The sequence below is a fragment of the Tetrao urogallus genome (genome assembly GCF_951394365.1).
Source record: "Tetrao urogallus genome assembly, chromosome: 9".
Taxonomy (NCBI): Eukaryota; Metazoa; Chordata; class Aves; order Galliformes; family Phasianidae; genus Tetrao; species Tetrao urogallus.
The window spans coordinates 14,251,203-14,306,456 of record NC_136822.1 but is presented as its reverse complement, the minus strand read 5'-3'; the positions used below and the strand labels follow the sequence as shown (position 1 = coordinate 14,306,456).

The 55,254-nt window shown below is 50.6% G+C and overlaps 1 protein-coding gene across 1 annotated transcript; it reads right to left on the bottom strand.

Moving 5' to 3' along the window:
• Positions 1-10,165: 10,165 nt before the first annotated feature.
• Positions 10,166-26,290, bottom strand: LOC306949552 (mannan-binding lectin serine protease 1-like; the record flags this gene model as incomplete). Its single annotated transcript, XM_079539495.1, is given in 13 exon segments — positions 10,166-11,061; positions 13,328-13,402; positions 13,924-14,061; positions 17,599-17,677; positions 17,888-18,006; positions 18,316-18,463; positions 18,677-18,873; positions 19,323-19,454; positions 19,546-19,723; positions 24,256-24,481; positions 26,094-26,160; positions 26,163-26,224; positions 26,226-26,290. Coding segments are annotated over 13 exon segments (2,382 nt in total).
• Positions 26,291-55,254: the final 28,964 nt, after the last annotated feature.

Genomic DNA, 55,254 nt, shown 5'->3' with positions numbered 1-55,254 from the left:
CAGTAGTGCTGTGAAGCTATGCTCCAGGCATCATCTTCCATCCTCGTTAGCAGGGCAGAGCACTGCTAGCCCAACAGGACTGGCCTTCTATAGCTGCTGCTCATTGTTAAAAGAATTTAAGGCATGATACAGGTTTCTGATCCCTAGCTGAGCATCCCTAGAGCACACAGTGACCTTAAAATGGGTATCATATCATCCCATAAACCAGCTCTAGCCATGCAGCAGGGTGCATGCCATGCAGGATCACCTGCAGCCTCTCCTTAAGTACACTGGCCATGATTAAAGGGGATTGGGAACATGTGAGCAATTAACCCCTAAAGAAGCCCTGGCCCCAAAGTTGGAATTTTTAGAGAAGTAGGTGGGAAGATAGAGAGGAAATCCTCTCTTGCTATTGCAGGAGCATCTTCAAGGGGATCTACACCATGAAACAGCAAAGCATTGTTTCTGCAAAATGAAACGTTATAGAGAGGGAAAAAGGGATAGTAAGGCTATGTGCCATTAAAGTCACTTGCATGCAAGCCATATCCTGGTCACTTATAAATGTTGAGTGTGGGGATGTTTCAGAGCAGTGTTTTTTGTTTTGGAGGAGTCAGGCTGGAAGAGGCTTTTCATGACTGACCTGTCAGACACAATGACAAGGGAGCATCTCTGTGGCCTTGTCTGGGTGGGAAAGAGGCTGTTGGTTCTGGAAGGGATTGGCTGAAGTGAGATGGTGCTGGGCAGGTTTCCCAATTCTCTCCCCACCTCTGTTTGCACTGCCCTGGTATGTCGTGATGGGTTCAGGCCCATCACATCTCTTCCATCCCATCTCATTCCACTGAGATCCGTGCCGATCCACTGAGATCTGCGGCTGAGCATGCTGGAGGCTCACAGCACATCTGCATTTCCTCCTGCTGCTCTCATTTTGCTTTCTCTAGTTTTGTTTTCAGTTGGCTCCATGGTTTCTCCTTTCTCTTCCTGTCTTCGGTGGGATGCTGCTGGAGGGGCTGTGTAGGTGACTGGGTGGTTGGGACACCCTGCCAGCAATCCTGCTGCCATTACACTGGAAAGAGCCTCCTTGGAGGGTCTGAGCTCCCTCCTTACACGAGAGGGACCTCCTTGAGGCCACCAGAGCACCAAAACCCATTTGAGGTGGTACTCAACTGGTGTTTTCACAGACAGTTCCTCCTTTGTTTCTCTCCTCTTGCTCAGCATCCATCTCCATTGAAAACATGGGGGTAAAGGGGAAATATCCCCTCCACCTATTCCCATTTCTGTGGGACCTGATCCTCCTTGCCTCAGATGACTCTGGGAGAGGTGAACTTGCTTTCCCTATGGGCTCAACTATGAAAACAGCACAGCCTGGAAGGAATGCTACAGCCAGTGCTTGTCCATAGAGAACAAGGTGACAAGTGTTCAGTGACAACAGCGGCAAAATAGGAGGAGAGGATGGAGACATGTGGAGTGGTGCTGGGTCCTGGGAGGATATGGATGCCCAATTCATTGTTCTCTTCAAGGAAAGGGGAAAAAAGGGGATCCAGGAAGCTCTAGATGAGTCAGTCTCGGTACCCAGAACACCACTGGAACAAATTAGTAAGGCCACCAAGCGATAAACACCGAGAGGGCAGCAATGGGGCTGAGGGCATAGAGCTAGCAGGAACAAATTGTGTCAGACTAATCTAATTTTCTTTTCATTAGGGTGACTGGCTGGGTGGTGCAGGGAAACTGGGAGTGATACTATCTGTGTGCAGCACTATACGACATTCTCATAAGCAAATTAGGGAAATAGGATATTTTCCCACTGTGGGTGGATGGCTACCCAAGAAAAAAAAAAACAAGAAGAGTTACTGATCCCCCCACACCAGGGCTGGAACTTGGGCAGGAGGTAGGGATGCTAGCATGGTGTGAGCTGGATGCAGAAGAGACAAGGCATCCTTCTCCTCACAGATTGTCTCACCTGGGGGTGGGAGACAAAGGCAAAAATAAATCCAGGCAGTGTGAAAGTGGCAGGGAAATCACCTCCTGGGCTGTGACTTTGTATCCTTGATGCATCCAGCAGGGGAGTTACACCAGCACTGGGATAAGGAGGGCTTGCCATGGTGGAACTGGAACAGGGCTGATCCCTGGGACCAGGCAGGGGATACTGCAGGAGCTTTTGTTCCCAGGAGGGTGCTGGTAAGCAGCAAGCACTGGGACAGTGCCAGGCGGTGTGCGCCGAGTGGAGCAGGACGTCAAAGCAGTTTCAGCTCCGTAGGTGGTTTTGGGAAAGTCCCTGCAGCATTGGTGAGTGCGGGGCTGTGACAGGGAGCAGCACTGGGCTCCTTTGCTGAGAGCACGGGCTCGGTGTGCACCGAGTCATGATCTGAGTTGAATTGCCGTGACGTAGTGGAGGATGCTTTCCATGACAGTGGTATTTTGGAGGTGCTCGTCCAACAGCCCTGAGCCTGGAGGGCAGAAGGAACCCACCGGAGCCTCCCTCCTTCCTTTTGACATGGCAGAAGAATTGAGGGTAAGAGCTGAGGCTGAAACCCACATCCCCCAGGTGGAGTGATGGTTTTGTTTGGGTGAACATAAATTCCCACAGAGAGGACTTCCTGCCTGGGGGGCTCCTCCTGCTCAAAATGCTCTTGCAACAAAAGAAAAACATCTTTCCACACCCCTCCTCTCCCGCCACCCCCCACCCTCCCATATTCATCCCATGGGGTAAATCTCAGTATCTAAAGCATAAAAGGCTGGACAGGTGGTGCGGAGTGGTGGCTCCATCCCTGTCACCCTGTTGCTGATGACCTTGTGTCAACCTGCATCATAGCAATGCTGGTGAGCAATCCTGCATCCTCCCCAGTAGGGCTCCTGGGCAGTCTGATGGCTTGGGTGATGTGGGTCCTATCTGCAGGTTTGGGAAGCTGAGGAGTCTAAGCCTCCTAATATAATATGAAACAACAACAAATGACATAAAGCAGGGGGAAGCAGGGCTGGGATTCCTCCCTCCTTGCAGCCACCTCCAAAGGAATTTTATGTCTTCACTGTGCACAGAATAGTGTCCTCCGAAACCTTCAGGCTGAGTGAAATGGTTTCACTCCCATAGCACTCCCAGGTGGCTTCATCAGGAGTCAGATCGTCCCCTAACTCCTCTCAAGACCTTTCAAGCACCTATCTCTTCCACTGCCCATCCTGCTCTGGTGGGATGGCCAGAGATGGGGAGGCAGGGGGCTGCTGCTGGCCCCGCTGCTTTCACCTCCCGCAGTGCCCTCAGCACAGAGCTCACCTCCCCACTTTCTGTTTTAAGTGCGGTGCCATCATCCCCAACTTTCCACTCTGCGGTTTCATGTCAGGCTTTTTCTGCTTGAGTTGGCTGAAAGTTGTTAAAAACAGCCCATGTTTGGTGTCAGCTATCGAGAGAGATAAAGCTACCTGGGGTTTTGTTGGCTGCTGAGCCCTGCATTTTCAGTGAGCTTTCGTTCCATTATACCTATGCAGGGTAAAATCTCTGCTGATTCTCTCACTGCTGTAATATTTGTGGTCCTGGTCAGCAAACAGGTTTACATTTGCATCCTTTTTGCCTATGAACAAAGCAGGAGTGATGACTTCAGCAGGGATAGGAGTTTGTCCCATGCCCAGGTATTACATGCAAAATGTGTGGTGCTCAGGGACAGCTGTTTTGCCTTTGTTTTAGGAGACTTTTTGCCTGGCTGGGATGTAGCACGGTGCCAGCTGTGCCTCTTAGCACAGAAATCGATTGGGGTGGTGCTGCACAAATGGGGGCAAAGGTTCCTCTCTCTGGGCACAAAGATGTGACTTTGCACCCATGAGGGAAGGAGGGAGGAAAGGTTTGGAAGAAAGAAAGCTGCACATGAGTCAGCAGCCAGAAGCCTGATCTTGATGACTGCCTCTTCCCAACTCTATACTGGACCATGATGACATGGCAGAAGATTTTTGCAGAGAAGGCTGCAAGCCTGAAATTAATGGATCCATGGACATTTCGGGAGGATAATAGCCTGCAGGTGCACAGCCTCAAGCCTGGCTGGACGGAGTTTTTGCAGAACCATGTGTCTGGGAGGTAGGGTCTGCTGGTTCGGTCCTACTTGAGGGATGCCACCATCACTGTCCTCCCTGTGCTGCCTCCTGCCACCCTGGGCTGCAGTAAGATGACATTGGCCTTGGGGGAAGGGCTGAAGAGTGTGCCAGCAGCCCTTTGCCCATAGCACCTGCAGGGATGGAGGAGGGGGATGCAGAGAGGGGTGCTGAGTGTGGAGGGGCTGCTAACTCCCATAAGCGTTGTGAAAGATGAGTCAGAAGGGGAGTAACCTGCAGCTTCTCCTCACCTGCCCTGCAGCCTCCACCCACACCTTCCTTCTGTTTTGCTTCTTTTTTGACTTTTTCAGCTTGACGCTGGCTTTCTGCTGAGCTGTGCATGGGTCAAGGGCTGAAGACTCACATGGAGCTGGAGCTTGGTTATTCCCTCCCCCGGGGCCCCTACTCCAGGCAGTGGGGTCAGGACAGGCTGGGCAAGGGCAGCAAGCCGGTCCTACATTTCAGCTTGCTCCTAGCTCATGGGTGTACAGCTACCCAGGCTGGCATCGTGCTGATAGGACAGCCTATGTGTATAAAGCTGAACCATCAGCTCCAGCTGTCCAGCTCCCTGCTGACTGCCCTGGGTTACAGCAGAAGGCTGGGATGAGCTGGTGTCTTCCATGTCCCGGCAGGTTTCAGTGCTCCCAGTGCCTGAACAAGTGGTCCTCAGCCAAAGTGCACATCCTCTTCCACATGTGCTATGGGATAGTGCTGATGCGAATCTTCCGTCAAGCCTGCAGGCAGTGCCACGACCCCCAGCTGGAGGAGCCCATATTCAGCCTGGAGAACGTAGAGCGGCTGCTGCACAACCTGGTGCTGAAGATCCTCGAGGACTTCTACAACGTGCCCATGCAGTCAGACGACCTCCTGGAAGTGGTGGTGGACAGGTGCCATGCATCGGGGGTACACGACAGGACCCACTGCGAGGGCTGCAGGCACGGTGTCTGCAGCAGGTCCAGGGCAGCCATGGAGCCCGGTGCTGGGAAGAACAAGGTGGGTGTGAGCAAAGCCCAGAAGACAAAGATGGATGTGGACAAGGCTCAAAAGACCAAGATGGAAGTGGACAGGGCCTGGAAGATCAAGATAGATGTAGATGAGGCCTGGAAGACCGAGATGGATGTGGACAAGGTCTGGAAGACCAAGATGGATGTGGACAAGGCTCAGAAGATCAAGATGGATGTGGACAAGGCTCGGAAGACCAAGGTGGGCGTGCACAAGGCCTGGAAGCCCAGGGAAGATATGGACAAGGCTGTCTTGATCACGAGGTCCACAGAGCAAGTTGTAGGTGGTGGCTTTCCCTGGAAACGCTGCTGCTGCGTGGGCTTATCTGTTCTCTGTGTTTTGGGAGTGCTCATCTTTGCCCTGCTTTATTCCCTCTTGAAGTAGTGGGAGCTGGCATTTGTGAATACCGGGATGCTGGCTGAGGATGGTGGTAATGGAAAGGGTGGAAAATTGACTGGATGGGTGCCCTGGGATGGCGAGGCATTCTCAGCTCACAGGTGACAGGCACCACCATCGTGCCTAGGCACCTTGTTTCCAGCCCAGGGGAGCCCAGCAGGCCTGGTGGTTTCTTATGGGACATGTTCTGCACGAGGATGGCCCCCAGCTCCTCATACAAAGGATGGAGAGTACCTGCAGGAATAAACCAGTTCTTTATCCTCAGCCCAAGATGCATCTGTGCTTTTTAACTTCTCTGAAGCCTTTTCTGAATATATATGACCAGAATGGTTGGCAGTGAGGCGTTCTTTTATCTGCTGGCCAGTTGCTTTATCTTCCTTTATCTGTCTTGAGAGGGACACATCCCCTCTCTCCTGGCTTGGCCTTTGTGAATGGGGGTACCCAAAGCAGCTGAGGGTATCTGGAGCTGGGGGTTTGCAGCAAACACACAGGGAGCCATTAGCATCCACCCGTACCATGCCAAAAGTGGTGTCCCATGTGTCATCCACTAGAGACCTGGAGATCAACCCAGGTCTGAGTAAAGGGGAGGGTTGTGCCATTGCTTTCTTCACTGCTGTAAGACTCCCCTGTCTTTTCATACATATAACCGGTAGGATATTGGTTAAATATATATATATATATATATATGTAAAAATAACAAGAAAACCCTGTGCGGAGCCGGAACACCGTGGGCTCTGCCCCCTAAGCGCTCTATCCTGCCCCTAAGCGCTCTGTCCTGCTCATCATCCCACTCTCTCCCCTCTTTCCAAGCGCTTTCCTTCTCTTCCACCTCCCGCAGCCGCGGCGCCAGCAGATGGAGCTGCGACATCTCCATCGCCACACTGGGAAGCACTGGGGCCGGTGACCGCCAGCACTGGGACGGGGCAGCCATCCCCGAATGCGGGATCGCCTCTCCCCCATCCGGTTCCCTGCAGTCTGATGCTTCCAGACCATACTCTACATGGCCATGGTGTCAATCTGTGAATGAGCTGCTCTCTCGCTGTGATTTTTCCAAGTCTTGGAGCACAGGAGCTGCACAAGTGATGCAAAGTGCTCTGATTCACATCTCTCCTGACCGCCGGAGCTGATGGGGTATAGTGATGCTGTGGCAACAGGGCTGGGTGCCACCAGCAGGGACTTCCCAGCAAGGAGAGACAGCAAAATCTGTCCCCCTGGAGGGAGTATCTATGAAGTACTGAGCATTTGGGGCAGGGAAATAGTGGGACCCAGAGAATCTCGTCTCTGAATGGCCCCTTCTTTCTGGAGGTGGTTTCTCCTTGCTGGGAGGCTGAGCTGTGCTCCAGGAGGAGGCTGGTCCTGCAGCCTGGAAGGAATCCCTTCCCCCTCTGGCAGTCCTGTGTGGGGAGCAGCCTGCCCTCTCCCCCGTGGCATTATGTCATGAAGGCAGAGACACTGCCAAGTTTCTCACTGCCATTGCCCGTGGCCCTCTTCTTTCCATGCTGAGGTTTTCCCAGCTCCAGTCAACATGTCTGGCTGTCTGCAGCATACCCCACCACCCAGCTGCAGGGGGAACTCCCTCACTTCCTCCTGTGAAGCCAGCTCTGATGGAGCCCACATCCCTGCAGGGGCCCTTGTTTTGTTGCTTGGGTCTTTCTGCTCATTTTCAAGGGCAGAGCCATCCTTCCAATGCCCTCTGTGCACGCACGCACACACACACACACAGGCTCTCCCAACCATGGCCTCTTATGCATAATCAGCTTTTCTACCCCATCCCCTCCCTGGTGCTGTCTGCTTGCCTGCTGTCTCTTCATGCTGTGGGTGCATGCCTGGGGTATCTCTGCCCTCTCCATCGTGCAGCTGCTTCATCCTCTCCCCAACACTCAGCGACACCCACGTTTCTCAGCCACAGCCTCATTCCTGGGCTCCTTCCAGGATACCTCCCTCTGATGTGCAGCTGTGCCCACCTCCCATTTGTTTCTTAGCACACTGCCCTCTAGCTCAGCCCCTCAGTGGCACACAGACAGTGAGCTCATCCCGGGGAGGATAGCTGGGGGGTGAAGAATGCTGTCTCTCCCAGTGGGATGCTGGGGGTCCCATGTTTCTGCAGTCCTGCCATGTGCCGCACTGGTCCGTCTGGAGTTGGGTTCTGCTGCAGCTGACTCTCAGCTGATGGCTGGTGCTTACACTTGGCCAGAGACAAGCAAACCTCATGTGGAGACGTTTTGCTGGCCTTTCACCACAGTCAGACTGATAAATTGCTGCCTCTGTGCCTGTCTCCCTGGAGAGAGCTTCTTACAACTCTGGCAGGTTGAGAGGTGCCAATGAATGCAAAACCAGCCGTTGCTTCTGTTGTTCCCATCCGCTGCCCGCTCCCATGCCATGGGCAAGAAGCTGGCACTTGGCAGCACACAGGGTGCTGAGCAGGGGACGTGGGCAGGCTGGATGGGGACTGTGGGGCTGTGGGAAGGAGGAGGATGGCATTTATTTGTGATGGATCTCTTGTAGGCAGTGGCGTTTTGCAACTTGCCTGGGAGCCATCTAGGCACAGGTCCTACAGCTGATGGTGTGATGCCCAAGGGACCATACTTTGCTTTTGCTTTTGCCTTTGCTTTCTTATCTACCTGTTTATTTTTTCTGCATGCCACTTGAACTCAGACTGAGTTCTCAGACTCCAGGTTGCTGCACTCCCCTCCTGCCATCAGCCCCATTTTTAACGATGTGCTAGGGCTATAAATAATTGAAGGGTGGGATCTCACCTATTGCTGTTTCCTGCAGTTTGCATTCCTGGCATGTTCAGGTCTGTCTCAGCCCACAAAGCTGCAGGGGCTGTGGCTGAAAACACGGGGCAGAACCCTCTGGCCTTCTACCCTATGCAAGTGAAGCACCTCCAGATCCACAGTGCTGGTGGGACCACAGCATTTTTCTGGTCTCTGTTATCTCTGATCTTCGACAGGCTTATGATAAACTGATAGTGTAAACAGAGACCACGAGCCCAAATCAGCCACTGCTGCAGACAGCAGGGATGGGTGGTGGATACACAGCTGGACCCCAGCCCAGCAACTGCAAGACTGGGGGCTTTTGTTTGCACTTCACCCATTATGCTTAGGAACAAAAAGATATCTCGCATGCTCTTCAGTTTAATTATTTGGTTTCAGGGATAAATATGTTTTTCCCAGCACTTTTGAAGAGAGTTTTTATTGAAAGCCAGAAGGCTCAGTGGAGTTACACCATTCTTGGCATCAATGGGCTTCTCTGCACTTGGCAGTCACTGGAGACCATTTCCAACTGCCTGCAATCTGTGTGTTCCCAGTGACTGCACGACTGCCTTTTGTACCTGAATGAAGGCTCTGGAGATTCATCCACTTAAGCAAGCTGGTAATTTGTAGCACTGCTATACATGGGTGGGCAGGATGACACTAGACAATGTGAGACCCAGAGCTGCATAGCTTATCCCTAAAATGCAGACAGGACTTGCTTGCGTTGCTTGTTGGGAGTATGTAGTCCATTCATTAGGGTTGATTCTCCAGCAATGACCACCACTGGATCTCATCTCCTTCATTTTCTGTATTCTGTCTTGGCCATGGGAAGATTGTGTGCAATGTAGAGTTGAACTGTGTGGAGCTGAGGTCATTGATAAGGTCTGACATGGACACAGAGCAGATGCCATGGAGAAGGAGCAGAAGTGCATGGGACAGATTTGTGACCATCCTTTGCCTTCACTCCTTGACCATTTCCTGCCTGGAATAAAAGCCTCAGGGCATGAACTCAGTAAATATTAACATTTAATTTTATTCTCAGGATGAAGATTACACAGAACCATCCTTACATGTAATCAGATATTCTGCAGAATGTAGTATCAAAAAGAAATATATATATAAAAATACCTTATGTTATATGACATAGCCAAGAGTACAGTTCTTAGCATGTCTGCAAGTTAGATCTTCCTTAGGCCTTCTGCTCCTCTACCTACACTACGAATGGCTTTTTGGATGGTAACAAAATGGCAGGGTGGCTGGTTCAATTTTGACTCATTCCTTGCATGCAAAACCAAAGGAGGAGGAGGAGAAGTCCAAAGGAGGCTAAAAGCACTCAGAGGGGACAGCAGGCAATTGCTGCATGTTGCTTCCAGCTATAGGAGGGCTTTGCTGGCAAGCGAAGGAGGTGATGTCTCTGCCTAAGGAAGCTAAGCTCACCTGAATTTGTTCCTTGGTGGGGATTATTGTCTGTGTGTGTCATGGTAGGGGAGATGTGAAACTTTATGGAGTGTTGGATGGATTGGGGTGAGTCTTGGACACCTGCAATAGGCCAGAAGAGCCATGAACAAAACATGGAAACCTTCAGTAACCTGTAAATCAGCCAGAAGAATGGTCTGAAGTACAACTAAAAGGGACTTGGTTTTGCAAGAATGAATGCTTTGCCACACAAGACTACCCAAGTCTGCATAGAAGAGGTTAAACACCAAGCCTGGCAACATGAGCTAGCAATGCTAGATGAGATCTCACCCTTTAATCCCTTTCCCCAGCTCCCTAGCAAGCATTTCCTCAGAGTGAAAGCAAAGGGATTTGGGACCAAGTGAAAGGAATGATGTGGTTGGCTGGCAAAGTCCAGCCGAAGTGCGGTTGAGCATCATGGCTACTGCTTGCGAAAGACCGGAGTCTGGAGCATATTAAAGGACAACAAACAAAGAAAGCTGTGTCAGCAGGCAGTGCTTAGTCACTCATCTCTCCAGATCAGGGTCCAGAAATGTCCACCTCTCTGAGGAGCCTGTGTTCTTCTCCACCCAGTCCACATAGTTGGAGACTTTGGTGTACACACCATACACTTGTTTGCTGCCGCACTCCTCTGGACCACCCCACGAGACCAGCCCTTGGGCCACCCATCTCCGGGTTCCTGGGTCCTGAATGACAAAGGCTCCTCCGCTGTCTCCCAAACAAGTGTCCTTCCCACCTTCATAGTAGCCAGCACAGAACATGTTCTCGGTCACGCTGTAGTTCCCCGAGCGGGACTCGTAGCTGGTCTTGCACTCTGCATGCAGCACCACTGGGAGCTTGACGTATTGCAGGATGTCGGATAGCGTCCTCATGCCTGAGCTGATGATCTCATCCACAGTGATGTTGGGATTGGAGATTCCCCAGCCGGCCACCAGCCCCAGTGTATTGGGGTGAGGTCCTTCTAGCTCATGCTCAAACTGGGGCAGGCAGATGGGCATGACGTAGTTCCCCATGGTCACCTTTTCCTTCAGCTTGACCAGAGCAATGTCATGATTGTAGTTCTGGATGTCAAAATCCTCGTGGAGGATGATCCTCTCTACTGTCCTGTTGACAGCCTCCAACTTGTTCCTCACATCATGAAGGGCCAGGTACACAGTGACGTGCTCCTTGGAGACGGGAATGACAGTCTTGTCCCGCCTCTGGGAGCGCAGCACGTGAGCGGCTGTCAGCACCCAGGAGTCTGAGAGCAGGGCCCCGCTGCCAAACCACTTGTCGTTGGGAACTCGGGACATGTCCTCCACCACTATCAGGGCCTGCCAGGGAAAGAAGCCAGGCTCTGCATTTCGCCCCCCGATGATGCGCTTGATGATCCCGGGCAGAGCACGGGCTGGCCGGCCACACACTGGGGACAGAATGGACAAGATTGTTACTCCAAACACTTACCTAGGGAAAACAACCTAGGGATTTCCCTGTAGATTATGCCACATGGATGGTCATTCTCATAACCAAATGCTTTCTTGTGACTTTTCTTTCTGTAGTGGGGAGCTCTCAGGATGAGGCTCTGCAGGAGTCCCTCCTATGTTCAGCCATGGGCAGTCGAGGCCCAATTCATCCCAACAAGTTTGCTTTAAAAAAGTGGCCTTCCAACTTCCATCTCCTTTCCTAACTTTGCTGTAGGCATGAAAACACAAAGTGAAAGCTCATAGCCACGAGGCCATGGACTGACTAGGCACAATTCTGTCTACCAGTCCTGGTGCATCGCTGTCCCAGAGTCTCCACTGAGCTCAGGAAGGCTCAAGCTCTTGGTGCCTTTTGGGACAGGACTGCAGCACACATAGCCCATGATGAAAAATGTAGGCTTGTGCCAAGGGGTGGCATGTGCTGAAGCATAGGGGCTGGAAGACTTAACCTGCAAATAGCAGGTTAACCTGGGGGAAAGCGTGGCCTGTTTGCTGAAAATGAACACAGACCATCAGAACTGTCTATAGCACACCATGGGACGTGTGCTAACTTCACCCAGTTAGCTATCCCAAAGCTGAACCAGAACTTCTGGTACTGAAGTTAGGCATGGATCCATCAAAACACATGAACCAGGATGGGACTTCAAGCGCTCTCAGTAGGATCAGGTCTTAGACTTGGTTTACACTTGTGTGATTTGTGCTCCAAATGCGGACCACAGTGCTACCAGACTCCTTTTGGAAGGGGAAGAGGCAGAATCCTTCTGCTGTGTCAAAGACCTGGTGGATGCTATGATTTTTGCCAGCTGTAGGTTGCAGAGAAACTGAGCTGTAACTCAAAGAGCTGTACAGTTTTGCTGATAGGTGGTCAGAAGACCTGGATGATATTCCAGCCACGACTCTGCCTCATGCTCCTCTGTCGGGAGAGGAGGATGCTGAGCCTCACAGAAAGAGGGTCAGACCTCAGGGTGACGGGCTCAGGGCCAAGAGCTGCGGCAGGATCACCAGGAGCTGCTACTGTGGATTTGCTATGGTTGCCACTAGGAAAACTGCGACTGGAGGGAGGATGGGGAGTGTCTGCCTGTGCCTCACTCTCCCAGTGCTGCAGGGAATGGAAAACGTGCTCCTGCCTCCCCGCCCAGCCCAGCTGTTCTGCTGCACCCAAGCTGACAGCCATCCTGGGGAGATGATTTTAGAGGAAGCGCATCCAGCCAAATATTTATTCTATTAAATTACATATCAAAAACGCTGACCGGGCTGCAAATGCTCCCACTAATGGCAGAGGCAGGCGTGCTGCGGCCTGGACGAGGAGCTTCTATTGATGGGGAGGTAGCGTGAGACATGAGGGAAGATCTGAGGAGCAGCTGGCCAGCTGCTGCCTGCACTTCCCCATCTCAGGAGAGCGTCACTGTCTCTCTGGGATTTTCCATTTTCCTAAAGCCTCTCTGACTTCTGTCACTAATCAAGAGGTCTGGAAATGGCCCACAAAAGCAGCTACATCCCCAAAAGCTGTCCCCATATGCTCCCAGCACAAATCATTTCAGGCTGAAACATCAAGGAGGGATGCAGACAGCAGCCACTGAAACAAGAGCAGCCACATCTCCACTCTCTGGAGAACGGACACTCTACGAGACCTGCCATGGGGCTGAGCCCCACCGCCACGTCCTGCCCTGCACTGCAGAGCCATCCCTGTGCATCCGACCGCAGCCCGCACCCAGAGCAGCTGCCAGCCCCGCCTGCAGCCAGCTGCGGCCAGCCCTTGTCCCAGGGACTTTTGTTTAATCCTGAGCGGGCGCCTGGCCTGGAAACTTGCTGGCTGCAAACATTTCTGCCACTGCTCAAAGGCTCGGGGCTTTGGGCTCTGCGAAGCGGCTGGGTTTTTCTACAAGAGATGTGCTAATTGCTCCTGCATGGGAACACACTGCTATGGGAGCCAGTGGCACCAGGCAGGTGATGGTCTGTCCTTGGCTGGAGCTGTCTCTGGTGATGCTGGGGGCTAAATGCACCCCAAGTTGCTGAGGGTGCTGCTTCCCTGACCCCTGACACTATCACCCTTCTTGCCATAAGTTGCAATGGTCAGATATGAACAGCCCGTGACATTTGCCACCATGAAGCTGGGTCTCTGCCCATGACCAGGGGCTGAAGTCAGGCAGGCAGCCCCCTCCCACACATCCCTGCACCCCTCACCATGGACCCCCCGTCCCCTAGTACCTGGTCGGCAGGATGGCAGTGCGGTGCCCAGCTCCTCGCTCCTCCAAACCCCCGATGCATCACACGTGTATGTGGCTGGAAGAGAACAGGTCTTAGCTGGGCTGTGCTCCAGCATGGAGGGCTTTCTGCAGTGAGATGCAGCCCTGCCATCAAGATCTGCTGAACCCATTTCTCTTTCAAGCCTTCTGTGTTCCTTTCCTCACTGACAGCCCTGTCCCCATACCACCACCCCTGTGTCACTGCCCTGGGTCTATAGAGCTGTGCTTTGTCTGGGAGCTGCTGCCCCGTTAGCTCTGCTGGTGCCCATTATATTAATGCGTGCCGGATACAGGGACCAGATGCATGGGGCTATGAGCAGGGAGGCAGGAATGTGTGGAACTCCTTTGACTTTCCATGCTGAGGGAGGAGGAGAAGGAAAGAGGGCTGAGATGTACGTGCAACCATACTGCCCAGGGCTGGATCTGAAGGGTGCAGAGAACTGTGGTGCTCTATGCAAAGCACCTTATGGACCAAGAGGATAAGCTGCCAACTCATTCTGCCTTAATCTCACTGTTCTTCTTAACCCTGTGCCCACCCATTCCACCCCCCCAGCTCACCGGTGCTGTTGGGGGCCATGTGGTAGTAGGGGTGCTGGCAGTGGTACTGGATGGCTGCACGGTACGTGGTGAGGTTGTTCCTGGAGAGGAAGGTGACAAAGCCGTGCTCCAGCTCTGGCGGCGCTTGGCAGTCAGCAACTGAAAGCCAACACAGAATCAGGGTTGAGCCCTGCATCCATTCATGGGCTTTAGCATGGGTGGTGATTTTATAGGGTAGAAAGGGGTTCCACATTGCCCCCTACCCTTTTCTCTAGGGCGATGTGAGGAGCACAGCTCAGGTGGCTTCCTGGCTTGGCTCTCATCCCTCCTGGGATGTTCTGAGTGCCTTCAGAGGAGAAGGAACATGCACAGGCAGGTGAAAGCTGCTGGGGGATGCTCTAGGAGTTTATCTCCACACCCCTTATGAATGGATAGGAAGAAGCAGGCAGTTCACCAAGAACCTCCTCTGAGCACAAGGCTTTGTTGGTAGCACATCCCTGTCCCTCCTGCTGAGCAAGCAGTGCTGATGGGCACTGATGGCTCCAGCTGAGCATCCTTGGGTCCTGGCTCTTCTGCAGTGACAGATGGAGGGCATGGGGAGCACGGCTTGGCTGGATCAGCAGACGTAGGGAAAGCCCAGCCTCATCATGCCTTGCACAGCCTGTTCCCCCCTGCCACTCGCCCAGGTCTCATCCTGCCTGGAATGTGGAGGTCTGTGGAGCACTGTTAAGCTGAGAAGCTGAGCAGGGGATGGGTGATTTTGTAGGAAGCAGATCCAGTGGGTCAGGGGCATGTGAGCTGTGTGTAGTTGTGTGCTACCAGGCCTGGCTCCTCCTGGCGTGATCCAGGCTCATGGGGACACACACTGATGCTCAAGATGAGTCACCTGCCTGGGTGAGAATTGCCTGGTTCATGGCACAATGCTGTGGTTCACTGTTCGGCAGGGTGTCCACCATCCCCCCTGCTTCCCTCTGTGCCCAGGAGCACAGCTTTGTGCTGTGGTGCCAGCACCTGTTGGGCCTTTGTAAGGTGCTGGGGAATGCTGGGGCTTGCAGCAAGGGGTGAATAGGTGTTGGAGGACACGTCTGGCTGGCATGTCTGCTCTGGGGTTATCTGTGGCTGCAGGTCTGTGCCCCCTGTCCCACAAAACCCCTTCCCTCCCTGCATGTCCCATGTGTCTAGGCAGTTCTGATGCAGTTTGGATGGGCTCTTGCACAGCAGTGCTGCCCAACAGTGTCCTGCATCCTACCCAAAGAGAGAGGGGAAGGAGTTCATATCTTGAGCATTCCCACATTTTCACCTTAGGAGAAGGGGCACTGAATGCACTCCCCATCTCCCATCCTTGAGTCCTCCTCCCAGCACCCCCAATACCTCTGAAAGCCCTGGGTGCTCTTGGGGACATGGATGGGACTAGACAGCAGAAGCATCCCCTACACCAGTGCCAGGGCTCGGTGCCCGCATGCAGCCTCTCAGGGCTGCTGGTGCCAACCCATCGTCTCTTGCCTGAGGGAGAGCTGAAAGGATGCTCGGAGAGAGGAGAGGAAGGAGTGTTTCTTATTTGTGACACTTGGCCTGGGAGGAAGGGAAGTGGGAGTTTAAATCCAAACAAACCAACCATGTGCTGGGCCAACGCTCCTCACACAACCACCAGCATGGAGGGGAGCAAAGCAGGGCTGAGGCATCCGAGGGACTGGAGGATGAGCTGGGAGCCTGGGGCTGCTCAGGGACCTTCCCAAAGGGTGGTCAATAGGGGACTTGTCTCCAAATTTTTCCTTCTGGAGATGAAGTTAAGGAAGTGTAGTGTACAGAGGGGGTTAGGAGTGCCATGCTGGTTAGACAAGCCACGGAGGTGGAGCTGGCTGCACGGAGCAGAGCGGGCGCAGAGGCAGGCTGCCCGTCCTGGTGGCATGGCCAGCACCAGCCTCACACAGCCACTTGCTCTGAGCCGGCTCTTCTGTCTGTCTGGTTGTCGGCTCTGTCTGCAGCTGCACCGAAAGCAGAGGGGAAGGAGGAGAGCAGAGAGAAAAAGCTTCATTAGTAGCTGAGCAGACAGAAGCATGCAGGAAACACAGACCCCAAAACACCAGAAATCCATAAAGAGATCCACCAGAAATGCCCCCAATGGGCATCCCAAAGGAGAACCCAATGGAGACCCCAGTGAGCATCCCAATGGGGACCCTAACGAGGATCTAACGGGGACCCACTTGGCTCCTGAGGGCAGCGGCTGGGAGAAGCTGTCACAGAGCTGGGCAGGGCTGTGGAGCTGGATGTGATCCACCTTGGCTGGAAAGGTTACTATTTTCTGCATTGCTTTCTAAATTATTTTGTGCCTCTCCCAGACATTCGGGGGAGGTGGGAAGCACAGCAGTCTGAAGTCTGGATTGTCCATTTAGGGGCTTCTTGGCTTTCCAGGATAGCTGCAGAGATTTAGCACAGTGATTTATCTCACACAGGAAGGGACCAGTTCCAGCCTAACAATGCAGGTAATCATTTCAATTTTCTCCACAATTAATGTCTTTCTTGTTAAAGTATCTACTTTTTTTTTTTTTCTCTTCTTTTTTCCCACATTCTTTCTTTTTCTAGACAATGCCAGTTTTTATCTGATCTCTGTCCAAACTGGATAAAATCAAAGGGAAACTGGTGGTGAGATTGTGCCTGGTGGGCAGAGACATCACTGACCCCACGCTCTGTAAGAAGCTCTTTCAGATATGAATCTATTCAGCAGGTCTGACAGCCTCCTATTTTCCATTAAAAACTCCAGAAATGTACTCCTAAAGTAGGAACCAAAATATCATTCAAATAAAAAGGGATCTGTGTAGAAGCGGAGGACTTGGATCCCACATTCCTTGAGAGTTCTGGAAGGTGTTGGGACCTTCCCTGGGTGTGTTTGTTACTTTTCTCCCCTGTGGGTCAGCCCTGTGGCAGATGAAGTGCCTCACGGGGGGGCTGAGGGGCAGCAGCGTGTTGGGGAAAGGAAAGAGATGTTATCAGGTGCATGAGCAGCACAGCTCATTGCCCTGAGCTGAGAGAAGAACTGGGTTAGGTAGAAGAAGAGAAGATGCAAATTGTCACCTATCCTTTCATGCCCTAATGCCCAGGGTCTTTGAAGTCCCCATTTGGAACTAAACTTGGTACAGGACCCAGATTATCTCAGACTGTCTCAGCCTGACCAATCCCATCTCACACAGGGATCCACCACCTCCCTCCATCCCTTCCTCTGGCAGCAACCATTCATGAAGAGGCATCCAAAGCAAGTCTGATGTGATCCATGTCCAAATTTTGCAGTTAAACAAGTGTTGAGGGAGCTTGCAGGTGTTTGCTGGAAGGAAGTAGCCATCCCATCTCACCCAGCCCTCCTCACAGGGTTCAGCCCCAAATCTGCCATCCAGCAAACTGCAGCAGAACCATCTCAGTGCTCTGCTCGCTCAGCTCCCAAGAGCCAGGCTTGCTCTTTCCTTGACGGGGAAACAGTGAAGCTGGTCACAAATCAACTTATGAGTAATCTAAGGGAAAGCACAAACCTCCTGCTTGTGGCATTTGGACCAAGCCCCATTGTGTTAGCCAAAAGAGCTTTGCAGTTACGTAGCCTCTCTGGCTGGAACTGAGTGAGGAGCTCTGCTCTGGCAGGGCAGCTCCATTCAGCATGAAGTTTCAGCAGGAAAAGCATGTGGATGGGGTGTGGGAGGGTCTCCTTACTTTTGCAGATGGGGATCTTGTTGCTCCATGTCCCATCCTTCAGACACTCGATCTGGAAGGAGTCACTTTCCAGGTTATCCTGTGCAGAAGAAGACAGGAAGAAAAAAAAAATCCCCACGAAATAACATAATGTATGAGACAAGGAAATGCTTCTCTCTATAAAAAGCCAAATTCTTGGTGATTTAGTCAAGATATATCCAGACCCTCCTGGAAGAGGGCTTTTCTAGCTAAAAATGGCTAAAGGAGGCCAGGCTCCTTTCCCACCCAGCTCCACACCACCTCCCCATACCTTCAGCACTTTGTAGCCAGTGTTGCAGCTGATGACGACCTGGTCTTTGAAGGTGTACTTGGCTTGGGAAGGCTCGATTTTCCCATTGATTGGGGGTTGCACCAGTGGACAGGGGTTTCCTTTGAATAAAGAGCAAAGGAAGCAGGAGTCAGCTGAGTAAGAGGAGTAAACGGAGAGTCCCAGCCCCACCATCCAGCCCCCTTGGCTGTGTCTGACCATCCTGCCCTGCTTTGCAATGTGGTCTCGTTTTCAGGGACCATCTGGGTAGGAAAAGAAGTACTCTTTGAAGAGAGGGTCCCTTGTTATTTCATTTCTCTCTTGTGATTTCCCTTTCCAGGAAGAGGATAATGTGCCACAAACTCATGGTTTCCACCTGCAAGGTGCCCATTACCCAAGCCCATCAAACAGAGGAAAGCAGCAGGAGTTACCAATTGCTGTATACGACAACTTCCAGCCCCTGTTCTCCCCTGAGTTGTCACTGTGGAAGAGGATCTGCACACTGTTGGTTTGGGTTTCAATGCGTCCTGGGGACTTTTCTCCACAGAAAGGGCCAAACTCCCTCTGGCCAGCTTTGATCTGCCAAAAGAAAGAAGGGAGGGTGGCATGAAGGGCTTCCATCATGAGGGGACCCATCAGACCATCAGATTTTGGTCCCGTCTCCAATGGGTTCCACTGAACATGAGATTCTTACTGGCTTCACTGGTCCCATTTAGACAGGGACAATATTTGTACTATCACTGACCCAAGGTATGACAGGAGGGCAGGGGGAGGGTGCAGAGCCCAGCTCACCTTGATGTAGTCATAGGGACAGGTCACCTCTGGGTGGTCTTCCACATCAAAGCTATCCTCAAAGCTGAGGGTGATGAAGAAGCCATCCTCTAGCTCAATGCGGTACAGGCAGTCTGAGCTCTTGGGGTAGGGACTGGGGAAGTCAGCACTGGTGACCACTCCGCTCCTCTGGGTGTACAGGTTGTCACTGCACTCCACTGCAAAACACAGCCACAGCTCTGTCAGCAAACCATCAGCCACCCCAGCCCTGGCCACACTGAGGATGGATGATGGGCACCCAACCCTTCAGCTGCCTGTCATTCTACCCAATACTGCTTGCATCTGGCTCCCTGCCTGCTCAGCCCATTAGCAGCACGGAGCAGGGATTGTGGTCTTCAATACGGGTCACAGAATAGTAGAATCATACAATCATTAAGGTTAGAAAATACCACTAAGGCCACCTAGTCCAACCCCAACCCATCCCCACCATGCCACGTCCCTCAGTGCCACATCTCCACAGTTCTCAAATACCTCCAGGGATGGTGACTCCATCACCCCACTGGGCAGCCTGTGCCAGCGCATCACCACTATTTCTAAGAAGAGATTTTTCCTAGTATCCAAGCCGAACCTCCCCTGGTCCCTATGGCCATGCTGTGGTGGGCAGTACCTTTGCAGGTCCTGTTGTCGGAGTGCAGGATGTAGCCGAAGCGACAGGAGCAGTAGTACCCGCCGATGTAGTTGTGGCAGTAGTGGTCACACGCCAACTCCTCGTCACTTTTCTCCAGGCACTCATCCACATCTGGGTTGGGGTTGTGGGGAGACAGCAAAGAAAGGAGGTCACCCTGCAGCCCCACATACCAACCACATCCTGAAGTTTAAACATCCCTTACCCACGGCCGTGTAATGCGCGTCGAATCCAGTGAAGCGCTCCTCGTTGGAGAAGTCGGACCTGAAGGTGAGCCCCATATAGGGCCCTGGGGACAGGATGACTTGCTGCCCGGGAGCCTGCTCGGTGTCTGTTGTCTCCCTGCCACAGAAGGTTGCCAGCTCCTGGTCCTCTGCTTCAATCTGAGGCAGAAGGGCTGGGTTAGCGTGGCTCACATGAAAGGCACGGGGAATGACATGTCCCCGGTGCTGGTCACCTCTCCCCATTCTCTGTGAGTATCTTCAAGACTTTAGAGCCTGCAGTGTGTGAGGTCAGGCTGCACTCGCTCTGGCTCTCAGCAATGACTGCAGTAAAGCAATTAAAGGGTTTCTGAGAAAGAAGTGGAGTCTCCACTTGTTCCTCCCTCTGAAGCAGGTGCAGCAACGTGGATGCAGAGGACGAGGGACGAGGGTGTCTAGGAGAGGATGAGGATGCGGGCAGGGACCAGGAAAAGGAGGGTGTGAAAATCACCTTCTTCCCCTTCCCAAGAACCAACCTTTATGGTAGCACCTGCGTGAGAGCTGGGAGGTGCTGGGACCCCCAAGCAGACCCCAGCCCCCTGTTCAGGGATGTCCCCACCACCCAGGGTGCATGCGCTGTGGTCTAGGTGGCTGCAGGAGAGGACCAAGGGGCCAGTGTGCCTGTCACCATCACAACGTGCTCACTCTCTGAATCCCTTTACAGTCGTACACACACCTTGTAGCATGGCAATCTTAGTGGAAAACCCTTCTATACTCCCTAGAACCACATCCTTTCCTCTTTCCTAACCATTTCCCCGACTCCATCTCCTCCACCCACAGACTCACACCTGCTCCCTGTCCCTGTTCCCAGTGCCCCATGGGACCTGAGTATGAATAACCCTTCTGCAGAGGAATGCAAGCCTCTTCGCACCATGCCAGCCCACTGTGCTTGTGCCAAGCATACGATATTGAGGTTGTAATGAAGCATGCAGCCTGGGGACCCATGAGCACACTGTGATGTCACCCCCCTGTTGTGTGGCCCTGGAAAGGTAGGATTCACCTGCGGCCATCCCAGACCCTCAGGATGACCCAGTATGAGGCAAAAAGGGAAATTTCCCAGGGAGGAAACACGCTCACACCAGGGAAAGACAACATGGAAATGGCAGCTCAGCAATGCCTTGACATTGCCTCCAGATATTTTCCATCCTCTCATGTGAGCCAGAGCTGGCCAGAAAAGAGAGAGACTTTCCGATGATAAATTTTGAGAATTTGGAGAAAAAGCATGTGTCCGCATTGGGACAAAAACCCAATTGAATGTTTTGTGTGTGTGTGTATGAAACTGTTTAAAAAAAAAAAAAAAGGAAAACAAGTAATTTGGGGTCCATCTGGTTTCAATCGCTTTGAAATATACTGTGGTGCTTTAGAATCCCAAAAAAAGGGTGTTTTGAAACGAAACATCACTGTGGACTGAAAAATGGGAGCGCTGTCTGCAATAGCAAGCAAACCCCGCTCTGTGGATGCTGCAAAAAGTGGTCCTGTCCCCAAAGCCAGCTGCAGCGTCTTACTGCAGAGCTGCTTCTCCTGGAGGAGGGCTGCCAGGGGCGGCCGCTTCCAACCAGCTCCTCCTCACCTCCGTGGGGACATGTGGGGAAATGTCCCCTACGTCCATGTCTCCACCCGCGGACTCTCCCAGTGCGGGGCCTCGCTGGAGGTATCTGCATCTCCTTATCAGTGACGGGTCCCATGCCCCGGGACACAGCCAGCAGGGGCGGCCCTGCGGCGGTAAACTAAACAGAGAGGTCATCCCCCCTGGTTAATAGTTGCTGCTTCTGCTGAGGACTGTATACTTTTTCGTAGATCATTTACATCCCGCGAGCAGCCTGGTAATTAAATCCCGGTTGTTTGTTTGGAGTTTCTCCCTCTCGGGTCACGATGTCGACGTTTTCACTAGAGAAGATGTGTCCCCGAGGGAAATATCAATTGCCGAGGAGAAATTCCCTATAAAACTATGCTGAAAGAAGCCTGCTTTGAAAAATAAAATACGGTGACACTTAAATTTCCCCGCAGCACTGCCTCCCACCGGCTTTGCTGTCTCTGCTCCCCTTGATATGGTGCCTGTCCCCACGAATGGAGGAGTCCCCACCCCGTCTGTGGCTCTGTCCCCATGGGCTGCGGATGGAGCTGGCAGTGGACACTGACCCAACACACAGTAACCCTGGCTGCGCCCCACACAGTACAGATTGGGGCAGCAGGCACCAGCCAAAGAAGAGCAATGATGGCCCAGAGCTCCTCCTGCAGTGGGTGGGTGAACAAAGCATTCCCAGCACCGCAGGGAATGTGGTTCAGTGTCTGCCACTGGAAAGAGCACGGAGCCGGCAATACGGAAACACGGCCGCCAGCCCCCTGCCCTCCAGGAATGTGCTAATTGGAGCAATGAGGGCAAAGCGTTCTGCTGGTAATATATATCCATGGCTCATTAGGCCGAGGAATTGCAGTGCCGGGCTGAAGACACTGGGAACATGACATAGGGAGGAGGTGCTCGGAGGCAGGGAAGGGCATGGAAGGGCCCCTGCAGAGCCGCCTTGCAGCCAGAGCCCATGAAAGGAGGCAACACCCAGGTTTTGTGCAGAACTGATGCTGTGCTGTGGTGCCCAGGATGGGGCGTGCAGAAGTGCTGGGGTGTGTGCAGGAGCAGCGTGCAGGCAGCAGAGGGACTGCTGCTACTCACTCATCTCCTTACTGACCTGCCACCCTTTGCCATCCCTGCTTGCACAAATAAGCCTTGCGAGCATTTCTCTAGCAGCCACGTTCTTCTCACATATATATACATACCCACATGCACATGTATGTGTGTATATATATAAATCAACAGCTATTGTTTTAATTAGCCATTGTTTCAGAGCTCTGGAAACTGTTCCCTTCTAAGACCACCCTGGAGGCACGGATCTGTGCATGCCTGCAGCTTGGCGCATCCCAAGATGGCTTTCTGCACTGCTGAGAGCTGGGCAGTGGGGGAGCTGACAGGGGCAATGATCACTGCATGGCACACGGACTGGGTCCCCAGCTTGTGCTGGGGCAGCTCAGCCCGTGTTTGACTGCTGTCTTATGGTGGGAAAGATGACAGAGATCCTGAGGCACAGCACACTGAAGTTATGCACTGGCACACGCTGCCCAGGGAGGTGGTGGGGTCACCGTACCCAGAGGTGTTCAGGAACTGTGGAGACATGGCACTGAGGGATGTGCTTATGGGCATGGTGGGGATGTGTTGGAGTTGGACTTGGTGATCTTAGAGGTCTTTTCCAATCTTAACGATTCTGTGGTTCTATGAGCCTCTTTGCTGGGCTGGTGAAGTATTTCAGAGACAGATCAATTCATGTTGGGTCTGTAATTGTATTCAACAGGCACACAATGCTGGCCTCTGACAAAGGGAGGGCTGGTGCTGTTTTTGCATCTCGCACTGATGCAGAGACAGGACGTGCAGCCCCAAGGAGAAAAAGGGCCTTGGAGTTGTTTGCTGCTCTCCTTTTGTTTTCTACACTGCTGCTTTAGCAGCGTAAAAATCGCACCTCTCCGCAGCGGAGCAGCTTACGGATCACCTGTAATCCATCCAGATGGACGTTTCTGAGTGCTTTCAGCACTTTTCATCTGTAATTCTCCGTGAGCTGAGCTACAGCCCAGAGCAAATTTATACAGCTGAGATCTAAATCCCCGTGAAAAATGCCGCCTTCTTATGGAAATCCAGCGGCAGGGAAAGCTGTGATGCCAAGTTGGCACCATGGCCAAATAACAGGGAGCCTTTTGAAAAAGGAAAAATGAGCAGGGGGTGAAAGGTGGGAGGAGGAGTAAAGCTTAGAATGGGGAAAGTTTCCAAGAAATCCGCTCCTTGAGCTTATTGGGTTTTTAGAGCAATATATCTCTATATATGTCCCTAGCCCTTGCGCTTGGAGAAGATCCAGGAGAAGCAGAAAGAACTAATCAAACCTCAATGAGAGCTGTTAGTAGCAGAATGAGTGCCAGCACAAAGGGGAAATTAAAGCAGCAAACACATCCAAGAGGAAAAAAAAAAAAATGCAAATGTTTGCTTTGTCTTAAGGCAAGAATAAAATAATAATTTCAAGTAGCTGGCACCTAGCACTGAGTGCTTCCAGACCCAGTGCAACCTCCACCTGCCTCTGTGCAGAGGAGCAGAGTGAGGTGTGTGCTGGGAAACGGTTAAGGGATGTTCAGCCCTAAAATGCAGGAAGCACCTGCTTACTGCAGCTGGCCTGCCAGAAAGCACCACACCTGGCCAAACTCAAAGACACTGAGAACCCACCTTTGTCTTGGAGGTGCAGAGCCCGGTTAGGAGAGGTATCCACTGCTTGTAGGAAGGATGCTCTACAGACCCTCACCTGCAGCCTTACGTTCAGATCTGATCTTTATTTTTGATTCCCTTGGGTGTTCTACGAGCCTGCAAGCTGTGACTGAGGTCCAGGTTGCCTGTAAGAAGCACCCACAGCCACGGCATAGTCAAGGGTGCCCAAGTGTGGCTGAGCTCTGACTCTGGTGTCCAACCCACTGGTTACCTCATGTCGTCAATTTATCCTGCTCAATTCCTCTGCCTAACACACGGGGAAAAACACCTTGTTCTCGCCTTTCCAAGCACCACCCTCTCCCAGGTGGCCATAAGCATCGCCTATCTGCTCCTCCATGCATCCACCAACACCACAGCTCACCTTCACGTAATCGTATTCACAGAGGTACGATGACTCCAAGTCAAAATGCATGAAGTACAGCTTGATTTTAAATCCCTCAGGCACGGAGATGTTCCACGTCACTTCTGAGTCGCTGGGATAGGAATCGGGGAAGTTTGGAGAGCGGATCTCTCCAAACATTTCAGTCAGCTCAACTGCACCCACCGCTCCGAGCAGCCAGGCACACATGGACCAGGCCAGGGGGTACCTGGAAAGCACACAAGGAAACCCAATGAAACCTTGGCCGTGCCAAAACTCATCAGGGGCTCAGTCTGGTCTTCCAAATGGGCTGTGTGAGGCTCCACAGGAATGGAGCAGGAAAGCCGCTTTGCAAAGTGTGCGATGGAGGTGGTGTGTGAGATGCCTACAGCCGTAGGTACCATCAGGAGCTCCATGCTTTTTCCCTTTGGCAGCTGCAGCCACCAGCTCATCTTCGAACTAATGGCACGTGGTTGGGGAAATCTTCATTGAGTAAAAGAACAAACATTAGGGTGCTTAATAAAATAATGATGCTTTTTGAATCAGTTTAATGAAAGCATCATGGCAATAACTACTAAGTACTTATTATTACCGCTTAGACTCACCCTGCCAAACTGGGATCATTGACTCTCAACAAACAACACACTTCTTTGCAGCTGAGCAAGTATGGACCACAGCAGCATAACACAGTATGCTGTTTCAGTATTTCCCCCTTCCCTTCCCTTCCCTTCCCTTCCCTTCCCTTCCCTTCCCTTCCCTTCCCTTCCCTTCCCTTCCCTTCCCTTCCCTTCCCTTCCCTTCCCTTCCCTTCCCTTCCCTTCCCTTCCCTTCCCTTCCCTTCCCTTCCCTTCCCTTCCCTTCCCTTCCCTTCCAACAGATCTTTTGTTATCAAGCTCAGATTTAGAAAAAGTCTGATCTAGAAGAATTTGTCCCAGTTACCAACTTTGCCAGTGCCTAAGGAGGGCACAGAGAATGAAGAGAACAGGTCAACCTGTTGCAGTCCAGCTGTATACAGGCCTTGAGATTGAAACAAGAATGTGAACACAGGCTGAGCATTTCTCTGTTTCTCTGACTCTGCAAAGAGTCAGCAGATCTCTTCCCATGCTGGGTGTGCAAACTCCAAAGCCCATGCTATTGCCTGGGACCCAGACGGATGAGAGGCCATCACCACCTCACATTCAGTGAAGCACGCAAAGGAAAAGTGCAGGAAATCAGAGCCATTTGAGAAATTTTCCGCTTTCTAAAATAGGTAGTAAGGCCTGGCAAAGGCTTGTAGGTGTGTACTACATTTTCTGGAACTACCCACACGTGCATACATGCACGGTTTCAAAATCAGGGCTTGATTTAGGTATGCCGATGAGGAAATTGAAGCTCTATAAATGGCTTATTTTTAACCTATGTTCTTTCAAAACCAGGGCACTGGTTTTCTGGGGCTCATCCGTGTAGTACCATCACTTTCTCAGGCTGCTGGGTACAAAGCAAAGTCAATGGGCTCTGAGAAATCCGCTTCAATTTTTCTTTCGAGCGGAGTGAGGCTGAACATGCCTTCCTCTGACAGCATGTCCGAAACCACAAAAATGCGTGAAGGGAAAATCTGTTTCTCTCCTGCTCGGTGGGCACAAACGGGCATCACTCTCGACCCGAACGCGAGCGTCCCTTCGGCAGGGCTCAGCTCAGCCTTGCCCAGGCTCCGACCCCGTTCCAGAGCCGTACCCCAGTCGGGGTGAGCCCCGCACCCCGCAGCCCCCGCCCGACCGCGGCGATGCGGCCCCGTGTCCCGTCCGCACGGGGAAGCGGTTCCGCGCTCCGCGGAGGGCAGCGCTGCTCCCGGCGGCACTCACCTCATCCTGCCGCTGGGAGAGGAGAGCCCCCGCTGCGGGCTGGGCGGCGGGGACGGCTGCTTCCCCGCGCTCCGCTGTCCGCCTTATCGTTGTCCGGAGGCTTGCGAGCGTGTGCGCGTCTATGTGTGTGTGTCTGGGGTTGTCTGGCATTTTCCATGCAGGTCACGCCTTCCTCTGCCTGCAACCGTTCCCCACATCCCTGCACGCACATACGGACCTGCCTGCATTGAACCTCTCCTCTCCTCTCCTCTCCTCTCCTCTCCTCTCCTCTCCTCTCCTCTCCTCTCCTCTCCTCTCCTCTCCTCTCCTCTCCTCTCCTCTCCTCTCCTCTCCTCTCCTCTCCTCTCCTCTCCTCTCCTCTCCTCTCCTCTCCTCTCCTCTCCTCTCCTCTCCTCTCCTCTCCTCTCCTCTCCTCTCCTCTCCTCTCCTCTCCTCTCCTCTCCTCTCCTCTCCTCTCCTCTCCTCTCCTCTCCTCTCCTCTCCTCTCCTCTCCTCTCCTCTCCTCTCCTCTCCTCTCCTCTCCTCTCCTCTCCTCGTCTTCTCCAGTCTCCAGAGTTTTGTGTGTGTGTGCTCATGCACATTGTGTGTTGTTTTTTTACTCTCTCTCTTGTTCCTCTCCAGGCTGCCTTGCCAGATGGCAAAAATTTGCCTCTCAATAGCGATGGAGCTTCCAGCAAAAACAGAAGGCAAGAACGTGTGAAAAATAAAAAAAAAAAAAGCCTGTGCGGTGCTGAAGTGCTACGGGGATGGAGCTGTAGCCGGGATCAGCGCTCAGGACCCGATTTCAGCTTCTCTGCTTGGGACCGCAGTCCGGCTTCCAGGAAACTTTCTGTTTGCAGCAGTCGGAGTCAAAGCTGGGAGCTCAGAGCTCGGATTTGCACTTCCCACAAAGCTCGGGGATTGCTGGGATCAGCACTTTGTCCCCGGGATAAAGAGCAGCGTCTGATGCGGACTCTGCTCAGGGCAATAACTTTGCACTCCGGAGCTGCAGGCTTGGAGCCCGGCTCTGCGCCGCAAGGCAAAGACCTGCACGCTCCCACAAAGAAACAGGAGTTTCTTTTCCATTCTCTGCACCAGGAGCCCCAGCCCCTTCTCCAGGAACGACACACTTCAGGACATAAAGAGCCAAACTTGAAGAGCGGTTGAAGCTGTTGAGCAGCTTCAGCTTGAGCTGGTTAACGTAAACCCCACAGACATCCCCTGGCCAGCACGGGTACATACACAGTGCGTCACAATGCACACACAAACAGGAGACTGAAGGAGACCTGGGGGCATCACTCTGCCACCTCCCAGTCCTCCCAGTCTCTGCCGTTACAAATGCAATGGAAATTCCAGTCCCCCAGCCCTGCAGCCCCTCCAGCAAATGACAAGCTGGGAGGGAAGAGGTCCAAGGGGGAAATAGAGAGATTTTCCATTTCTCGCCTTTGTGCTCCTGGGGCTGACAGTTTCTTGGCTTTCGGTGCAGAAAACGCTTCTCTCACTCTCGTGGGTCACTGCTTCTGCACTGGGTGCTTAGGAGACACAGTTGAGTAAAATAGGAAGGTATGAATAGAAAAGCTCTCAGAAAGTATCAGAGAGCTCTGAGCAAAGCAGAGAGCTCAGCCTGCCATTATTTGTGTCTCTATTTGGGAAGTTCTAACAGCTCATCACTGTACAAACATCAACTCTCACTCAAGTTAACACAACACCCAGGCAAGCTGATCAAACTAATTAATAGCTCTGCAACGTGTCAAGTGCAGGGCTTTATTTTTTGCAGGGAAGTGTGCTCTTGTCTGAACACGTCACAGTCTTTTTTCTTTGTCTGTTCTGCAGAGTGGGCCCTCTGTGCACTCATTTTTCCTCCGTAATAACTTCTGTAGCTTTTTGGAACAGCTCCTGTAATTCAGGAGCAGCTTTAAGCCTGCAGTGACCCCATGAGCAGCCCTCCCAGCTGATGGCCCGGGTGCTGCGAACATCCCTCCCACGAGCACTTCCCATTCTACTCGCAGCATCTCTCCTCCATCCCACAGGAGATATGAGCTCCGCTCCCTGCATCTTTCCGCCGGTTCAGACGGGTTCCTGGAGCCCCCTCGTGGCTCTCCCTGCTGGCGGAGTCCCACCAAAAGCATCCTTGGAGGCACGCATCCCCCTGCTGCGGGGGTCTCTCTGCAGCCCCAGCGCTATAGAGGCAGAGAGACCCCTCCCCTGAGGGCACCTGTGGGGCAGGCAAAGCAAGGCGGTGGCAATGGGGACCCACAGGCGACCTGCAGAACAATCTCCCTGCTTCGTGAGCCTGGGATGAGGCAGGTCCATGGGGTCTTTGCTGTCCCCTGTCCTTATGTCCTGCTCCACGCTATGCTGTAACAGTCCACATGAGGTGGAGGTGTCCTCAGCCCAGAAGTGAGGGGGAAGGAAAGAAGGATGTGCGGACATCGAAAAAAAACATGTGACAACGGGAAAAAGGAGGGACAGCGAGACGGGGACAGGAGGAGGATGCAAGGGGATTGGGAAAGGAGCACGGAGGCGAAGGGCGAGGGGAGGCAGCCCGCCGTGTGTCCCCGCAGCCGGCGTGCCGCTAGGTGGCACATGGACCGCTGTGGGGACGTAGAGCTGCGCGACACTGAAGTCCTGGGGGGCTCTTGGGGACGGGTGAGCTGCGACCCTCCTGCTGCCACGTCCTGCGGGAGGGTCGTGCCACGGCCCCTTGCTGGTTGCTGCATCCATGCGGCGTCTGTAGAGGGGACCTACAATATATTCTGTGCTATCAGCACAGCCCAGTGGCTGCTTGCTATAAATCAATGCTTCGCTCGGCTGCGAGAGAAAATCAGATCCATAATGCTGTGGATGGAAATATTGAGCTTTCTTCCCTTTTCCTCAGCAGTTCCTGACAGCTCCCAGAGCTGTGCCTGTGCTGGTGCTTAATCTGACTCTGATGGGTACTTTGATTCTTTTCATTTTGCTGGAAAGGAAGCCCCTACATGTTTTGGAGAGTGTGAGGTTTGAGGTGCTGGAGCAGGACAGGTTATGAGCTTGGCTGTTCCTGTACCACTACTGGAGGACAGGCATGAGATCAGAGCATCTCTGGCACATCTTTGAGAGGAAAAGCCAGTGAGACTTTTTTTACCTGCAGAGAAAAGAAAGCTGGGGCAGTCTCAAAGCCTATAGTCCTTCCTCACAGCCTGATCCCCTCAGCCTTTCTTAGTCCTAAGTTGCTCACGTCAACAATATTTGCCATCCCCAGGTGCCCAAGTTCAGAACACTTTCCTTGTCCAAGCTCATCCAAGAGCTCCAATCCTGGGCGATCACTGAGCCCTGTGAGGATCCATCAGGAGCTCCAGCCCTACAGGAGCCCTGTGAGGATCCACCATGCCCACCCCTCTCTATGCGCACCAGTGTCCCTTTAAATGTTGGCATGCCATTGTAATGCTCTCAGACAAGCCCAAATCACCCAGATTTCCCCCCTGACCGAGCGGCTGTGAAATTGCAGCGGGGGCAGAGCCTGGCATGACTGAAGTGATTACACAGGTGGCAGGGGTTGATAGCAAACCTGCGGCAGTAGAGGGGACTGCATGCTGTGCCTCGCTCCTGAGCACAGATAATGCAAGCCAGCTGAGCTCAATCAACAGTTAGTTTGCAGGACCCTGCTTTCCGAGGGAAAAAGAAGAAAGAAAAAAAAAAAAAAAGAAGAAAAAGAATGATGCAGAAAAACTCAAAGCATTATTTCCCTTTCTTTTTTTCTGTTTTTGTTTTTGGTTTGTTTTGTTTTGTTTTTCAAAGGCTTGGCTTGCCTGAAGCTGGTTGATGTCAAACCGTGGCATGAGTCATTGCTAAGGATGGTTCTGACAGCACCAACCGCTGCCCACTACCCAGCACTCACAGCATTGGGAGCTGCAGGCCCTGTTCTGGGCATAGAACTCTCTGCCCTAAATGCAGCCATCATGCTTCTGCTACTAGAGAAGATGGATATCTACTTCCTCATGGAGCCAGCAGACCCTTCCAAGTCCCCTCAGGGGAAGCTCATAAAATCATTCAGTTGGAAAAGACCTCTAAGAGCATCAAGCCCAACCAATAACCCATTACTCACTAACCCATGTTCCTCAGTGCCACATCTCCATGCTTCTTTTTATGCATTTATCCCACGCACTGAGAAAAGACTAGAAAATGCCATGCTGGTCACAGGCATGCAAAAGTCTTATTTAATCTAAGACATGGGGAGTCTGCAAAAGAAGGTTTCTGAGAGAAGTCCTTTGGCCACAGATGCCGGTGTCCCCGAATTGATGGGCTGAGGAGGGCGAGCTGTTTGCCTGCATTGCCACAGAGCAGCCCAGGGCACTCATACTTCAAAAGGGCTCCATGGGTCTGGTGATGGAGCATTATTGACAAACACCAGCTCTGTTCTCATTAACAACCTGTTAATCACCAGCCGCCTGTCGTTGGAGGTGTGCGGAGAGTCTGAGTGCGGCAGGCAGTGCGCAGTGCGTGCTGTGGGCTGGAGGAGAGCGCAGCTGATGGATCACAGGGTTTTAACAACCTGCCTGCATTTATGAGACCCAGTCATGGGCCATTCGTTATCTTCAGAGTCTACTGTGGTTTGTGCTCTTACGCACAGCCGTGTATGCAGTGCCATTCAAGTCACGTTTCAGCTTTCTCTCGCGCCCCAACCAGCCCCTCCAGGGCTCAGGCTCAGCTGAGTATAAGTCATGCTTTTGGGAACAAGATGACTGTCAGTTGTGAGGGCAGCAGTGGGCAGAGAGAAACAGTGCCCTGAGCTATATTTGTGAAGAGCAACATCTGCATTAGCCTTCCCAGAGGCAGCTCTTGGGGGGGTATTTGAACACAGGAGTTGACAGTGAACCTTTCTTCATTCCTGGTCTGCATGCTCTCTTTTTCCCTCCTCCACAGTTTCTGTGATAGCAGCTGCTTGGAAAGCCAAGGGATGCAAGCTGGGCAAAGCATGGTCCTTAGCAGAGCCCACAGCTGTGATGTGGGTGGGGACAGCTGGCTCTTCCAGCAGGAGGATGTAGGTTGGTCTGGGCAAATGGGGTTCTCTTGCAAGGCAACGATGTCCATTATATCTTTAATGGTATCTGCGTAACACTTGTGGAGCTGAGCCTTTGCTCAGCTCCCAGCCTGGGCTCCCTGGGGCAAGGCTGGCTGGTGCCACGTGCTGTGGATGAGCTGTTATCTATAGACAGTGTGGGTGGGTGAAGATGCCATGTGCTTCCCTGCTATAAACAGTGATAAAGATGCCAAACCCACACAAACAGGGCTCTGGTGAGACTCCAGCAGCTTTAACCGGAGTCTGGAGGATCGTGCAGCTCCACTACTTGCAGCAGCTGCTCTTGTTGGTCCTGCTCCATGTTTTACCACTGCAAAGAAGAGAAGGCAAAGACGGAACCAGAGATGGAGAAGAACAGAAAACGTGAGTTGGATTCATTTCCAAGTGAGCCAAATATGCAACAGGAGTGTGAGGGTGCGGGGTTGGCCCACTCGGTAGGGTTGGGTCATCCACAGCAGCACTGAAGCAAAGCTGTTGTTAACATCTGGTTAGATCTGGATGTTTGTGGAGTGACTATTCCAACCCTGTGTATCAGTATGCTAGGCAAAGGTGAGCTGTAGGCAGGCAGGAGGTGGGCATAGCCCTAGAGTGTCCTGCACCTCTCCATGAAGCACTGATTCTGGGGACAAGATGCTGTGGAAGGGTGCCAAGGGGTGGTTGTTGATGGTGGTTGTTGATTCCAGCATGTCCCAGCTGCGCTATTCCAAGGTCATTATAATAATTATTATTATTTTCTCTCGCTGCAAAATTTCATTTGCAAAATTTGGAAGTGACAGCCAGGATTGAGTCCTGCCTTTCGTTTTCTGTTTCTGTTGAAATGAATATTGATGCAGTGTTTACCTTTCTTTAATATTCATGATGATAAAGGACCTGGAGCCATTCACTTTTAATTACACCCTTCTCAGGCAAACAGTCTGGTGCAATTAGAGAGCTTCCCACACGCAGAAGAAAACACCTCTCTGCTGTGCTGCTGGGGAACTGTTGTCCATGGAGCTCAGTGATTCCCTGCAGACTCCAGTGCAGCCGTTGACTTGGAGGGGTGGGAAGATGGCATCCAACCAGTGGATGGAGGTGGGTGGCCAGGAAAAGAAGGAAAACCAGAGGGATTTCCCAGGTGGGGTGTGTGAAATGGGAGCAGCATCATCCCTGGGTGACCATAAATAAAGCACTTTCTCGCCATGACTTGGTTCCCCAGCAATGAGGAGGGATGGGACCACATGCACTGCTCACTGTTCCTTTGGATAGGACATGCTCTTCCTCCAGGTATTGGCCAGCTCAATGAGTTTTCCCCTTCGCCTGCAACAGCAATAAGCCATTCAAATCAAACGCAGCAAAATGCTCCTGGATCCTTGGCTGGCAAGGCAATGATCAGCTCTTCTGCACTCAGCACTACTTCTCCCTCCTCCCAAATCATCTCTTCCCATGGATGCCAATGACTCTCTCGATGTCTCAGAGCTCAGTTCTGGAGTTATTTGAAAGTCAGAGCCCTTAGAAGCCGGACTCCACAACCCTACACAGAAGCAATCCATGTCACAGCTCTGTCTGGAAACTTCTGTGCCAGCAATTTTCAGCCCTTGAGCACACTCACGATGAGCAATCAGTCATTATTGGGCACACGGTGCTCCAAAGCAGCCGAGTGCTACATGGGGCTTCCTGCCATTCAGTGGCTGTTTCCAGCAGCAATGTGCCTTGGCTCAGACAACACCTTAATGAAAAGCTCTTTTAATGTTTCTGCTCTGTGTGCGGGTAGGGCTGAGTGGCGCAACAGGCGGATAATTCTCATCTTGTAAAATATACATCATTCTATTTTACATAGGGAATAATCATTGCAGAACTGATTTTTTTTTTTTTTTCTCCTTTTCATCCTTTTCTGCTATAATTACCATCCTCCTCCTGCTGCCTGTGCCGATGTCTGTGCGTGATGAAATGAGTGAATATTTAAACTGCCCTGGGTGATGGGACATGGACCTTGCTGAAAAATTTAAATGTCTTCTATGTAGAGGAGGCCATCCCATAAATAAAGGATGAAGTCCCCACTGCAGGAGGGGGAGAATTAGTGCAGCACAGGAGACTTAACACCTTCCTGCCTGCCTCCAGCCCTCTGGTTCATCTTGCTGAGAGATGGGAGCCTCCAGAAGCCCCAGATGTGGAGGGAACTCCAAGGATTCAGGGTGAAGCCACTGTCCATTGAAGCAGGAAACCTTGAAGTTAAGTATATCTTGCAAAAAAACACCTGGAGTTTGAATGGCCACATCAATCCATTTAGCCCAAGAAATAAACCATTGGAGAGGTTTAGCTGGAGCTGTAGTATAAGGCTGGTTTTCTCTTCTGGAAAATGGGTGGTACAAGTCAATTTATCTCAATGCAGAGGGGATGCTGCAGGGAAGGAGATTATCACACACTGTTACAGCTAACACGAACAAACTGCTATCTCTAAAGGATCGATGATTTTTAGCTTTCCAGTGGAGGATTGTGCTTTTATATCCCACGTCTCCTTGGAGGTGTTTTATAGCCTGCTGTTGCAGATCAGCCCAGACAGTCACGGATGATATGACAGTTTGGTGAAAAATTTCCCCCAGTAGTAAGCTGCTATTTCTGTCGTTACTGACTGCACACCGAGGCCTCTGGGTTACAGACCTATGGCATCATCAGCTCTACTCTTCTACCACGGACATCATCGAGCATACAAACACGAGGCTCATCTCCCTCTAGACCCTCTCCTCAAGTCTATGCCACATTAAGGAGCGCATAGAGGAAGAAACCGTGTAAGTTAGACCAATATTTAAGGAAGTGGCAGAGAAACTTTCTGTTTCCTAAGGGGGATCCCTTGTTTCTCACCCTAGCTCCTGTAAGCTTCGAGCTGATTGACCCATTTCAGCCCAGGCTACCCTGGAAGAGCCCCGAAGTTCTTTGAAAGTGGAAGGAGAAAGACTCAAAGGCTCAGGAGAACTCACAAGCATTAAGAGTGCAAGAATCCACTGAGGGCAGCACCTGTGGAACCACGGGCTCTGCTATCCATAGTAGGAGAGCGAACAAGCGGGGTGCCAGTGCAGAGCTGTGCTTTGGTGGCACTATGGCACCTCCTCACTGCCAGCACTGGGGGTACAGAGACAGTGACAGGGCGGGTGGTTGGACTGGATGGTCTCAGAGGTCTTTTCCAACCTTATTGATTCGATGAATATGTGGGGGTGTAACAGAAGTGAGCAGAGCTGTTGGGGCGTTACGGCGGGGGTGCAGGGAGGTGGGTGCCCTGTTCTACCCTGCCTTGGGGTGTGATGGGGCAACGAGGACAGGGAGTGCATTCTTGGGGTTTGCTCATGAGGGATGTCTGTACTATTCCAGTTAACCCACCATGCTTAATTAGCAGAGTCTCCCAGTGGAGGCAGATAACTAGGTAAGGACCTTGAGGGTTGGTGCTCATTAACTCTGAGTTGGGATATTGGCTGGGGAAGCACAGGATGCTCTGGGACCAGCTGGATGAGCCTTGGAGAAGCTCAGCTCCTATCTCCTGGGTGTCCCTGCCGGTGGCATGACCCTGCCCCGTTCTATCTTTCCCCATTCCTGTCCTGGAAATTTTGGAAGGAGGCTTGCAAAAGGCTAGAGTGTCATCCAGCTTTGCCCAGCTGCCCTTCAACAGCATCCACCTTGGTGCTGGCTCTGACCTCCTCGAGGTGCCCATCCTCCCCTGCACAGCCCTTTCAGTTTGCAGCTGCACGGCAGAGAAACAAGGAGTTCTGTTTGGTTGGTTTTTTTCCCTTAATATTAATTTTGAAGAAATAGATATTTTGATCGTCAAGTCAATCCTGGATTATTTTGGGCGAATGCATTTTGACAGACCATTATTTTGAAGGGACACGGATCATTTAACCAAGCCTAATTGCCTCTGTGTCACAATTAGTCACTCAGGCTGAGGAGGAATTGGTGCCACCATCATTTTGTATTGGGAGCCAGTGACTAAATCTAATGAAAGTGTTTGAATCAGAACTTTTATGTACATACATTCATTATGCTGTTAAATTGGCCGTATCTGCCTCACGAGGATGGAGAGCAGTACTGCACAGAGAAACAAAGTGCTGAAGCCAAGGGAAGGGTGTGGGAGGGAGACTGAGATGCTCAGAGGGAACACGATGCATTTTTGGGGATGTTCACCAGGTCCTGGTTAACCCCAGACAAGGCTGATGCAGCTCAGAGCTTGGGGATCGTAGAATCACTCATGTTGGAGAAGACCTCTAAGATCATCTAGTCCAACTTCCACCTCTCACCAATACTGCCCACTAACCGCATCCCTCAGTACCACAAACAGATGGAGGGAAATGCCCAAAGGTCTGGGGAAGGGAAAGGCTCAGCCACGTGAGATCATCTTGGAAAGCAAGGCGATGGAGATGGAAAGGTTGTAGTACGGGATGGTGGGAGGCTGCAGGAAGGCACACGGCCCAAATACTGCAGGCATTGGGATGCTGGAGGGTGGCAGGGGTTTGTGGGAACTCATCAATTCTCACAGCCCACGCGTCCAAAGTTTTTCTCTTGTCAGAAAACATTCAGTCCAACAGCCAAACAAGCCAAGGAGCCAGGAAATGAACGTCTCCATGAAGCAAAAATCAACTGACTCATTTGTTTTCAAGGTTTCCTACCCCAGAGAAATGAAAGCCATAATCATACAGGGAAAGAGGAAGATAAATTGGGTGTTATTTCAAGTATCGCTGGCTTGCATAATTTTATTGTGATGTTTGCAAGAATGGGCATTTGTTCTAAAGCTCTGCTTTTCTGGATTCAGATGGATTCTTGCAACTCTAAGCTTTCAGCAAAGAAAGGGACATTTTATGCTTCATAATCATGGCAAACAGCTTTTCAGCATGGCCTGAAGCTGCCTGCAGAAGTTCGGCAACCAAGAAGCAAGTGAGGAGAGCCAGCACAGCACAGACTGCTTCAGACCTGGGGTCTGGCTCAGTGACAAACATCACCAGGAGGGCAGAGGACACCAGCCTGCAGCTTGCCCCTCTCCTCCTCTTCTCTCCTCCCCTACAGCCCTGCTGGCTTGATCCTGGCTGTTGTCCTGCCTTATCTTGCCTGTGAAGTATTTTCTGAGGAGGGCAGCTGCCATCTGTTACTACCTTTGAAATTTCTGAAAAGAATAGGAAAAAAAGAAGGAACTTGGGCTTTAAGAATTAATCCCCCAAGGCTTGGGGACGTTTCAGCTTGTATTTTGCCTGGACAAAAGTTGGAAACAGTCAGAAGCAAGACAGTGCCATTCCACAGAGAGAAGCAGAGCTTTCCCTACAAGACATCCATCTCTCTGGCTGCTTTTGGACAGGAGCTCATGTTCCAGTGCTCTGACTGCTCAGCTGGACATCCATGTTGGGCCAAGGGGATCCCATACATCTGCCTGACTCGGCACTCTCCTCCTGCCAAGAAGTGCACGAGCTGCTGGCATTCCTGTCCCTGCTGGGTGCTGCAGGGAGGGCAGCAGCCACCCCTGGCTTTTGCCCAGAGTGAATCACCACGTTGGCAGGGAGCAGGCCAGCCCCACATGTGGCTTCCTCTTTGCTCTATGCATTTCTGGGGCCGACGTTTCCTGGCTTGCAGCCACTAGAGGCTGCCCTGCTCCAGCTCCTGAGCTTCTCTCTGCTCGCTGCTGCTCTCCTACCTGCGGTTTAGGCTCTAAGAGGAGCCGGGAGGAAGAGCCGTGAAGTCTCTTTGCCTTTCTCCTGCAAGTGGATGGGGCAGGCATCCCCCAGTCCAGATGCTCAGGGGGGGAAGCGTGTTCCTCTGCACGACAGGGAAACTGAGACACGAAGGGATAGCTGATGGCAATGCAGTCCTGCAGCAACGGGTGGGGGACACAGGCAGAGCCCCCAGGACTCACCCTGCAGGGAGATGTGTCCTCCCAGACCTTATGAGGTGGGCAATGGCTGCAAAACCCACACAGGAGCTGGGACCTGGGTCAGCACCAAGCCTTCCTGCCTGCTCCCTGCTGTTTGGTTTGCACCTGCTTGAAGCTCTAGATTTGGCTCTTGGGGCAAATGCAGCCTGAATTGATCTGCACCCATCCTTGATGTTCCAGCACCAGGTGCACTACAGAAGCTGCCATAAACCTCAGCTTTTCCTCTGCTGCACTGTGCAGGACAAGCAGCACACTCAGTCAGTGCAACTGCCTGAAAATCACAGCCCCAGCACCAACATCCCAGGTGAGGATCTGCTCCAGAATCCTTCTTTCATTGTTATCAAAACCCAACCATTGCTTCCAGTACTTGGAAATCACTGCTTCTATCGCATTTGCTCTTTGGCAGACTGATTTGTTGGCAAAGACATCTCTCTTTATCTTCATGGTGCATCCGTCACAGGCAGATGATTCTCTGACCCTCGCATTTTCAATAATCTTTTCCCTTCTTCCATCCAGCATCAGAAAGCCTCTTACTCACTGGAGAGAGAAATATTTATATATGCATCGGTGAGGAAAACTTAATCAATAATGCCCACAGATAAGTTCTTTGTGTTTTAGATCCATCGCTGTTTGTTGTTTTACTTTTTTTTTTTAAAACCTTTTCAATTGTCAGGGAGAGAAAAGCAAACTCTGAGTGCAAGCTGTTGTTTTGTAGAGACATCCATGCCATCAGCCCCAGCTCTACCTTGTGCCCATCTGGGGAGGCTGCAATACACAGGTACAAGGATGGGCGCCCTGGGCAAGTGTGACTGCCACAAGCACAGTCTCTTGGTTGGAGAAAGAGAAGCTCACACTCCACAGATGCAAGCATGTTCACAGGGAGCAGCTACAGGAAACAAACAGACCCCAACATCATCCAAGAAAGGGAAAAAAATTAAAAGAAGAATGAAGAATTAAATAGACTGAAGGCTGTTAGACCAAACTGCACTGCACCCACAGCTCTGTGGTGGTTTCAGCCTGCATAACACAGTAGTAAATAGGATGCAGTGCTTCAGGATGGGAAAAGGGCTATTTCCAGGTAATAAGAGTCATCTGTTTCAGAAAGACTTTTTTTTTCTTCTGTTGAGAATGTACGTTTGGTTTTGAAACAAGGAAAAATCCCTCTGACTTTTGTCTACTTTTGTCTATTCAAAGCCCAAAGCTCAGAGTTTCAGCTTTCTGGAGCATCAGCGTAATGCTACCCCATTACAACTCCATCCTTCCTGTCCCCATCCCCACATCTCATTCCTCCAGGACACATCCTTGCAGGGCAACTCTATTCCCCTAAACATAAGCGGGGAGGGGATTTTGAGCAATAAGGAGGAGATTGGAGAGCAGAAAAGGAACCTCTGGGCCTGCTGCGTGCTGCTTTAATCTGTGCGGTAATTCAATTTCTCCACAGCAATGGTAGTTCTCCATCAGCTGAGGATCAGAAATGTGTTTGCTGAGTTAATTCTCTTGCAAACATGAGATAATTGAAGCCAGAACTGCAGATTAAAAGCTACCTGGGAGAGTGAAGGCACACATGAATGGGCAAGCCGTCTAAAGTAAGGACGGCTGTTGTGTCCCCGGGTGCAGCTTAGCCCTCCTCCCCTTTTGGATCTCTCATTTGCTTGGATTTGGATAAGAGCAGGATCCAGTCACCGTATCGGCCACAAGCCGGAGCCACCCACTCAGCCCTGCTCATGAAAAGAAAGTTACACTAAAAAGGCCTTTTACCCAGATACTTAATTAAAATAATATTGAAACAAGCAAAACACACTGTGTGCTAAGTGCGCGGTCACAGCTTCCCACAGCTCATTTGCAAGAGTGCTCAATAATGGCTGTGGGTAATTATTTTTTAATCAGCCGGTATAAAGCACGATTGGCATGTTAACAAATGGGGCTTATTTCCTCCTGCTCCAACGGGACAGACCGCAGGCAATGCAATGCAGAGCATCATCCCTTACACAGCCAAGTTCTTCGGCTACATGGGGCTGCACCTGGGTTGATAGGAGAAGAGGTGAAAGCCTCAAATTGTGCTGGGGGAGGATCAGGATGGATAGGAAAAAATTTCTTCTCAGAAAGAGTGGTGATGCACAGGGAGGTGGTGGAGTCACCATCCCTGGAGGCGCTCAAGAAAAGGGTAGCTGGGGCACTGAGATGTGTGGTTAGTGGGCATGGTTGGACTGGACAATCTCAGTCTAAAGAATGGATCTCCATATTGTCTTTCCCTTCCCCCTTTTGCCAGCTCCTCTTTGGGGGCCTTGTGTTCCCAACAGTGCTCAAGTAACTTTGAACATTAATAATTCTGCTTGTTCTAAAAACACACTGTGGGTGCCATGAAAATTAATGAGGGAGACTATGGAAATCAATTTCTCACTGCAAAGCTCTGGAGAACCTTGTACTGTGGGCCTTCGGTGGTTATTTTGGGCAAGCAATAATACATATCCACAGCTAAAGAATGAGCCTCTCTGGGCTCCTGCCATGAGAAAATGCTCCTGGTTTACTCACTGTTCACTTCTCACCTGACTTACAAGGAGCAGCATGGGGTTCGCCAAGCAATGCTCCACTGAGTTGGACTCACTGGTTCTTATGGGTCCCTTCCAACTCAGGATATTCTGATTCCATCTTTACTGCTCTGCCTGTTTGGGCTGATGAGAGTGTCAGCAACATCCCCTAGTCTTAGTAGGGTGAAGACATGCATCTTCTGTCAGCCCTTTGTGATATCTGCAGGCAGACCCCCAGCAGGCTGGGAGAAGCAGGATCCCTGCCAGGACAGCTGCTGAGCTGAGTGTGAAGGGGCCCTTTTGGAACCCAGCAGCCATATGTTCCTGAAATCTCATGTGCAGAGGCTGGAGAAAGTTCAAAGCAGCTTCCTCACTTGGGGAATTTGTTGTCATCGCTCCAATGGTGGCCCCGGAGTTCTCCAGATGAGCTCCCGGCTTGCCAGCAGCTGCCTTCATGTGGCCTTTGTGTTCCCACGAGGCTGTGTGGGCTCATCTTCATCTCTTCTTTCTATCTGGTTGATTTATTTCATTAAGTCACAAAATTGCAACTGACACATTCCTCCCACAATTGAGTTGTTTTTCGGGGTGCCAAAGAAAAGTTACTTGTCATACCACCCAAGTACCATCATGGTAATTTTCCCATCTGTGCAGATGTGTTTGTGCCTCTGGAATTACAACATTCATGTTGCCACAGATAACTTCCCAACAACCTTCCTCCCCAGTGCCTTTAGTGCACGCTTTCCAAAGGAAAGAGGCAAAGAATGAGGACTGCTCATCCTTTTGGTGCATTACCATCCATTTGATTTCACTTCCCCTGATGCTGCAGCTGATGATTTTGTCTGCTTCCACAGGCACAATGGAGTCCTGTGCTCTTGTTTCGCTGCGGAGATTCCAGCATGCAGTGTGCTCCCAGCAGAGAGCTGCCCAAGGGATGTCAAGGTCCACTGGGGTTGGTTTATGGGTTCCATTTGGAGCCATCCAGTGGGAATCCACCCAGCTATTCAGATGGGCAGGAACCCACTTCCACCAGACAGCAGTTGACCTGTCCATCCTCTTCCCTCCTTTACTTTCCATCCTCCAAATGAGACTCATGCCGTTTCCATCCCCTTTTCTTTCCTCTGAGCCAGACATACAATCTGGACCTCATCTCTTAGTCGCTCAAGATGAAGACTTCTCAGAGGGCTTCCTGCTTTTTAAGAGTGATTTCATTAAAAAGAGTCTCTAACCACATCCTGCAGCTCTTGGAGACCTGGCCCACTTGCAGGAAAACTTTCTCCCCACAGTGGAGCCATTGTGCACAAGGCGTCACTTTGTAACCATGCTCACATATAACCATTCACAAATTGGAAAAGTGGCACCTTGAAGTGGATTTTGCTCTTTCAACAAAGCCAGTGGCTCTGGCTGTGCACTTTCAGGTTTGTTTTCATGAAGAGGAGGTGGGACAGCTCTGCTGGGGAGCTGACCCATGACAAAACACCAGTGCTCAGAGGCTGTTGTGTCCCCAGTCACAGCACAGCCACCCCATCCATACTGCAAGGATCAGGCCCAGAGAGGTGTCCAGGCTTCAAATCCCACTGACTGCATTAAGAAGTGGAATTGTTTCGCCTTTCCCCCCTGCCCTCTGCTCTTCTCTGTAAGGAGATGATGAGCTGGGGGAAACTAAGTGCATTATTTGAAGTGGAAAGAAAAATAAAAGAAAGGTAATGTTGCAGTAATCGCTGTCAGAGGAAGGTGCATTTTTTCAAACATCCTTTCTGCACAGCATGGCGTGGTGGCTGCCTGGGTTTTGGAGCATTATGGTACATTAGCCTCTGCACACAGCTCTAGTTGCTTTGTTTATTATTTTAATTTCCAAGCCTCTGGCAGGGGTGGATGGTGCTGAGGTGACAGCAGGGATAAAATCCTCTCTCTTGCTGCGCCATAAGCACGGGGATGAACAGAGGCATCACTCACCAGGCTGCTGCCCCAGCAGGGCTGCCAGAGTGGGCATTGACACCTCTTGAATGAATGCAGCAAGCCCTCCGTTTTTCCTTGAAAACCAGTAGACCAAAACCTCTGAACTCCAACTGTATGGACATCATGGGGCTTTAACTACAATACTCTCCCAGAAAAAGAAAGTAAGAAAGCATTCTCACATTCTCCAAGAGCCCTCCTTTTTTCTCATATCTGTCCTGCTCTACTGTCTGGAGAGCAACAAGATGAGGAACTCACAGGTAGCCTCTTTCCTCTAAGAAACTGTTTACAAACATTAACATAGAGCCTACTTGCACACATCCAAGGAGAAGAGCAATGAAGCTGAGTTCTTCTTACCTGGTACACCATTAAGAGGCTCTCCTGGTTACTCAGGGGGTGATAATGTACAGCATCAGATGATAAGTGAACAGTGGGTTTACCCACAGCACTTCCCAACTCTGCTTCAAAGTGCTGTTCCAAAGCAAGCACTGTTGGTGAGAAGGCAATAAAAGGAGCAGGATGCTTGTAGATAACAAGCAGCACATGCTAATTAACAAAGAGTGCTGCTGATCTCACTAATTGCCTGCTCCCATCAGCTGGAACAAGGAAAACAACTTCTCGGTCTCACTTTGCAACAAAACCCTGCTCTGAATATTAGTTACAGTTCCTCCAAAAGAGCCTGACCCTAAATACAAATCACAACCAAAGAGAGATCAAATGATACGTATTTGTTCTTAACGTGGTGTTATTCTGTGACCCATAGCTGAGACCTTGGATCCAAATGCCCCAAACCTTGTAGTCTGACCTCACTGCAGTGCCTGTGGGTCAAGCCAGTGTTTGAGACCGAGACCGGATTGTTCTGCCTTTGTTTTGATAGAGTTGAAATTCAGAAAGATAGAATCAAATCAGTTGGCCTTGCCAAGGAGCTGCCACTGCTTATAACCGTTCCCACTTGTAGTGATGTGAATACAGAAGTTAGTTTGAATGTGGCGTTTTGGAGCTCATGGTGGGGGGGGCAGGTTTTGCTATTTCTAACGTTGCATTTTATTGGTGTGTTGTTCAACTTTTTTCCTCCGAATCTTTTGAGTGTCTGTAATGAAAAATGACGGGAGGATAGTTTCACTGAACAGAAAATCTCATTCAATTTAACTCTTAAATCTCTTTCTGTTGGGAGGGAATATTTAAATGAGCTTCCTCCCATTGCAATGTCTCTTCTAGGTCTGTTTTCCATCACAGTCCAATGAGAGCAGGGGCATGAGGTGCTTTCACTTCAGTCTGTTTCATAGCCACCATTTTCCTTATATGGAGCATCATAATTTCTGAGTGCTGGAAGCAACTAAGAGAACGATCAGCAAGAGGTCACTTATTCTGCTCCACGGCTTCAGCAGGGACCATAAAGTTTCATTAATGATCATTGCAGTCATAAAGAAACCCATGCGTTCTGCCCATTGGCCAATAAACTCTTTCCAGTGTTTAACAGGATTCTTCTGTCCTTTAAAGATGAGAGGGTCATAGACCTTTGTGGAAAGGGACTGGGAAGGGGTACACCAGGATGTGCAGGGACCAGCAGCACTTGCAGCATGGCGGCAAGCTGGTGAGTGCTGCAGTGCTGTTATCTGGGCTGAGCACCCGCCAGCTTCCCACCTGCTCCATTGTCTGGGCTGCATCCGTCATCACACTTTTCTCCTGCTCCCCTCCCTCCCTTATCAGCCACCCCTCACCCTGTGCTCTTGGGAGACAACACTGTGCCTCCACAGCCGCCCCCAGGCAGGATCCGGCCCTGTAATGAAGCAGCAATGAAATGACTTGGAATTCAAAATTCAGCCCCAGATAAGGTGCCAGCCCAAATGCCATCGTGTTAATGGGGCCGCGTCAGCCATGCGCATGGCCTCTATCTCCATCCTGCATGTCACCTCTGTGACAACTTGTCTCTCCACAGCACTGGAGATACATATTTTACTTAGAAATGAGGGTAAATCATGCTAGCGTGTTAATGGGAATGATTAAAAAGAAAACAACCCCTGACAGCATCCTCCCTTCTCACCACCTCCCTCCCTTTAGTGGGCATGCTGGGATAATGGGTTGATGGTAGGATTAGATGATCTTAGTGGCCTTTTTCAACCTTCATGATTCTATGATTCTCCCACTGAGCTTGCACTGCATTTGGAGGTGACTTCACATCTTTGGGCTTGATCCTCACCTTCTGTAGTGTCACTTTTCCAACTTTCCAAAGGGAAATTTCCAGACTTTAACCCGGAGGGATGGAAAGCATCTTGTTAAGTAGGGAAAAAATGAATAGAGGGTTTGCTTGAAAAGAGAATCTTCAGCATGATGGGGACAATGTTTCAAATGTCAAGGTGCCACTGAATTTCAATTGGGATCACCTGTAAGGATGCCCAAGCATTCTATCTAAGTACAATCCAGCAGAAGAGACTCGCCTGCCTCTTGGCTGCATCCCAGGCCGTGAGGCTTGGACCTCTTTCATGTCAGCCTGGGCTTCCAGTGGAGGCTGATTTCCCAGTGCTGGGGTGTCTTCAGGCCATGGCCACCATCGAAACCAGGACCTGGACCAAGATGTCACCAATGATTTCCATGGTAGAGAGCCCTGAAAGAGCTGGCTTTCTGCTGGGTCTAGGCTCCTGAGGGAGTATCACTAGCGAATGTTGGGGCAGGAGTGATGGGCACTAAAAAGCCCCATCGACTCTGGTCATTTTACTGAGGGCTTAAGCTCTGGCCCTTTCTTATTTTTTTATTTTTCATTATTTATTTATTTACTTATTTCCTTTCTTGCTGCTGAAATGAGTCCCGTTTCCAAATCTGAAGACCCAGATCTCCTCTTCTGGGCCTGATTCATTTGAATTTTAAATTTAAGTGAGCAGTTCTCGTTCCTATGACAAAAGCAGCTTTGGAGTTTTGTTTTCTAAGAACCATCAAACAGAACACATAAATAAACAGAAAATGGGACAAAGCTGAGGAAATACTACGGAACAGCATATTCTTATTAGGAGATACTCCAGTGATGTTTTCATTTTGGTATCAACAGGGAGCCACTATTATTGAAACAGTGGCCTTAATCAAAAAATCACAGTGGTAAAACGGATCTTTTCCTTACTCAGATCATCTCCCTGTCCATGATTTGGAGCCCAAAATGCTGGCTTTAGTTATAGGGAAAAAAAAACCCAACAAACAAACAAACAAACAAACAAAAAAAAAACAACACAAAAAGCACCTTGTAAAATGGTTTTATTTCTTTTCCTCTGAAAATGCTGACTTTAATGAAAATTAAAAACGCACACAGACAAAGAAAAATTCCACTGAAATTGTAGAAAATATTTTGAATGAAAATTAACCAGTACTACAAAAGGTCTGACCAAACCCGCAATATCAGTTCTGTTTCTGAGTGGGATGACATGATTTATTCAGGAGGAATACCGCAATGGTATTTAATCAAGCTGCCTGACTGCCAGCAAAGTGACACCAACCCAGACAGCAGCAGTGGACCCTGGCCAAGCCCTCCGCCAGATTCCACATCAGGACAGCATAGTCTACCCTGTTCCTAAATCCTAAGGGCTGTAGGGGTGTGGATGGGTGGGTGGATAGGTTGAATGGACGGATGGACGGATGGATGGGTGAGTGGGTGGATGGCGGATGAATGGGTAGATGGACGGGTGGATGGGTAGATAGACATATGGGTGGAGGAAACCTGGGACGATGTAGGAGATATGCTCACGAGAAAACGTCAGAGCAGCAGGAGCAGGGTGGTGGAGCTACCCCAGCCTGTCATTTCTCCCTAATCTCGAGGATGCAGGAACAGCTGGGGCTGCTTCATTCATTTCTTCTGAGAGCAAGAGTGCTCACGATGTTGCTATTTTTTCCACGTGCGCAGCTTTCTGGGTGCTATTTTTGCTGTGCTGTCTGATGGCATGATGATATTTCCATTCTTTCCTTTATAGCATCCTTTCTGAAAGGGTGCCCAGTGCTCTGCCGACATCCAGAGCTACAAGCTTGCCTTCTCTACAGGGTAGGGAGGGAAACCAAGGCAGTGGGAAGAGCTGTCAGCCAGCTACACTTACATGGGAAATGAGGGGCTTCAGGAACTGACTTAGCCCTGGGCTGAGGGCTTTAGCAGTTCTTCCCCTCTGAACCGGCCCACTTTGAGCTGCCTCTGTGGCTTATTATGTGCAGGATTTTCGTCAGACGTGCAAAGTAAATTAGCCCTACATTCACAGCCATAATCACCTACCAATGATCTCATGCATGTGGCACAAAGGGAAAGGATCTGCATGGGATTTTGTTCTGCAAGTATAATCCGCCCATAGCCTCCTTGTTAATTAGCTCCTCTCAAGCAGCCAATCTGTGGCAATTATAGCAATCAAAAATGCATTCAGCCCCCCACCCCTCCTGCCTGCTCCCCATCAGCACCTGACAAGCCAGCAGCGTGTTATCCCAAATTGCAGCACGCACACACAGATAGGACATAAACCTCCTGCCACCTGACTCGAGATTTATCCCCCACAATGCCAGTGCTGGTACAAGGCCCTGCGTACCGGGAGTTATTAAAAAAAAGAAAAAAGAAAGAAAAAAAAAAAAGAAAAGAAAGAAAGAAAGAAAGAAAAGGAGACAGGAAGAGACAGATTTCAATTTTCTCCCATGGTTTCAGGAGCCCATAGAAAATGGAGTGAAAGACGCTATTTAGCCCCTTGGGCTCAATTGGCTTCTTCTTCTTCTTTTTTTGCTGATGCCAATGGAAAAGTGAATCTCTCTTATTTTTCATGTTGTCTGATTGAAAGCGTTGCTTGGATGAGAGGCCCAGGTGGGTTGAATGCCCGGGGTGATTGCTGCATTGTGCTCTCAAAGGAGCACTTTGTCTGAGCTGCAGGGAGATGGGGCGGGGGGATTCGGGCAGCCGTGAGCACGTCCCCTCAACATAGATCTGCCCAATAAATGCTCCTTCTCCCTGCTCTGCCTCCCAGGGCTTCTTATCCCATCTGCAGTGCATGCATGCAGGAACAGCTGCTGGGGGGGACCCCAGTTTGGAATCCCAGGGCTGGGTAAAGGATGTTCTAGGCTTGACATCCACCCTGCCTTCCTGGGGCTTGGACTGAGCCATACTGGGACAGCTGGGAAAGCAGAGGTACAGTGTTGCTCCACCTTGTCATCCATCTGCCTGCAAATACAGCTCAGGGATAGAATCATATCATCATTAAGATTGGAAAAGAACACCAAGATCATTAGGTCCAACCACCAACCCATCACCACCATGCACACTCAACCATGTCCTTCAGTGCCACATCTATCCTCTTCTTGAAAACCCTCAGGAACAGTGACTCCATCATTTCTGGCACATCCTGCCTGCTGTTGCTTGCCCCCTGTCCCAGTGCTGCAACCTGCTGAGGATAAGCCGGGGGTACTCACAAGCCTGCTAATCCAGCCTAGCTTTTGAGGACCTCATCCTTAGGTTGACTGATCCCTCGGGAAAGCCAAGCTCTCAGCCTTCTCCTGCTCCTCCAACCTGCTTCCAACTCTGACGCTGGAAGAAGTCAGGCAGGATGAGAGATGGCCCAATAAAGCACAGACTGAGCTCTGAGAGTCCCCAGACATCTGCCACATCCAATACTACTTGCCCCTTGGTCTCCTCCAAGGTCTCCGCAGAGAGGAATGTATTGCTCTGTTTGCAGACACAACAAGCCTCCCAGATGCCCTGAACTCCTCTGATGTGCTCTGTCTTGAAAATAAATATCTTATGGGCTTGTGGGTGATGAACTGCAGGGACAGCATCCTGGGTTTCTCCCAGATATCTGTTGGGCTGATTCCTGTCCTCGCTGTCCACCTCAGGGCTTTCTGCATGGAAATCAGCAATGTAGTCCAGCTCTGCCCTCCAGGTTTCAACGCAGCATGATTTGTGTGGTATGGGCAGAGGCACATATGTGACCCCAGAAACCTGCAGTGCCCCAAAGGTAATCCAGAGGGATGAGGAGGATGAGGAGGGTTGGAAGAGGGGAGGAGCAACAGCTCCTCAGGTCACCTCAAATCTCCTATTTCACTCCATTTTCATAGAGACTCACAGTTATATTTTTTCCTTTGTGCACAAAACCTCTGTTTCAGTGTGGAGATGGCTGAAGAATGGAACTCATTAGTATATATGGAAACAATGGGAATATTAGATAAGCTGTTCTTCAGCTTCCCTTTTCCCTTCCTGTTTTCTTTTCCTTTCCAAGCCAAAAAAGCTGGTTTACATTCTAATGACTTTAATTACTTCACGAAAATGTGAGCGGATGGGGAAGCACTGCCACCAACAACGCTTTAATGGTAGGCTGAATGCAATTTGAATTAATTTGGTCATGATGGCTATTAGCCCTAATACTCCAGGGCCTGTCTCGCTGGCACTGCTGCAGCTTCCCATGCCCCTAACAGAGGTTTCCATGTGGGCTGCTGCCAAACAGCTGTCCTGTCCCTGCCCTGGTGGCATGGGGAGAACCTGAAGCTGCAGATGGGTTTGGATAGGTGCAAGTTCCCTTGCTCAGTCCTGAGAACAGGAGATGTTTCTGTGCCCAGGCAAGGAAAGTGAGGATTTTCCCCTTCTTATTGTTTCCGGGCCCCTGACTCTATTTTGCTTGGTTACTCATGAAACTGCAACATGCATCAGGTCCAGAGGATTCTCCTCTTTTTTGGAAGCTGAAGGTGAAACTTCAGCAGCTCCATGACTGGGTGCTGGACCTGAGTGCCCTTTGCTGTGTCCCCATTCCTGCTGCTCTTAGAGCTACAGTGAGAGATGGGACTTCTGCAGGTGTCCCAATGCACTCTGCCCCTGATTTGCACCCTGACACTGCAGCAGCAGCCAGGGATCTGGCAGGGTGCTCATAAAGAACCTAAAAGGAGAAAGAAATTAAAGTCATCTTTTGCTTTGTGTCCTTTCCTCTACCCCCACTGTGCTCCCTCCTCTCCATCTCACACACTGCCTTTGCTTCTCATTGCGAGCTCTCTCTCCGGGGATGGGTTTTCTTTGTTTCATCTGCAACCAAATCCTTGCAAATGCCATCAGCTTCACTGACTTCCAAATCTGTCATGCTGGAAAAGGCTGAGAAGCCTAACACTGCTCTTCCTTGAGCTCAAGGTGGAAAGAGCCAGCACTGGGAGCATCAGAGGCTTTGCTGGAGGTGCTGCTCTGCCCCATCTTTCAGTTTGCCTCAGCTGTAGAATCACAGAATCACGGAATCTTTAAGGTTGGAAAGCACCTCTCAGATCATCCAGTCCAAGCACTGATTGCCACCATGCCCAATAAACCATGTCCCTCAGTGCCACAGTGCTCCCACCAGCTGAAAGCTTTGCCTCGGGCTGTCCTGGGGCAGCTGGGGATGGCCTCATAGGGACACGCAGTCCTGCCCATCTCCAGAGCAAGCTGAATGGATGCAGCATTTTTGCAGCTTCCAAATCTCATCCATCCTAGTGCTGAGGAGGGCAGTGGGTCCATGCTGAGCACTTTGGGTGCCCAGAGCTCGGGGCCAAGGGAGCTAGCTCCAGCCCTGTGACTGGATGTGCCTGAACACAAGGAGAACAACCCGATATTAATATTCATCCCTGAGCACTGGTGATGAGCTGATTGCTGTCTGCAAGGGAGATATCAGACTGCTCACGGCAGGGACAGCTTTCTGAGGTATAAAAGAGATTATTGTATATCTAAAATACAGACTGAGAAATGTTTTCTTGGCTCCAAGAAGGAAAGCTTCTTTATTTGTGGAATTAATTTGCATTTACTGTAGCTTGCATTAAAGTTACCCGATTCCTTTCATTCAAGGGACTTCTCTTTTGTTCACATGAAAGCAGGCAGATTAACCATCTGCAATGCACGTGTTCCTCCTGCTAATTGCTTACGGGATGCTCCACTTTCCACTCCCCACTTCCCAAAGACTAAGCCAAAGTCACCGCAACTTGCTGGCAAGATACCTAGGGGGAAGGCTCTGCAATATGAAAACATGGAGAAATACAGAAACAGAGAGCTGGATCCGACACCTGATTCTGCCAACATCCTCTGCATCACAGCAGGAACCAAAGGCTGTTCTGTCGGATATTGCTTCCCTGCTGGCATGCTTGTATTCTGCAAGGGGATCACAGGGCTCCTTGGGTGCCTATGGAGCATGTCACAAAGCGTGGCAGCTCCTCTGACATCCCTGCTAATGAGAGCTGCTTTGGTTCAGCTTCCACCCTTGCACTTTGTGGCACTTAGCACAGCTTTCGGTGGCACTACCAAGTGGGCTCTGGGGTGCCAGTAAAAGGGTTGCTCCAACATATATACAATCTATGAGGACTATGCAAAAGACAGAGGTTAGACATCCAGGCACATGGAAATCCAGATACAGAAAGGTATTTAGGCACCTCAGCCACTCACCAATGTCAAGGAAGTCCCCCAAGGCCACAGGAAAACTGGCACAGCTCCCAGTCTGGTGTCTCATCAACAAAAGGGGCATTTTTTTCCCTCTGCTGAGCAACGCCTGGGAAAAACTGAGCAAGGAAGTGACTCACCCCCAGCACCTGCTCTGTGGGACCAAAGCTGGGCCCTGCAGGACTCGGGGAGGATGCATGAGGTGTGGGTGCACTGCGTCACTGGGCCCTGAGTGCATGGGGCACGTGACAGGAGCCAGGAACTTGCTGATTAATAGAATAACAGAATCATTAAGGTTGGAAAGGACCTCTAAGTTCATCTAATTCAACCATCAACCATGCCCACTAAGCCATGTCACAATGCTCGTGGTCTGGTGGCTGCTGCCCAGAGCTCTCAGCGTTCATCCCAGGGACCCCCCATGCATATTGCCCTTTGCAGAGCTGCAGGACTGAGATTGGTACGTGCTTTATCTGAGTGCTGCTGATTAACAAGCTGTTAAACTGAGTTAAAATAAGAACAAGTGATGCATCCAAGAAGAGGCTGTCAGAGCAGCCAATGTTTTCAAGCACTTAGAGGGAACTCTTCCTGTCCTCCATTTCAAGTGGAAATTTGCATATCTTTATACATCCAGCACCAGGAATGAGAGATTTCTGCTTCCTTCTGCAGAGCTGAAGAGATACAGCTCATAGGGCTCAAAGGAAGGAAAGCAGCAGGCGTGAAGACTGGAGCTCCTTAGGTCACCCAGACACTTTGGTACAAGTTTTCAACATTGGATGTCATTATAACTTTTGTGGGAAGGGAGAGCATCTCTTCTGAGATGCTCAGGATGGAGATTTCATCTAAAGCACCACCTTGCCTTTGCACAAGGGGATTTGTAAAGAACAAAAGATTCGAATAATCCTCCTCATCTTAATAAAAGGGTAAGATGAAGTTACAAGAAGTCCGGGGAACCTCTAGCAAGCCTTCCAATTTGTACAGGCAGCTTAAGCCAGAGAGATTAAAAAGTTTGAGAGACATGAGCACTCATACCTCTCTGAATCATTTTGCAGACAGAGGACAGCGATGGCTGTTTGTAGGCTCTGTGATGCTGCTGGCACTCTGCTGGGAAAAGCCATCCAAATTCCTTGATTTCCTCCATGCACACAAACATTGGCTCAGCCCCTGGGCTGGCGCAGGCTGGCTTTTCCCCTCTGCCAGTGGGGGAACCTGGCCAAACTGAGCTGCCGCATGCCTGGCTCCTGTCTGCTCTCCAGTGGGAGGAATAAGCGTGCTGGAGACACTCTGGTCAATGCGAGCTCGAGAGGAACCAGCTGGTTCTGCTGGCAACACTGCAGATTAAAGGTCTCCTAATGGTATTTAATTCAGATTCCGTGGGACCTCTGATGGGTAGCTAACAAAGGATCAAAAAGGAATTTTTAAGAGGTAACACAGCTGCTGAAGCTCGGCAGGCTTAAGTGCATAAGCACTGCTTAGCAAGCTCTGAAGCACAGGCTTCATCCATGCCTCCACAGCCCAAACCAGCAAGCAACCCTACAGCTGTTTGTCTCAGAGGGCCACATGAGGTGTATGCTGGAGCTGGATGCAAGGACTACTGGCTCACAGTGGGATCTTTTGCCTGGAGCACAGTGAGAGAGTCAGTATAGTCCTAATCTTGGTGAATTTAGACCTGATAGAGAGAAAATCTGAATATGTTGTAGGGAAGAAGCTGGGTGCCTCTTTGAGGATGCTCAGCATTTTAGAGGATCCACAGGTGACAAGTAGGCTGGGGATGCATCCTTCTTTCATTTCCAAATGAAACATCCTTTCTTTGTTTCCTGCCTCTCAGAAGCCACAGCCAAGATGCAAGGACTGGTGCTGGACTGCCAAGCTGAATAACGACAGATTCCACCACAGTGAAACCCATCCTCCAGAACAACTGGAGGCTCTGCTGTCACTGCTCCACTCCCCGGCAGCAGAAAGAGCTCCTGCTGGAGCGCAGCAGTGCTGTACAAGCTACACTGCGTCCTCTGCCACAACGGTGCCATAAATCTTCATCTCGATGCTCCAATTATCCCTCTCAGTGCACATCTGACTTCAGAATCCCATCAGACAACTTCCTTACATTCTACTAGCGACAGAGTCATTAAGCGCAGTCTGGTCACCCTAATTCGCTTAATAATTTGACATGGGCATTTTTTCACCTTTCTTATGCCCGTACGGGGAGGTGATTATAATCAGGAAAGTGGCTTGGTTCAAATGACATAATTGGTTTTCATATTTATTCCCCCTCACTGATCTCAGTTCAAATGTGCTCAGCTCACAAGTCAAAAAGATGATTTCTTCTAATTATCAGTTCTGCAGAGCTCATCTTGGGCTCTGCAAATCCAGCTGTATCCTTTGTGCATCCACCACGCTGTCACCAAGAATAAAGTGTCTGCAATCAGGACGCAGTCAGTCATGTTTTGTTGCTAACGTGCGAGGCAGAACGGAAGCTCGTTTGCCCCTCCGTTCCATTACTGGCTCTGTTGAGTCAAAAAGAGAAGAACTGGTGCTTTCATCTGGAACACGGCTGCAGGAGAGAGATGCGGGGGGCTTGAAAGCTGCTTGCTGATCCTTTCATCCTACAGCCAGGATTGTGGGTCATGCAGTCATAGCTGTGGCTCTGCAGTATGTCCCTGAGGTCAAAAGTGGGTTAGTTGGCACTCAAGCAATCTCTGTCATCAGTGCCTTGGACCTTTGTTATTGGAGCTGTGGTTTCTACTAATTGAGATCCTTCTGAACTTTCAGATCTTGCTTTTGTAGGCTAGGTCCAAGTGATGGCCCTCAATGAAAATGCAGAGTTGGGATCCTCTTGCCACACAAATGGGAAGGGACACACAAAAGAAAAAGCCAGGAGACCACAGCGCTCTGTCCCTGGCTGAGGCCACTTCTTCCCCGGGGGATGGAGCCACCAGGAGTGGTGCTCTGCCCCATCTCCTGGCAGCAGTCTGACTCTACACAGTGTTGGCCTTGCTAAAGAGAGCAGTGGCTCCGTGGTTCTAACACCATTATCATCAGTTTGTTGGCCAGGCAACAATCTCATTTGTTTGTACACAGAGCTGGCCCTGCTAAGGGGTTTGATAGACAGCTCATCAAAATCCAGGGCTCAGATGGGCCTTTGCTCAGGACCTCTATCTAGCCTGTCCATCTGCTGCTTGCATGGCGCAGATGGCAAAAGCTGGATTTCAGCAAGATCTCTGCTCGTCTTGTTGGCTGGCAGCCTGGGGGTGAGCTGATGGCAGAGCAAAGGGGAGACGCAGTGTGCTGGAAGGCGTTGGGGGAAGGCAGAGAAAGCAGCAGGTGAGCGAGCAGCTGGGGGCTGAGGCAGATCACTGGGTGAGTCATGCATTTTTAACAAGGCAGCTCCTACCTGAAGCAGGCAGCTGAGGAGCATGGTGCATCCCTCTTCTCCCAGTGCTTCCCAACCCAGCCCGCAGGTCTTACTGCAGCACAAACCCTTTTCAACACAACTGGGCTCAGCATTGAGCACATGGGTGAAACCCAATGGGCATCGATACTCGGTGTTACACCTCCTGAGATACTCATCTCCCCATCTCCCCAAGAAATTCTACAGTGATTTCAGGTGTTTGGGGACACCTTTGCTGTCTCTTCTTCCCTCTCCCTGTGCCAAGCTGTAGACGTGGTTTGTGTTTCTGACCCAGCTCCAACATGTGGGGTGCAGGCAAGATGCTCTGGGGACTCTTGCATCACATGGCTGCCTCAAGGCTGAGATTTCAGGGGATGTGAAGACCCTTTTCTTCCCTTCCAGTCTTGTGTGCCTAATTCCTCTGAAATAATCCCAAAAGGGCAGTCAAACATTTCCATAATAAGGAACGTTCTGAATAAGCAGTTTCTGTCTCTGCCTCATCTGCAGGCTTTTCTTAAGATAGAAAGTAGTTACTTTTGAAAGTAAGAACAAAAACCCAAAGCAGCCAAAATGAATTTATTTCCTTTAAACTGTTGTAGAAAATGTTAATTATAGTGTTCAGCTTGTCATGCTTGGTGTTCAGCACTCAGACTTGGAGGGAATGGATAAATTCTACCTACACTTGAAATATGAACAATTTGGTACACTTACACATAACGTATGTTAAACTTTCCTGAGCTTGCCTACAGCCCTTCTGGAGAAAGATTATGTTAGTCTTGCAGATGTGGAAGGGAATTACAACACTAAGCTTGGTGCATGATACAGTATTCTGCACTTGAAATAAAGATAAGGGGAATCATTCCTCGCCTCGATTAATAGTTTCCTCAGCAGGAAGAGTAATATTCATCCTCCCCTACAGAACAGTCACTTTTTGCAGTGTTAAAAAATATCAGTCATGCACCAGAAATCCAAAAATCCCCCCCAAAATGAAGCCTTGTTTTTGTCTGGGTTGAAACAAAGAAAGGATTAACACAGAATACAAATGCAAAGCTGGTAGATAATGACTGCTTTCTAAAACTCCCATTACTTTCAGATTTCCAATCACCTGATGGACAAGTTTACCCCAAGTTAGAGGAGCAGGCAGTCCTGTTTGTTTACCCCTTTGGCATGATGAGGGAGATTTGTAAAAGCTGTTCCATTTCTGTAAGCCTGAGCCCAACAGCAGACAGCCACCGTGACTTCAGACCAGACAGTGCTAAGAGTTTTCAAATAACTTGTTTCTAGGGATTTGATTTTACAGTTTAGTAAGTACGTTTATCTGTCCATCCATCCATCCGTTCACCCACCCATCCATCCATCCATCCATCCATCCATCCATCCATCCATCCATCCATCCTCATGAGCCCTGAAGTTATCCATGCACTGATGTACAGCACTATATTTTACTCCGAAATCCACTCTCACATTTCTACCTCTCTATAGATGCTCCAGGTGGATTGAGCATTCAAGGTACCAGCACTCAGACATAGCCAACATGGGAGCATACAACTTTGCCCCAATACTTGGCACTAATTGGAGCTGGTCCTTTGGCCAAGACAGGAGAGATTTGTGCCATTCCTCTTGAGCTGGGACACAGCTCAGATGGCAATGAAGCTCTCACTAAGTGCACATCAATCAAAAGCCTCATAAAGTCTATATTTTCCTTTTCTTTTCTTTAGTGTCACTTCTTGCAGCACCTGGGGCTCTGTGATTCGGGCCCAGTGGTTGCCAAAAGGACCCAAGGAGATACGTGTGGGGCTTAGTCCTTCTACGGGGTCCTTTCTAGGAGAGCGGGGCAGGATGCTATGTTTGTGCAGCTTATGTATGGAGATGGCTCCCCAGGTACTCTGTGCTGTGCCTGCGTCATCCTTGCAGGGGAACAAAAGCCCAAAACCCAAAATGTTGTTGTTCTGGGGTTGTTAATGCAGCAGCAGCAGATCCCAGTGCGGGGCCTCAT